We start from the raw sequence: 56,124 nt of genomic DNA, 5'->3' as shown, positions 1-56,124 counted from the left end.
GTCACTGTGTCTCTCCAGCCCCTGCTCCTCTCTTTCTCAGAAAGGTAGTAATCATAGGTTATTGTGAATATTAAATGAGAGCTTAAGCCAAGCAACAGTGACTCATGCCTGGAATCCTAGCTACTCAAGAGGCTGAGATCTGAGAATCAAGGTTTCCTGTGCAGGAAAATCTGTGAGACTCTTATCAGTAATTAACCAGCAAAAAGCCAGAAGTAGAGCTATGGCTCAAGTAGTAGAGTACTAGCCTTGAGTGAAAAAGCTAAGGGACAGGGACTACTAGGCCCTGAGTTCAAGCCCCAGTACAAGCACGAGAGAGAGAGAGAGAGAGAGAGAGAGAGAACTTGATCTATAGAGTATTTGAAAACATTACCCTATAACAAGTGCCTATTTAAAACAAACAACAAAAAGAACGTAAACAGCTGCAACAATGTAACTGTACACAATAGTATAATACTGTGCATTTTAGCTTGACTTTCCAAAAACTAGAGCTTGAGCCAAAAATCCACATGAAATATTTGTTAAAACGTGATGAGGAAGGCCTGGGAGGGTGGCTCAGTGGTAGAGTGCTTGCCTTGCATGCATGAGGCCCTGGGTTCCATTCCTCAGCACCACCTAAGCAGAAAAAGCTGGAAGTGGTGCTGTGGCTCAAGTGGTAGAGCACAACTTTGAGCTGAAGAGCTGAGGGACAGCACCCAAGCCCAGAGTTCAGGCCCCACAACCGACAAAAACAAAAAAAAAGTGATGAGGTGGCTCACACCTGTAATCCTAACTACTCAGGAGGCTGAGATTTGAGAATTATGGTTGGAAGCAAGCCAGGGCAAGACAGTCCATAAGATTTCTTTTTCTTCTTCTTCTTCTTTTCCTCTTCTTCTTCTTCTTCTTCTTCTTCCTCTTCTTCTTCCTCTTCTTGTTCCTCTTCTTGTTCCTCTTCTTCTTTTCTTCTTCTTCTTCTTCTTCTTCCTTCTTCTTCTTCTTTTTCTTCTTCTTCTTCTTCCTCCTCCTCCTCCTCCCCTCCTCCTCCTCCTCCTCCTCCTCCTCCTCCTCCTCCTCCTCCTCCTCCTCCTCCTCCTCCTCCTCCTCCTCCTCCTCCTCCTCCTCCTCCTCCTCCTCCTCCTCCTCCTCCTCCTCCTCCTCCTCCTCCTCCTCTTCTTCTTCTTCTTCTTCTTCTTCTTCTTCTTTTCTTTCATCAATCGTGGGGCCAGAACTCTGGGCCTGGGTGCTGTCTCTCAGCTCTTCAGCTCAAGGCTAGCGCTCTACCACTTGAGCCACATGCCACTTCCGGCTTTTTCTGCTTATGTGATCTGAGAAATCCAACCCAGGGCCTCATGCATGCAAGGCAGCCCAAAGTCCAAGAGATTCTGATCTCCAATTAATCCCTAGAAAACCAAAAGTGGCACTGTGGCTTAAAATGATAGAGGACTACACTTGAGCATAAACACTCAGGGACAGCGCCCAGCCTTGAGTTCAAGGCCTTCAACAACAACAACAAAAAGTGGTGATGGAGTAGAATGACAAAGAGGGACCTAGAAAAGAAGCGACCAAGCAATGGGTGGACCGGACAGACTCATGGAGGGCAGCTTCCAGGCCAGGGCTTCAAGAATGGATGCTTGCACATTTATCAGTCATTGGACAAGGCCTAGGGGTGGGATGGGGGTGTGGGAAAGGCGGGGAAGGTGTGAGGATGTGGAAGAGAAAAACTTCAGGGAATTCCAAACTCAGCAGCAGAGCAGGAGCACGAGAGGAGATGCAGGGAGTGTACGACAATTTGGGTGTCCGTAGGCACAGAAAGTATTAAAGGTTAGGAAGAAAAGAAATATTCAGAACGCAGTCCCCATGGTGGCCTGTGGGAGAAGACAGCCAGGAATTCATCATTGCTCTGGAGTGGTGCAGGGCTGGGGGTGGGGACGGACAGTGGTACATGAAGAAGCATCCCAGAGAAGCAACTGGCTGAGGGAGTCAGGCCATGCCAGGAAGAGCGCCTACAAAGACAGAGGCCCTGTGGGCGCCTGCGCACAAATGCTCTTGGGCCTGTCTGCTTTGGGAACCTACAGTGGGCTTCCATGACTTGGCACTAGGAGCTTCAGCGCCTGCGCTGTGCGTGAGTGGCACAGCCTGCCTTAGCCCATCCTTCCTCCCGGTCCTGCGGTACCCTCCTCCCGAACCTTCCTCAGTGATCCAACTCACAGTGACTCTCCCTTGAACTCCTGGCATTTACTGTCAAGGCCATTACTTTGGTGCTTATTCATATAACTATTTAGTCATTCAGCCTTACTGCCCATGATGGTATTTAATTGCATGTAAATCTTATCTCTCCTGGTTTCATTTATCAACTTTCTGCCAGTGGAAACGGCCAATTTTTATTTTTTATTTTATTTTTTGCCAGTCCTGGGGCTTGAGCTCAGGGCCTGGGCACTGTCCCTGAGCTGCTTTTTGCTCAAGGTTCACACTTCTGGCTTTTTCTGTTCATGTGGTACTAAGGAATCGAACCCGGGGCTTCATGCATGCTAGGCAAGCACTCTACCACTAACCCACATTCCCAGCCCATAAGCCATATTTCCAGCCCTAAATTTTTACTCTTTATATATTTTCCCATGGCTTCTGACATTGGTGGACATAAAGATATGAGTAAATGAATGAATGAACAAATACTTGGATCTCATCTGCTTTATGGCCTATTATCTATACTTCCTCTAACAATAACCAGAAGATCCCAAGTGTTAAATAATTATTCTATCCTGGATTCATATCACAATTTTGGAAGTAGTATTAGAGTTTGCACTCTGCCTAGAGCTTTCTAGGCAGGTACCTACCACTTAAGCCATATCTCCAGCCTCATATTATAATTACAAGATAAATGTTATCAAAGCTACACATATTAATAATGAATAGACATAAGAAAACTATTGTTGAAACACATTTTTATTTGCCACTCCTAGTGCTTGAACTCAGGAACTGGGCACTGTCCCTGAACCTCTTTGTGCTCCAGGCTAGCACTCTACCACTTGAGCCACAGTACCACTTCCAACTTTTTGAATAGTTTATTTGTGATAAGAGTCTCATAGATTTTCCTGCCTGGGCTGGCTTCCAACTGTTATCCTCAGAGCTCGCCTCCTGAGTAACCAGGATTATAGGCATGAGCGCAGGCATGAGGCATGGGCACCCAGCTTGAAACACTTTTTTTTTTTTTTCTGAGTAGATATTGAACTCAGAGCCTCTTCTATCACCTGGGCTATACCTGAAGCTCATAAAATGGCAGATTTGGGCTGGGAAGGTGGCTCAGTGGTAGAGCACTTGCCTTGCATGCCTGAGGCACTGGGTTCGATTCTCCAGCACCACATAAGCAAAAAGAAAAAAAAAAAAAGCCGGAAGTGGCGCTATGGCTCAAGTGGTAGAGCGCTAGCCTTGAGCTGAAGAGCTGAGGGACAGCACCCAGGCCCAGAGTTCAGGCCCCACGACCGGACCCAAAAAAAAAATAAAATGGCAGATTTGTATTCCTATCAGCTTTTGGTAGCTCCTGACCAGCTCCATGGTCAGGCTGAGTGAGCAAGAAATTCACAAGGGGGTACACATATGTCTGGAAATGGGTTCGCTTAACCTAGCCACACACACCCTTGGGAAAGATAGCAGAGACCAAAGGTATGAAATCAAAAGCCTTTAAAGAAAGACCTAACATATTTTCTTGTTCTTCAGTAGAGTAGAAGTGAAAAAACATGGGTCTTTCATATTCCTTTCCCCACCCTCCCACACCCCATGAGAATCCATGTGACCTCTGTTTCATTTCCATCCCTCCTCCAGCTGAGCCCCACAATCCATTGGCACTCTATCTAGGCAAGACAGGAACTCAAGTTACTTCTAATTTAGAGCTTAGAGGACGGCATCTGAATATATAAAAAGATAAGCACTGATAAAGAAGTAGCCTACAGTTAAAATTAAGAAACCATGGTTTTTATTTTTCCAATTCATGGAAGCACCGTCATTGGCAACAGATGAATTCCAGCCAACGGCCACTAGATGGCAGCATTGAATACAATGTTGCCGAGCCTCCCTGGCATTACCACGTTGGGAAAGACTGGGAAGGGGAAGGGGAAGGGGGTCTGGGGAAGAAGCACAGTTGAGGTAGGAGAGTGTGCTTTTGTGGTCAGAGAAAGGAAGAAGGTGAGAAGCTGAAAATGGGCCGCCAGAGGAACGGGCAGTATTAAGGACACCATCTGAGTTCAGAGTACAACTGAGGGAATGAGGAAGGGAATTCGACAAAACTGGAACAATTTTAAGGGGAAGCAGAAGGGTAGAGGTGAACTTGGGGGCACTCTGCCTGGAGGCCCAAGTCACCTGTCGGGGGGGGGGGGTCCTCATTATCTGTATTCTTCCTGGGGTGGGTCGAGGTCTGGCTCTTCCTGAGAACCATGGTCCACCTCTGGGGCAGGAGGCCATGGGTTTTCTGGAGGCTGAGGCCCTGCTGGCCAGGGGTCATCAGGCTTGGGAGGTTGAGGAGGTTCAGTGCTAGGGGGTTCAGGGGGCCAGACACCAGTTGTAGATACATCTCTCCAGGGACGGTTAGGGCCTGGAGGTGGAGGGTCTTCAAAGAGGGGGGGTGCCCCTGGCCAGGGGTCACCAGGGATTGGGGGACCCTGAGGCAGTATGGGGGAGCTCTCCTCCTCTGTAGACTCTGTGGGTGGGGTAGGGAGTTGGTCCCCACTGCCTGAGATGCCTGTGGAAGAGGAAGGAAAAATGGTAAGAGATGGTAAGGGCGACTTCCCTCCTCTCTGGGAGGGACACAGCCTGAGCAGACACCATGAACAACGCTCAAAGTGACATCCCACATTCCCTGTAAACATTTCCCAAATATACCCCAGAAATCTTAAGGTGACGTTGAAACCCTGGACTGACTGAACCATGCAGTTGACCTACTTTAAGAAGCCTGGAAACCCACCAAATAAACTCCATTTAAATGTGGCTGGGAAACCCCACCAACACCCCCTTCTACCAGACTCATTTGCACCCAAAATGGTCTACACCTTGATCCCATGCAGCATGTAGACCCCACTCCACAGCAACCCCACCACCATGAACAACAGCTCCAACAGCCCCTCACACTTGAACATTGAGATTGCCACCCGGCTTCCCCTGAGCCAAGCAAAGCTCTTCCCCTTAATGCCCAGAATCCCCTCCATTCCTGGGCACCTCCAGTTCAACCCTGTCCTTCTTTGTGGCCACCTTCACTACATAAAAGATGGGTCATCTGGGCCATGTCCATCCCGCCAAATACACTCCTGGCCTCTCCCCGGCTCACCTCCGGCACACAGGCAAAGGACCAAGAGTCCCAGCAGCTTCCAGTTAAGCATCATGGCTGTCCACCGGCCCCCAAAGGTGGGGTGCACTGAGTCTAGGTGCCTGGGAACCCCAAGAGGATTTATAGGGGAGGAGGGAGAGGAGGAAGTCAGTCTTGGGGGGAGGGGCCAGACCAGTGACCAAGGAATCCCATTAGAACCTAACTGGTTGAACCCGTTTGGAAGGCCCTAGCTAATGTAGCATGGCGTCTCTCATTTTAGTCCCCCAGCCCTGTACCCAACTGCCAGCTCTCCCCTATCAATGACCCAGACCCTGAGTCACCCCACCTTTGTTTTTACACCCTGTCTACCCACACCCCACAGCAACCAATTCATCTCCATAATCACAGGGACATCCACCTTTCATCTGGATCTCTTACTGAAGCCAAAAAAAAAAAAAAAATAGGGGCAAACCCTGCGTGGGGAAGCACTATTAATTACAGGGCAGCAGGCAGAATGCCAAAGCTGGGGGGGGGGGGCGCTTTTGAAACCTGGGATGTTAGTGAGGCAGTGTGAGCTAGCACTCCAGCCTCAGCCCCTCACCCTTATCTTGGGGGGCGGGTGGGGGGAGGGGTTGACTTCTTACTTAGCCTGGCACTTCCACTCCCTAGGGACCAGGCATGCTGCTGGCTGGCTCACAGGCCCTCTTCAGTCATAAGGGGACTCCCAAGCAGTGACACCCAAGTTCTTCCACCCAGGACCCACCCTGGCGTGGCTACGGAAGAAGGAGACAAAGATATCCTGGTTTCCTCTCCCCACACAGAGCTGGTTGCACCAGGTCTAGCCCAGAGGCTGGGAAACAAGGAGTTGCACCATGGGTAACCCCAGGACCCCCTCCCCTTCCCAACCCCATTTTGGTCCAGGGCCCAGTTCTATGTTCCCTCCTCTTAAGTCTCAGCACACTTGTGCCTCACAGCTCCTTCTAGAATGCAGTTCCTCCCCAAGCTGTTCCCACTCAGCCAGCATCTCTCAGTGACACTGATGTCATATTCCTGGCTCCTGTGGGGACCAACATCCCTTCCCTCACTACCCTACCTGCAATCCCCCATTCCAGCCACAGACCACACCTCACCCCAGCCTCCCCCACTCTTCTGCTCTTCCTCCCTCACACCACCTGTAAAATGCAAGTCAGAGCAGGGCACTGGTGGCTCATGCCTGTAATCCTAGCTACTCAGGAGGCTGAGATCTGAGGATGGCAGTTCAAAGCCGGCCTGAGCAGGAAGGCCCATGAGACTCTTATTTCCAATCACAGAAAAAGCCAGAAGTGGCAATGTGGTTTAAATGGTAGCCTTGAGCAAAAGGAGCTCAGAGACAGCACCCAGGTCCAGGATTCAAGCCCCAATACTGTCCTCCCCCAAAATGCAAGTCAGATCACCTTGCTCCCCTAAGTATATGTTCTATTAACTTGGAATAAAACCCAAACTCCTTATACTGGTCTTTTCTTCCCAACATCCTCTGACCCACTAAGCCCTCCTGGCTCAGCACAAGGTCCCCTCATCTAATGCTGTCAAATTCTTTCCCTTGCCTCACTCTACCTTGCTAGCACTGTCAGGGGCCTCTTATTTATCCTGTAGTGCTTATTTTTGTTTCCCATTAGAATGTAGGTGCCTGGGCTCAGAGGCATGGCCCATCAATCACTGTGGCTTCAGCTAGGACAGTCTGGCTAAGATTCTTCTTGAATAAGGGAATATTTAACTTCCTGCTCCTGGCATCTTTCAGAGGAGAGTTTAAAGCTGGGAAGCTAGGTGCTGGTGGCTCACATCTATAATCCTAACTAATCAGGAGGCTGAGATCTGAGGATTGTCCAAAGCCAACCAACACAGGGAAGTCTATGAGACTCTCATCTCCAATAAAACCACCAAAAAAAAAAACAGAAGTGGAACTGGGACTCAAGTGGTAGAGCACTAGTTTTGAGCAAAAGAAGCTCAGGGAGAGCACGTAGGCCGAGTTCAAACCCCAGGACCAGCAACAATCAATCAATCAATTGATCAAATAAAGAAACACAAAGTAGACTAGCTAGGAAAGGGGTGTGGAAGGAGGTACCACCAGAGTGGCTGTGGAGGGCCACTTGGCAGAGCCCCAGGAAGATGGCCGTATGCCTCTGAAGCCGACATTTCAAACCAGGGCTCTACCACAATCATCTTTATTTAGTGCGAGAGAATTCAGACATGGTGGAGGCTGATGTCCCCAAGGCTGGATGGTGATGAGGGCTGGACTGCCCTCACCCCATTTCTCCTGGATCCTCTTATCCTCCTGGGGATCCAGCCCCAGACTGGCTTCCCTCTGAGTTCTACTGCTTAGCTGCTTAGCTGCTCAGCCATGGACTGGAGCGGGAGAGTTCTGGTTGTCTCCTTCACAAATGGCTTCCTCCTTGGAGATGGACTCACTTAGACCCTGTAGGTTATCAAGCAGGAGAGAGAGGGACCCTGGGAAAGAAGACACCAAGGGACAGATGTCAAGGTGAGAGAAGGCTCTGGACTGCATAGGATGGGAGGGTCTAGGGTAAGTAGGGATAACAAAGGCTGAGGGGCCTTTTTTTCCTCCTTTTTTCCCCTTGTTAACAATATGGGGATTTGAACATTAAACTTCACATTTGTTTGGCTTCCTTGCTCAGCTAGCGCTCTACTACTTGAGCTAAGCCTCCAGTCTGCCTTTTTTTATTTTTTTGTTAGTAGTGTGCCTGAACTCTGGGCCTGGGTGCTGTCCCTCAGCCCTTCAGCTCAAGGCTAGCATTCTACCACTTGAGCCACAACGCCACTTCCGGCTTTTTCTGCTGGCCTAAAACCTCCATCTCCAGAATTCAGCCTGCAGAGTAGCTAGATTACAGGCATGAGATCAGGATGGAGACTCCTGATTGCCCCTACCCCTTCTGCTTAGTCCATTACCTTTTATGGATCCCCTGGTGGGCAGGGCGGTGGCTGAAGGTGCAGATGCTGTGGATCCTAAAGGCCAGGGGCTGGACTCCACAAACTTCTTATCCAATATGGAGGGAAAAACCGCCAACAGCCGCTGCTGCTTGTAATGGGAGAGGAGACCCTCTTGCTGCAAGGTGGCCTGGGAAGGAGAGGGTTAAACGCCACCTAGCCCCAGCAGAGCCTCCCCCCCCTGCTTCCACCTCTTTACCCAGCAACCAGTCTACCGTGGGCTCTGGTGTGTTATCTCCTACCATCATGAGGTTCTTGTCCCTCTCCAGCTCCTGAACCCTTCGAGTCAGCCTCTCCCCCTCTTCCTTCCGGGCCTCATCCTGCAGACGTCTGAGTTCCTGGTTCCGCTCCTTTTCCCGGGTGGCTTTGCGCTGGATCTGGCGCAGGGAGACCACTACAGAAAAGTCAGGTAAGTGCGGGAGCCAGCTACCGCAAATCTGAGACTGGAATGCAGGCCAGGAACACTGGCTCCCGCTGGGAAATGACTCTGCTCTGTGTCTTCTTGGTACAGTGGACAGGGTGAGCTGATATCAGCTCCAAGGACCCGGTCCATCTTCCCACCCTCTACCCTTATAAAATGAATGCACCGGTGGCTTATGCCTATAATCTTAGCTACTTAGGAAGCTGAGATCTGAGAATCCAAGTTCTAAGCCAGCCTGGCCAGTAAAGTCCTTCTCATTTTCAATTAACCATAAGAGCCAGAAGTGGTTCTTGTGATAGAGTACTAACCTTGAGTGAAAAAGCTAAGGGACAGAGCCTAGGCTCTTAGTTCAAGCCCTAATACCAGCAAAAAAAAAAAAAAAAAAGACCAGAGATAACTTAAAATTATATTAATGAGGGACTTAAGCCGTAGGTAGAGCACCTGCCCACCAAGCAAGAAGCCCTGAATTCAAAGCCTAGTACTGAAAAAAAAAAAAAAAAAAAGAATGTGTAGAAGTGGCACTGTGGCTCAAGTGGTAGAGTGCTTGTCTTGCTTGAGCTGAAGAGCTGAGGGACAGTGCCCAGGCCCAGAGTTCAAGCCCCACAACTGACAAAAAAAATAAATAAATAACATCAAAAATGAATGTGTGGCCAGGTGCCAGTGGCTCATACCTGTAATCCTAGCTATTCAGGAGGCTGAGATCTAAGGATCGAGGTTTGAAGCCAGCCTGGGCAAAAAAGTCCGTGAGACTCTTATCTCCAATAACTACTCAGAAAAAGCTGGAAGTGGTGATGTGGCTCAAATGATAGAGCACTAGCCTTGAGTAAAAGAGCTCAGGGACAGCAACAAGGCCCTAAGTTCAAGCTCCACAACCAAAAAAAATAAAAATAGAAAATAAATGTGTGGGCTGGGAAGGTGGCTCAGTGGTAGAGTGCTTGCCTTGCATGCATGAGGCCCTGGGTTCGATTCCTCAGCACCACATAAGCAAAAAGAAAAAAGCCGGAAGTGGCACTGTGGCTCAAGTGGTAGAGCGCTAGCCTTGAGCTGAAGAGCTGAGAGACAGCGCCCAGGCCCAGAGTTCAGGCCCCATGACTGGACCCAAAAAAAAAAAAAAAGAAAAGAAATGTGTGAGGGAATAAATGAGAGAGCAAATGCGGCAAATGGTAACTGTCCTATCTACTTGAATTATATAAATGAGTAGTCACTAATTATGTGACTCTAACTCATCCAGGTGTTTGAAGATTGTGTTTAAGGGGAAGCTGCTAATAATGATGGGGATCCTGATGGCATTTGTTGAAAGGTGGTGACTGGATCTGCAGTCCAGCGGCTCTGCAACTCATCACACAACTAGCCTTTTTTGGGGGTACTCTGGCTTGAACTCAGGGCCTGGCACTTACTAAGCTTGCTTGCTCAACAGGTATTTAGCCATACTTCCATTCTACTTTTTACTGGTTAACTAGAGATGGAGTCTCCCAGACTATTCTGCACAGGCTGGCTTAAACCAAGAGCCAATGGGTCTCAGCCTCCATAACAGCCAGGATTACAGGTGTGACCCATCAACACCTAGTTCACATACTGTTTCTTGATCTGCTTCTTACTACAAGAGAATTCATTTGTGTCATTCCTCCATTTATTAACTTGCATGCTTCAATAAAGATAATAGGGACCAGCTGGGAAGGTAGCTCAGTGGTAGAGTGCTTGCCTTGCATGCATGAAGCCCTGGGTTCGATTCCTTAGCACCACATAAGCAGAAAAAGCCAGAAGTGGCATTATGGCTCAAGTGGTAGAGGGCTAGCTTTGAGCTGACCTGCTGAGGGACAGCGCCCGGGCCCAGGGTTCAGGCCCCATGACCAACAAAAAAAAAAAATAGGGGCCATACTGGGAATGTGGCTTAGTGATAAGAGTGCTTGACTAGCATGCACGAAACCCTGGGTTCAAGTCCTCAGTATCACATACACAGAAAAAGCCAGAAGTGGCATTGTGGCTCAAGTGGTAGAGTGCTAGCCTTGAACACAAAGAGGCTCAGGAACAGTGCCCAGGCCCTGAGTTCAAGCCCCAGGACTGGCAAATAATAATAATAATAGTAATAGTAATAATAAGCGAGCATCAATGTCTCACACCTGTAATCCTAACTACTCAGGAGGCTAAGATCTGAGGATCATGGTTCCTGCCTGGACAGGAAAGGCCAGGAAACTCTTTATCTCCAATAAGCCACCCCCTAAAAAAACCTGGAAGTGGCACTGTGGCTCAAGTAGAAGAGTGCTAGCCTTGAGCTGAAGAGCTGACAGCCCTCAGGCCCAGAGCTCAAGCCCCATGACTGACAAAAAATAAAACAAAATAAATAAGTAAATAATAATAGGGCCACCTCCACCCTGACCCCATCTCACCAGCCTTGGCCTGCTCCCTTCGAGCCTCATTCAGTCTCCTCTCTGTGTCTGAGAGCTGTTCCCGCAGCCGACTCTCCACCTCAGCCACTTTCTCTTGCAGAGCTGGAATCAAAGGTACAATGGGGCCAGGTGCCAGTGGCTCACACGTGTAATCCTAGCTACTCAAGAGGCTGAGATCTGAAGATCGAGGTTCAAACTAGCCTAGGTGGGAAAGTCCATGAGACTCTTATCTCCAATTAACCACCAGAAAATAGGAAGCGGCACTATGGCTCAAGTGGTAAATAAAGCACTTGCCTTGAACTGAAGAGCCCAGAGTTCAAGACCCACAACCAACAGAAAAAAAAAACAAAAAACAACTCAAGCCCAGTGTCCAGGCCCTGAGTTCAAGCCTTAGGACTGGCACAAAGAAAAAAAGGTGCAATGGGGAGCATCAGGAGGAGCCTCCCACCTCCACAGCAGCACCATGCCCATCCCACACCTTGTCCGTAGATCTCTTGCTGCTGGGTCAGCTCCTGCCGGAGACTGGCAGCTTCCTTGGTACTCTCCTGCTGGCTCTGACGAGCTGCTTCCAGCTGCAACCCCACGCTGGCCAGGGACTCCTGGGTACGCTGTAGCTCCTGCTCCAGCTCCTGGGCCACCTTGTTCAGCTGCTGACACTCTGCCTCCCCTAGGAGGGAGACATTATTCTCCTCAGATCTTCCATGCCTCCCATATCCCTACCCATCCATCACCCATCCACCACCCACCCATCCATCCATCCATCCACTACCTACCCATTCATCCAACCACCACCACCCCCCCACACACACAACCATTCATCCATCTACCACCCACCCATTCATACATCCACCATCCATCCATCCATCATTCCATCCATCCACCACCCACCCACCAATCTATCCATCCATCTACCATCTACTCATCCACCACCCACCCATCCATCCATCCATCCACTACCTACCCATTCATCCAACCACCACACACACACACACACACACACACACACACACACACACACACAAACCATCCATCCATCCACCACCCACCCACTCATACATCCACCATCCATCCATCCATCATTCCATCTATCCACCACCCACCCATCCATCCATCCATCCATTCATCCACCACCCACCCATCCACCCATCTATCCATCCATCCATCTACCCATCTACCCCCCACCCATCCATCCATCCACCCAGTTGTACCTTGTTCCCGCACTCGGCCCACTTCCTGCTGGATGAGATGGGCACTCAGCTGGAGCTCTGCATCTAGGCGGTTCCGTTCTTCCCGAAGCTGCTGCAACTCCAGGTTCATGTCCGAGTCTACTGAGGTTGGGGGTAAGGGTGGAGGACAACTGGGACAGAAAAAAAAAAACAACAACAACAACAGCTGCATGACCACTTGAGCCTCCATCCCTTGGCTTCTAGCAGTTTAACACCTAAATGCTCCCCAAATGCACACAGCAACCCCCCACCCCCTGCCCTGACCTCAAAGTACCCAAACTTCACCTTTCCTTGCGCAGTTGAGCAAGGGCAAGTTTTCGAGCCATCAGACCTAGGAGGGAAAAGGCAGAGAACAGAGATGAGTTTGCAGGGCTGAAAGGGAAGGCGGGGGAAGGAAGGGAAATGTGATACAGGGAATAGACGCATGGATGTGGGGCTGTAGAGCAGGCTGGGAAGAAGGCTGGAGCCAGTGGTGCCACAGCTGCTCAACCTACCGCGAATGGTGTGGACCTTGCGGACGGCGTAGCTAAGTCTGTTGGCGAGACTGGGAAGCCGGGCGACTGCTTGCTCCACCTTTATCATGTTGCTCTGGAAGCACATCTGGGAGCTGGGGAAAGTATATGTCACTGAGCCTCCACCCTCACCTCATCCCTAAAGGACCTGTGGGGCCTTCTGCAAACATCTCTATGTAACTGTTAACTGAGTGATCGAGGAGGGGAAGGGGACAGAAGTTAGGAAAAGACAAGGTGAAGCCACAGAGAGGCAGAAACTAAGTGCAGGACTTGGTGCTAGAGCTCCCCTCTAAATCATAACCAAGCTCCTTAGGAGGAGCAAAAAGGAAAAAGAAGGAGGAAGGAGGAGGAAGGAAGAGGAGGAAGGAGGAGGAGGAAGAGGGAGGAAGAAAGAAGAAGGAGAGGGAGAAGGAGAAGAAAGAAGTAGAGGGAGGAGAGGAGAGGGAGAGGAAGGAGAAGGAGAAGATGAAGAGGATGAAGAAGAGGAGGAGAATCTGAAATCTGAGAGTTTGAGGCTTTAGTGACTGTTAGATAAAAATGATCCAAAGCCGGACACTGGTGGCTCACGCCTGTAATCCTAGCTGCTCAGGAGGCTAAGATCTGAGGATTGCGGTTCAAAGCCAGCCCAGGGAAGGAAAGTCCGTGACTCTTATCTCCAGTAAACCACTGGAAAACTGGAAGTGGTGCTGTGGCTTAAGCGGTAGAGGGCTCACCTTGAGCTGAAGAGTGCAGGGACAGCACCCAAGCCCAGAGTTCAAGCCCCACAAACACCAAAAAAAAAAAAAAAAGATCCAGTTTCCACATCTTAAAAAAATAAGTAAATAAAAGTGGAGCCGAATGCTGGTGGCTCTCACCAGTAATTCTAGTACTCAGGAGGCTGAGATCCTGAGGATCACAGATCCTCAGATTCTGAGGATCCACTTTACTCCCAGCATTTCTGGCAGTTAATTGGACATAAGAGTCTCATAGACTTTCCTGTCATGGCTGGCTTCAACCGTGATCCTCAGATCTCCGCCTCCTGAGTATCTATGATTATAGACATGAACCACTAGTGCCTGGCTCACTATTTTTTTGAGACAACTCTTAATATTTATCCTAGGCTGGCTTTGAACTCAAAATCCTCCTGCTGGGATTACAGGCATGAGCTACCATATTCGATTTCAACCTGTTTTTTTGGTCACTATTATGCACAAGAACTCAGGTACCCCTGGAGTGAGCCCAGAGTGTAGATTCCCTGTTAGCAATGAATGCTCCACGTGGTTTATCAACTGGCTGTGCTAGCGCTGGACTCACATGGTTCAGTAAAACTGAGAAGTGAAACAGGCCTGCAGGGAGGAGCCAGTGAGTATCAGGGGGCAGGGCTGAAATCTCAGAGAACTGTACAAGTCTCTTCCCACAGAAAAACAATGACAAAGCTGGCAGCATAATAAAGACCATTTTCATCAACATTTACTGTGGTTCTTTTTTTTTTTTTCTTTTTGGGTCCAGTCATGGGGCCTGAACTCTGGGCCTGGGCGCTGTCCCTCAGCTCTTCAGCTCAAGGCTAGCGCTCTACCACTTGAGCCACAGCGCCACTTCCGGCTTTTTTCTTTTTGCTTATGTGGTGCTGAGGAATCGAACCCAGGGCCTCATGCATGCAAGGCAAGCACTCTACCACTGAGCCACCTTCCCAGCCCCTTACTGTGATTCTTACTGAAGCCATTTCCTGATAAATTCTCTAGATCATATAAAGACTCCATAACAAACCTGGCAACAACCTAGAATTTTGATTACTTTAAGCCTGGAAGACTTTGGGGGTAATAAATCAGTAATAAGAATCATTTCTCCTGGTTCCAAAGTAGAACTTTGTCAAAGGCTTATCTTTCTGTTCTAGAGAGACAAGGTGCTTGCAATGGGTTGAAACTGGAGAGTGCTTCCTTATAACTAGTTGAATTCCATGAAAATTAAAATGTCCCCACTTTTTTTTTTTTTTTGGTACTGGGGATGGAATCCAGGGCCTCTTGCATGCTAAGGGAACACTCTACCACTAAGCTACAGCTCCAGACCTGACATTTATATTATTTTATTATTATTAGTTTTGGGTTTTTTTTTGTTGTTTTGGATTTTTTTTTTTTTTTTTGCCAGTCCTGGGACTTGAACTCAGGGCCTGGGCACTATCCCTGAACTTTTTTTTTTTTTTTTTTTTTGGGGGGGGGGGTCTGGTTGTGGGGCCTGAACTCTGCATCTGGGCGCTGTCCCTCAGCTCTTCAGCTCAAGGCTAGCGCTCTACCACTTGAGCCACAGCACCACTTCCAGCTTTTTTCTTTTTGCTTATGTAGTGCTGAGGAATCGAACCCAGGGCTTCATGCATGCAAGGCAAGCACTCTACCACTGAGCCACCTTCCCAGCCCATCCTTGAACTTCTTTTGCTCAAGGCTAGCACTCTATCACTTGAGCCACAGAGCCTCTTCTGGCTTTTTCTGTGTATGTGGTACTGAAGAATCAAGCCCATGGCTTCATGCATGCTAGGCAAGCACTCTACCACTAAGCTATATTCCCAGCCTATGATATTTATTTTATGTAGAGCTTATTTATTTTTGTGCTGATACTGGGGCTTGAACTAATAGCCTTGGACTCTCACTCAGCTTGTTTGCTCACAGTAGGTGCTCTACCACTTGAACCATGCCTCCAATCTGGAGGTTAGATGGAAATAGAGTGTCTCAGACTTTTCCACCTATGATGGCTTCAAATCTCGATCCTCAAATCTGTCTCATGAGTAGCTAGGATTACAGGCAAGAACTACCAGTATTTTAAATGAGTATCTAGTGAACAAATAGGAATAGCTTCAAATAAATAGATTAAATTTTTTTCCCAAGTACACAGGAAATGCCTATTAAAGAGAAAAAAAAAAGAAAAGAGCATGTATCCATTCACTACCCTTGAATACTTCTGAAGGTAGAGATCCTCCCCGCAGCTCTACTTAGTTCAAACTGCTACTACAAGAAGCAGGCAGGAGGGGCTGGGAAGGTGGCTCAGTGGTAGAGCGCTTGCCTTGCATGCATGAGGCCCTGGGTTCGATTCCTCAGCACCACATAAGCAAAAAAGAAAAAAGCCGGAAATGGCACTGTGGCTCAAGTGGTAGAGCGCTAGCCTTGAGCTGAAGAGCTGAGGGACAGCACCCAGGCCCAGAGTTCAGGTCCCAGGACCGGACCCCCCCCCCAAAAAAAAAAGAAAAAGAAAGCTTTAAAAAGAAGCAGGCAGGAGACCGGCCTCATTCCACAGAGCACAGTGGAATGTGCTCTGGTGTAATAGAGATGGAGTGCCCAGGAGAAATCAGACGCAGAAGCTTTCAAAAGGCCATCTCCTTCTAGCTGCCAGCTTTCTTGTCTGTCTTGCCTGAGATTCTCCAATTCCAAGGTGGCTCAGAAGCCAGGAAAGCAGCAGTGCTCAACCACGCACCCCTCCATGGCAGATACCTGCTTACAGCACTAGTCACAAGCTTCAGCTGCTCCTCAGCCAATGCTGTCTGCTGTTGCTGCCGCCGCCTGGCATCCTGAGCCCGGTTCAGCTCCATCTGCAAGGACTGGGAGGATGTGGTAAAGAATAAGATGCCTCTCCCATGCCTGGCACACAGACTCCTGCCAGGGGCTTCCTCATCCTCTCTAAGACTCTGCTTCACACTCAGACCTTGGCGCCCATCCGTTCCACCTCCACTTCAGCAGCTTTATCCCGAAGGGAGCCCTCCAGGATGGCCTGCTCTTGGCTCTGGACTGTCACTTGTTCCTGAAGCTCAGCCACCTGGGAGAAGAGGGGAATTATTTAACACAGTCTAGAGCCAAAGGCCATTGGGCCAGGATGGGGGGGAGGGGGGGAAACTAGGGGTTATAGACAGGGGCAAAAAATCTCTTAAGAAATGCCATAAGTTGCTGGGCACTGGTGGCTCATGCCTGTAATCCTAAACACTCAGGAGGCTGAGATCCGAAGATCGTGGTTCAAAGCCAGTCCAGGCAGGAAATTCCATGAGACTTGTATCTCCAATAAATCTCTAGAAAACTGGAAGTGGTGCGCTGTGGCTCAAGCAGTAGAGCACTTGCCTTGAGCTCAAGAACACAGAGACAGCGCCCAAGCCCAGAGTTCAAGCCCCACAGCCAAAAAAAAAAAAAGCCATAAGTCAGGCACTGGTGGCTCACACCTGTAATCATAGCTACTCAGGAGGCTGAGCTGAGGATTGCAGTTTGAAGCCAGCCTGGGCAAGGAAGTCTGTGAAACTCTACCTTCAGTTAGTCACCAAAAACACTGGAAGTGGTGTAGCTATAGTGGTAGAGTGTTAGCCTTAAGCAAAAATCTCAAGGACGGGGCTGGGAAGGTGGCTCAGTGGTAGAGTGCTTGCCTTGCCTCATGCATGAGGCCCTGGGTTCAATTCCTCAGCACCACATAAGCAGAAAAAGCCAGAAGTGGCGCTGTGGCTCAAGTGGTCGAGCTCTAGCCTTGAGCTGAAGAGCTGAGGGACAGCGCCCAGGCCCAGAGTTCAGGCCCATGACTGACAAAAAAAAAAAAAAAAATCTCAGGGTCAACACCCACCCAGGCCCTCAGTTCAAGCCCAGGATTGGCACATGCGTGCGCGTGCGTGTGTACACACACACACACACACACACACACACACACACACACACACACACACACACACACACACACACACACACACACACACACACACACACACACACACACACACACACACACACACACACACACCTCTTGAGGAGACAAGAACCTGGGCCTCCTGAGGACAGTTAGTCCAATTGTCCTTCCAAAAGCATGTTTCATATAGTCACACTTTGAGGAACCACCATTTGACCACCCCCCCCCCAAAGACACACACACCCTGACCTTACCATTCATCTTCAGATGGTGTCTGTCACCTCTCTAGAGAAGATAGCTCGACTATTCTACCAAAGGCTGACTCACTTCAGTCTCTGCCACATCATCTTTCACACTTTGTTTTATAACACATATAATTGCTTGACATTATTCAACTGTCTGCTGAGTCTTCATTATAAATCTGAATCTCACTGAATCTGCTTTGTTCAGTGCTGTGCACTCAGCAGTGACAAACACCAACTCTTTTTTCTTTTTTGGTGCTAGCACCAGAGCTTGAACTCAAGAGTCTTGTGCTTTCATTCAGCTTTTTCATTCATGCTTGAGCTCTACCATTTCTTTTTTTTTTTTTTTGGGGGGGGGGGGGGTCCAGTTGTGGGGCCTGAACTCAGGGCCTGGGTGCTATCTCTCAGCTCTTCATCTCTACCACTTGAGCCACAGCGCCACCTCCAGCTTTTTTTTCTGCTTATGTGGTGCTGAGGAGTCGAACCCAGGGCCTCATACATGCAAGGCAAGCGCTCTACCACTGAGCCACCTTCCCAGCCCCTTGAGCCCTACCATTTCTGCCACATCTCCAGTCCAACATTTTTTGATGGTTAATTGGAGATGGAGTCTCATGGACTTTTCTGCCCTGGCTGGCTTCAAACCACAATCCTCCACGTCTTAGCCCCCTGAGTAACTAGGATTATAGGCATAAACCACTGGCTCTAAATATTCTTTTGAATAACTGCCATCCTTGTACATACGGTAGAATGCAGGGAGAAACGCAGCCACTGACCTGGCCCTTCAGTTGCTTCATGTAATCTCTGTGCTCTATCTCCTGAGACTTAAGCTGTACCATGAGGGTGAACACCTTCTCTCGCCAGCGCTGCAGCAGGGACTTGCACTTCATAGCAAATTCATTCTCCAGGCAATCTGAAAGTTGAACCTGAAGGTAGAAAGAAAGTTGTGACTCCTGGGGCTGGGAAGGTGGCTCAGTGGTAGAGCGCTTGCCTTGCATGCCTGAGGCCCTGGGTTCAATTCTTCAGCACCACATAAGCAAAAAGAAAAAAGCTGGAAGTGGCACTGTGGCTCAAGTGGTAGAGCGCTAGCCTTGAGCTGAAAAGCTGAGGGACAGCGCCCAGCCCCAGAGTTCAGGCCCACAACCAGACCCAAAAAAAAAAAGAAAGGTGTGATTCCTGGAGAAGCAAAGAGGAGAAGGGCCATGATTGTTTTTGTCTTTGCCCTGCCTGAGAAGTGAAGCCAAAAAAAGTGGAGGAGCTTGAGCTAGGCATCAGTGGCTTACACTTATAATTCTAGTTTTTCAGGAGGCTGAGACCTAACGATCACAGTTCAAGAGCAGCCCAGGGAGGAAAGTCTGTAAGACTCTTATCTCCAATTACACACCAAAAAGCCAGAAATGGAACTGTAGCTCAAGTTCACTAGCCTTAAGCAACAAGGCTCAGGGACAATGCCTAGACCCTGAGTTCAAGCTCCAGAACTGACACACACACATAAAAAGAGGAGTTTTGGAAAAGACAGGTCCCAACAGGTTAGCCAGGGGGGAGGGGGAGGGCCAGTGGCTCATTTATGAAATCCTAGCTACTCAGGAGGCTGACTGATAACTGAGGATCGCAGTCCAAAGCCAGCCCAGGGAGGAAAGGCTGTAAGACTCTTATCTCCAATTAACCACCAGAAAACCAGAAGTGGCGCAGTGGCTCAAGTGGTAGAGCGTTCACTTTGAGCTGAAGAGCTCAGGAACAACACCAGACCTAGAGTTCAAGCTCCAAGACCAAAAAAGAAAGACAGACAGAAAGAAAGAAAGAAAGAAAGAAAGAAAGAAAGAAAGAAAGAAAGAAAGAAAGAAAGAAAGAAAGAAAGAAAGAAAGAAAGAAAGAAAGAAGGAAAGAAAGAAAGAAAGAAAGAAAGAAAGAAAGAAAGAAAGAAAGAAAGAAAGAAAGAAAGAAAGAAAGAAGGAAAGAAAGAAAGAAAGAAAGAAAGAGAGAGAGAGAGAGGGCTGGGAAGGTGGCTCAGTGGTAGAGTGCTTGCCTTGCATGCATGAGGTCAATTCCTCAGCACCACATAAGCAGAAAAAGCTGCAAGTGGTGCTGTGGCTCAAGTGGTAGAGCACTAGCCTTGAGCTGAAGAGCTGATAGACAGTGCCCAGGCCCAGAGTTCAGGCCCCACGACCAGCAAAGAAAGAAAGAAAGAGAGACAGACAGAGAGCAAGCAAGCAAGAAGCAAGCAAGCAAGTGTTGCAGCAGGGACTCACAGGGAGGCCAGGCAGTAACCTTAGGGTCAAGTGATGACTGCCTAAAGAGAACCATACCTTCCTGGTCAGTTCCTCCTCCTGCAGGGTGAGCATGTGCATGAGGCTCTGTACGCGCACCTGCAGCATCTCCGTGGTGGCACGGAGGCTGGTCCGCTCCTCCTCCAAGTGCTGCAAATGATGGGAGAACAGTGCCAATTAGGGCCTCCACAGCCCCCCTCCAGCAGCAGCCAGTCTGGGTCCATGGACAGCACTTCCTTCCTCTTTCAGACCATATACTTCCCCAAGAGCTGCCCTCATTCTGACCTGATTTCCCACAATGCCCCCTCCAGGGCTGCACCTCGACAGTCCCTCCACCTGCACAGTGTCCAGAAGCTCCTTTCGTTCAGGTTCCCATGCCTGGTCACAGACCTCCAGAGGAACTTGTTCCCCCACGTATTTCCTCAGATTCTCTACCAAGGTCACCTGGGCCGCCAAGTCTTCTTGAGTCTTGCTAAGGTAGGATGGAAATGCGCCAGCCATCAGTGAGGCTGGAAACCTCCACGGTATCCACCACCAGTCCCCTCAACCACTCTGCCCACTTACGTCAGCTGCTTCCTCAAAAGCTCAGCCTCCTTCTGGGCCATGGCCAGTTCCTTGGCCTCTGCTGCCCTCCTGCTTTCTAGACTATTCAGAGACTTCTCCAAACCCTCGGCCTTGCTGGTCAAACTGGAAAGAGCTTCCTGATGAGCCTGAGTCAAGGAGGACAGCTGTGGAGAGAAGAGCAGGCTCATCAGGGGCCAGCTGGGCCCATATTGGAAGGCCTTCCAAACTTTTCCTCTTCTTTAATTGTGTCACTCCATGACCACAGAGAACCACCCAACAGATCACCCAACTCTGTGACACATGGAGACCATCTTGACATCTTGTTGTCCCCACTCAATTTCAAATCCATCCACAGTTCCTCCCAAAACATCTTCAACTACCAACAATCTAAGGTAAGCCTGGACAATGGCCACTTGCTCCTAGAGTGGTCTTCAGAATTCTTCAGTGTCTTTTTGTGGCCCTGGCCAGGCCCACTTTCTTGAGCTCCCTCCCTCATTACTTCATGCCAGCCACAGCAAGTCTACTGGACATGGACTTCTCATTCTGCAGACAGCATTCTCCCCTTCTTAGAAGTCTCACTAGCCCTTAATCCCTCCCCATGACCTCACTCTGGCCTATCACTGTCTCAGCTTTCTGAGCACTGGTACCCAATCTGACATTCTCTTACTTTAGTATGTACTCACCATTTGCCACACCCCATGGAAAAGGATCCTCTAAGAAGGGAAGAATCTTATCTTTTCTCCCTACTTTAAGCAGCACTTGGGGCATGAGAGCCAACTAATACTGTAGGATAGGTGAATGAGGAGGGAAAGTAGCCCCCTTGCTTCTGCCCCTGTCCTTTCCTGACTCCATACTACAATAAAGAAGTGATATAAATCACAAAAGTTTGTTTTTCGTTTGTCAGTCATGGGGCTTGAACTCTGGGCCTGGGTGCTGTCCCTGAACTTTTCTGCTCAAGGGGAGTGCCCTACCACTTGAGTCACAATGCCACTTCTGATTTTCTAATGGATAATTGGAGATAAGAGTCTCATGGATTTTCCTGCCTGGGCTGCCTTTGAACCACGATCCTCAGATCTCAGCCTCGTGAGTAGCTAGGATTACAGGTATGAGCCACCGGCTACAACACCAATTTTTTTGGACCTAAAAAAGCAAATCTACTCAGGTGGCGGTGGCTCATGAGGCTGAGATCTGAGGATCGTGGTTCAAAGCCAGCCCAGGCAGGAAAATCCATGAGACTCTTATCTCCAATAAACCACCAGAAAACCAGAAGTGGCGCTGTGGCTCAAGTAGTAGAGCGCTAGCTTTGAGCTGAAGAGCTGAGGGACAGCGCCCAGGCCCAGAGTTCAAGCTCCAAGACCAACAAAAAAAAAAAAAATCTGCTCATGTCATTAAAACCTTTCAATGGTTAAACATCTTTTTTTTTGTTGTTGTTGGCAATTTTATAACTTCTGACAATGAGCAGTTCTCATCCATACTGATGGTAAATTTTTTGAACATGGTAGCAGAGTTTATATTTGGTTTAGGTGCTGTATGTATTTGGAGAAATTTCTCTAGTATATAATTACAGAAATAGGGCTGGGAAGGTGGCTCAGTGGTAGAGCACTTGCCTTGCATGCCTGAGGCCCTGGGTTCGATTCCTCAGCACCACATAAGCAAAAAGAAAAAAGCCGGAAGTGGTGCTGTGGCTCAAGTGGTAGAGCGCTAGCCTTGAGCTGAAGAGCTGAGGGACAGTGCCCAGGCCGAGTTCAGGCCCCACGACTGGACCAAAAAAAAAAACAAAAACAAAAACAAAAAAAATTACAGAAATAGTCCTACAAGAATGGTTTGGGGTTTTGGCTTCAAGGTTCTCCTGTACTGCTCACAATGGTCTGGAAACTCCCAAGTTCAAACAATCCTCCCACCTCAGCTTCTGAAGTAGCTGGGATTACAAGTATTCACCACCACACTCAGGTCTCATAATTTTTATTTACCTATTTATTTATTTTACCAATACTGAGGCTTTAAGAGTTTGAACACAGGGGTTGGGAAGGTGGCTCAGTGGTAGAGCGCTAGCCTCGAGCTGAAGAGCTGAGGGACAGCGCCCAGGCCCAGAGTTCAGGCCCCACGACCAGACCCAAAAAGAATTAGAAAAAAAAAAAAAAAGTTTGAACACATGCTCTCTGAGCTTGCTTGTTCATCAAGCATTTTACCACTGGAGCCTAATGGCCTTTTCTACCCTGGCTGGCTTGGAACTGTGCATCTCAGGCTCCTGAGAGGATTACAGGTGTGAACCACCAACACCCAGCTCTCATCATTCTGAAGTTATACAGTTCTCAGCTGGTCCCAATGCCTTGCTCTGCAGCCTGCCCCCACTCCCAACCCCCCTCACTGCGTTCGCTCAGGCCTCCATGTGGTACCCCACCTAAGTAAGTGTTCAACAACACCAGCTTCCCTACTAACTTATATGCCACTTGACCAGCCAACTCCTGCACAGCACAAATGTCCCCTTTCTCTTAAGTTTCTTTCATGAATTGTGTGTGTGTATATATATTCTTTTTTTTTTTTTTTGTCAGTTGTGGGGCTTGAACTCTGGGCCTAGGCACTGTCCCTGAGCTCTTCAGCTCAAGGCAAGCACTCTACCACTTGAGCCACAGCGTCACTTCCAGTTTTCTGGTGGTTTACTGGAGATAAGAGTCTCACGGACTTTCCTGCTGGGGCTAGCTTTGAACCGTGATCCTCAGATCTCAGCCTCCTGAGTAGCTAGGATTACAGGCATGAGCAACCGACACTTGGCTGAATTGTGTATTTTTTAACTATCTCACCTTTGTATATTTTCTGACAAGGATTGCTGGTTTTCCCCTTAACCAATTCTTAGGTACACATTACATACTAGAAATATTAACCTATTCCTATGCCATGAACTGTAAGTATTCTTCTCTAGTTTATCACTTATTCTTTACTCTTCTGTCATTTGAATGTTAATATTATAAAGCCCAACTTTTTTTATGGCCTCTGAACTTTGGCTTAAGGTTGAAAGGCCTTCCCCACCCCAATGTTTAGAATTCACTCCTATTTTCTCCTAATACCTTTTGGTTTCATTTCTTGACATCATTGGTTAGGGTGGCTTTTCCTAACCCCAGATTTAGTGTTCCCTTGCCCTTTACCTTCAAGGAACTTCTCCAAACTGCAGTTTATTAATTGTGATCACATTCAATGTCAAATATGTGAGTACTGAATTAGGCTGTAAGGACAGGAACTCAGATAATCTGATTATTAAGTGCCCAGTTCCCGTCTCAGTGATCTCAAAGAAAAGCACTGAATTTCCTCACTGAATAATCTCTCTTTCCCATGTCCACCTTCCCCACTTTACTCTCTGACCCCACTCACAGATGAATCAGGGACCTGGAATAAAGTAGGGAAGACTAATTCCTACTAGAGGAAGAAGGTAGGATTCAACTAGTATAAAGTCACTTGGCAGACAAGTGCAGTCTGAATAAGATCCAAACACCCAAGTTCTGTTTTTTCCTGGCTATCTACTATACTCCTTCATCAAAGATTTCTTTGTGCTATCACTCATGGAAATCCCTCTGTGAGGTCTGCTCTTTGCTGGGAAGCTCCTGACCAGCTACCTCTCCCACCTTCACATTCACCTGCTCTTGGTGCAGCCTCTGAACCTCCTCCAAGTCTCGCTGGCTTCCCTCTTCCAAGTTCTTCCGAATAATCTCAGCTCCAGCCAAGGCAGCACGCAGGCCTTCAGCTTCAGCTTGGCCAGCCTTCTCCGCCTGCGCCAGAGCCTCCAGCTCCATGGCCTGGGTCTCCAGTCTCATCTTCTGCTGCAGAGAGGTTTCTCGAAGGGTCCGGACCTCATCCTCTAGCCGCCGCAGCTCCCTCAGCTGCCGAGAGATTAGCTGAGCCTGCTGGCTCAGGGCCTGAGACCCCTCCAACTCCACGGACCTTCAAAGACAGGTTAGTACAGGGGCAAGATGTGTCTCTGGTGTTGGGAGGGCAACCAAGGACATAAATGGAGACAGAAAGGAGGATGAAGCTGAGGGATGGGGACCTCTGTCACACATCAGTAGCAGCATTCATCATGTCCCTAATGAGGCAGTACCTGGTGCAATCCCAACACTCAGGGGTCTGATGAAGGAGGATGAAGAGTTTGAAGCCAGCCTTGGGCTACAGAGCAAGACCATGTCAAGGAGAAAAGAAAGGAGGGAGGAAGGGAAGAGGGGGGGGGGAAGAAAAAGGAAGAAAGATCGAAAAGGTCCTTATTAAAAACATTAAGCCCACTGTCTAGGTTCAGAGGACCTTGGAGTTAGTGAGCCTAAGGAACATGATCTTTCCAGATAGATATATTAAACATTAAATTGCACATCATGAGCCCATATATTGTAAGTGAACAGATTAGAAGATGCAGAGACTTCTCAATTCTGACTTAAAGGCAAGTAAACATAAGGCAACATGGAGATAAGGAGGTCCTGAGCTTCCAGTATCAATATGGCAAGGCCAAGTGCTAGGTACAAGCCTATATCAAGTGTGTGGTGTACTGTATAAGGATATGAGAGGGGCTAGGAATGAGGCTTAGTGGTACAGTGCTTGCTGAGCATGCATGAAGCACCAAATTCAACACCTCAGTACCACATACACAGAAAAAAAGCCAGAAGTGAGGCTGTGGTTCAAATGGTAGAGTGCTAGCTTTGAGCACAAACAGGCTCAGGGTCAGTGCCCAGGCCCGGAATTCAAGCCCCAGGACTAGCAAAAAAAAAGGATATGGGAGGATAGTACATTGGTGTACCTCTCTGAACCTTTGGAAAACAATCTACTAGAGTCATGTGTGTTTTCTTTTTTTTTTTTGGTTGGTTGTTTTGATGTTGCTTTTGGGGTATATTTCGTTTGTTTTGTTTTTACTGGGGTTTGAATTCGGGACCTTGAACTTTGACTTCAAACTATAGTCCTCGGATCTCAGCTTCCTGAGTAGCTGGTGGCATGAGCCACCAGCACCTGGATCAGAATCTCATTTACTCATTTTTGTTATATCCATCACTAGTGTCTAATATACTTATTATTTATGCATTGTAGGTACCAATAACTGCCTATGTAGAAACATACTAAGTTGGGGCTGGAGATGTAGTACTTGCCTACCATAGGCAAGCCCCTGGATTCCATCCTCAGCAACAAATATACATATCACACACACACACACACACACACACACACTAAGGAACCCAAGCCAAAATAGAGTAAGACTGAACTCACAGCCTTGCTATTTCTTTTGTTCTGTTTTTTTGGTCTGTTATGGGGCCTGAATTCAGGACCTGGGCACTGTCCCTCAGCTCTTCAGCTCAAGGCTAGTGCTCTACCATTGAGCCACCATGCCACTTCAGGCTTTTTCTGCTTAAGTGGTGTTGAAGAATCGAACCCAGGGCCTCATGCATGCAAGGCAAGCAGTGCACCAGCGAGCCAGCTTCCCAGCCTTAATTTCTGTCTAGCTTTAAATGTGATCCTCCTGCCTCATTCACCCAGTAGCTACAATTGTTTACAAATGTGCGCCACCATGTGTAGTCTAAGGAATCTGCTCACTGAAGGACAGGAGTACACCAAGCACTGGTTCCCTACCTGCCTGTCCGCCCTGGCCCCTGCATATTGACAGATAAATCTTGTTCCCACATAGTCACTGGAGGCCGCTGAGTGTCTATCCGCCTCTCTGAGCCATGGATTGGAGATCGGACCTCGGGGAAGTCTGAGACCCAGGTGGGAGCCATTCTTGGCGGATTTGAGAAGGGCCGAGCTTGGAAGTGGGAAGGGGGCATCAGCCCCGTGAAACCTGAGGAATCACAAGAGCAACCATGATCAGATTCTGAGGGAGAAGCAATCTCGTACCCTTCCTGGCCTTACTGACCTGAAGGTGGCAACATCTCCACTTTATTTGAAGACTCTAGATTCTGCCTCCAGCCATCTATCTTCCCCTGGACAATAGGAGAAATAAGGACACTCCAATTCAATTTTCAGGTCACCTTCCAAAGAGAAATCCCCTACAATAACAAAGTCATAATTCTTAAATTACAGTGAGGTCCACCCAATTCTCAGCCCCTCTCTTCCTACTTCCCAATAGAGGCAGGAAATACCCCAAGATCATTTGCTTCTCTCAACCTGACTCCTGATAGGACAGGGCTATAACCATGGCATGGAAACAATGTACAAGGCCTTACTCGTTACTTATAGGATTCTGGGCAGTGCCTTTACCCTCCTCGGTAAATTTCTGTGATCCCTGCTGTTCCGGGCTGGAGGTGAGAAAGGAGGAGATACACAGCGGAAGGGTCTTGAGCCCAATCTCCAGAGTTCTCTCCATGGCTCGCCAGGGCTTTGAGGAAGCCCATCCAGGCACCACCAAGCCGTGACTCCAGGGTCCTTCCCTATCATAGCGCCCGGCCAAGGCAGAGCACCAGGACAATGAGTCCACATGCAGGGGCTACGAGTCTCCTTAAGACCCCTGGAAATCCAGACAGCCTAAAGCCCATGGCAGAGAAGCCAGTTTCCTGACATCTCATCCAAACCTCTCTGCAACTTCCCCTTAGTGTTTCTCCGGTATCCCTTCGGCTTCCATCCCTGTTGCCCTATCTCTAGCGTCCTATAGCAGCATAGTCTGGGGTTTTTAAGAGCATCGTTCACCCTGGCCCCCCCAACCCAAGCTCATTTCTTTCTTTTTTTTTTTTTGCAGGAGCTTGCGATTTCCCTTCCTACATCCTAGTCTGCTTTTATACTGAAGAAAGAAAACAAACAAACAAACAATCTGGTCCTTCACTCAGCTAATGCCTGCTGTTCTCCCCCTTCCCTCCCCTAAACACCCCAGGATCTTCACCCTGCTGGACCCTGAGCGCTAAGGCTGTTTTGAACACCTCAGCTGTTCCTTTACCCGGCTCCTGCACCCCTCTTCCCTATGTGTCCCCTAACCCACCCCAGGACCCCCTTGCTCAGCCCCTTCCCGCCCCCAACTGACTCTAGCGAACGCCCCTTACCCAGCGCGAGAAACCCCTTCGGTCCTCTGGCCACACCCCCTAGGCGTCGCTCGGGACGCGTCTGCCCCTGATTGCGCATGCGCCAGGCGGGTATGCTGGCGGGCTCTTCCAAAGTTTTTTTTTTTGCGCCGGAAGTAGGAGGCCATGATGCACGCAAGCGCAGTGGAGTCTAAGGCTGGGCCTAATTAACGCGTCGAGACTTCTACGCGCCCTGACGGCTCCACCCCACTCCAGGAACCCGGGAAAACCTGAGAACTAATCAGAAAACGCAGAAGGCGGGAGATAGAGGACCTACCCAGCTGGCCGTCCAATGGAGCACAGGAGAGCAAATGAGCTGACCAATCAGAAACAGGACGGGGGCGGGCTAGCTCGGCGCGAAGTCGGACCCGGGAATTCCGAAGGAGGGGCCTGAGCTGCCCGCGCGCTCCGGCCGCGCCCCTCCCAGCCCAGGCTTCCTGGCTGTCAAACTGCAGCGGAAGAGCAAGCGGGTCCCAACCCTGGAACTCCAGGGCACTGACTGGAGCCGAGGCCATTCCGAGACTGCCCCGCGCAGGTAGATCTGAAACTGGGATAGGTGAGGAACGGAGAAGACGGAGTTTGCCTTGCAGGATAGTTAGGAGGTCCTTTCTCGGTTTTTGATCCCACCCCGAGTAGCCGAGATGACAAGGGATGTGGTCCGCTTTGTTGGAGCATTTAGCGAACTGTTTGCACTGAACTGCCCTTTGGGGGTGACGGTGGATTACTTCCCCCAGGGATTCAAACGTTGTGAATAAGAAATTGGCCAGAAGAGTGGGGCGCGGGCCAACGGGAGGGGTGCTCTTTGGATAAACAAGCTTGACAGCCGGCTTCTCTTCTTGTTACGCTGAGATGAGAAGTGCGCGTTCGCACGTACGTTTGTGCACCGACCTCTCCATCCCGAAGTCGCCTAATAATCGTTGTTTTACTCAGACTGGAGGCTTCCCTGATGTTTGACGGCCCAACGGAGGTGCCCTAGGAAGTGTACTTGGTTTTGCATTACAACAGGACTTGCTCGGAAATTTTTTTAGTTGTCAATCTGCATAATAGCCTTTTTGTTTGTTTTGCATTGCATTCCTAGGCTTGCTGGCACTCTGAATTCTCGCTATTCAGGTTGTGTACTCCAAGGTGAGGTTACACTTCTTCACAGCTCATTTGCATCAGACTGAGAAGTGAACTTAAGCCTAGTGCTTGGCGAAGGTGATGGATTCCTGAAGTGGAAGAGGTGGTGCGGATGAAGCCCCACTCATGCTGTCCTGCTTCCAGCTAAGCACCACCCATGCTGCCCTGCTTCCAGCTGCTGCGAATAGGGGGAGGCAGGGGCGGTGATCTCTACACCTTCCACCCCCCTACCGGAACTGGCTGCACCTATCGTTTGGGTTGCAGGGCTGACTTGTGTGATGTAGCCCTGCGACCCCAGAAGGAGCCAGGCCTCATCTCTGGGGTCCACGCAGAGCTGCATGCTGAGCGACGAGGTGATGACTGGAGGGTCAGCCTGGAGGACCACAGCAGCCAAGGTGAGCCATGAGCTGGGCAGCAGCAGGTTGAAATGAGTAAAAGTATCCACAGAGTCCCTACCTAGTCAGATAGTACTGATCCAGTCCTCTGTCTTCTTCTCTACAAGGCTAAGAGGTAGATCCAGGATTGGGGACATCAACAGTGAAATGCCACATGCCTAAGTTCAGAATTGGCTCACTTTCCAGTTTTGCTAAGGCACCTTGTTTCTGTATTAGATCAATTGTGATGCATGTAGAGACCTGGATATGTATCTTTCTTCCTGATTCAGGGCAGCCTCAAGAGGCCTAGATTTGCCATTGGCTCACAGCTGTAATCCTAGCTACTCAGGAGGCTGAGACCTGAGGATCACAGTTCAAAGCCAGCCCGGGCAAGAAAGTCTGTGAGACTCCAATAAACTACTCAGAAAAGTCTGGAAATGGCTCTATGGCTCAAATGGTAGAGTGCTAGCTAGTCTTGAGCCAAAGATGCTCAGGGAAAGTGCCCAGACCTGAAGTTCAAGCCCCAGGACCAGCAAGAATAAGAGACCTGGGTTTACAATTGAGTTCTATCACTGGCCGCTGGCAAAACCTCAGGCCTGTCAGTTCGCCTTTCTAAGGCTTTATTTCCTCATAGGTAAAAAACATAAGGCTTGGTGAATTCTCTATTCTGGGATGTTGAGGGCTATGATAGCCAACATCTCATTGAAGAATTTGCTGTTTTATTATGGCACCATTTTAAGTGCATCAAATGTACATGGCACTAAACCTTATTTACAAACAAGGAAAATAAGGCACAGAGGTTAAGAAACATAGATGGTTTTGGTGGCACACACCTGTAATCCTAGCCTCTGGGAGGCTGAGGCAGAAGGATCTTGAGTTTGAGACCTCTAGGCTACACACATAGTATGACCCTGCTTCCAAAAGAGGTGCCAGTGGCTCACACCTGTAATCCTAACTACTCAGGAGGCTGAGATCTGAGGATCATAGTTCAAAGCCAAGGTAGGCAGAAAGTCCCCTGAGACTTATTATCTCCATTAAACACTCAAAAACTGGAAGTGGCTCTGTGGCTCAAAGTGGTAGAGTGCTAGCCTTGAGCAAGAGCTCAGGGACAGTATCCAGGCCCTGTTCAAGCCCCACAACTGACCAAAAAAAAAAGCTGGTAAGTGGTAGAGCCAAGATTTGAACTAGATTGAGCTATATACTACCTGTTCTTTGAGTGGGAGCAGGCCTAAGCACAATGAACTAGAAGCCCATCCATGGGAGAGCACAAGAAAAGTAAACTTTTTACCCACTGGTGGTGGCTGTAATCCTAGGTCCTCAGGAGGCTGAGATCTGAGGGTTTCAATTCGATGCCAGCCTGCACAGCCCACCTGTGAGACTCTTATCTCCAACTAGCCACCAAAAAGCCAGAAGTGGAACTGTGGCTCAAGTAGTACCAGGCTAACCTTGAGCAAAGAAGCTCATGGACAATGCTCAGGCCCTGAGTTTGAGCTCCAAGACTGGTACCAATAAATTAAAAACTAAACAAATAAACTTGTTTCCCACTATAGATGGTGTCACCTGCCAGGGGGAAAACCAAACAGGGCAAGATTCTCTACTCCTGATTGGTCATTTCTGTTCTTGTTTCCTTCTGCACCATCAACAGGGACTTTGGTCAATAATGTCCGACTCCCAAAGGGTCACAGGCTGGAGTTGAGTGATGGTGACCTCCTGACCTTTGGCCCTGAAGGGCCCCCAGGAACCAGCTCCTCAGAATTCTACTTCATGTTCCAACAAGTCCGGGTCAAACCTCAGGACTTCGCTGCCATTACCATCCCACGCTCTAAGGGAGAAGCCGGGGCTGGGACAGGTTTCCAGCCCATGCTGCCTTCCCAGGGGGCCCCACAGAGACCCCTCAGCACCTTTTCCCCTGCCCCCAAGGCCACACTGATTCTCAACTCCATTGGCAGCCTCAGCAAGCTCAGGACCCAGCCCCTCACCTTCTCCCGGGGTGGGGGTGGGCCACACAGCCTGCCTGTTCCCACTCCACCTGGGGAAGTGAAAACCCCACCTGCCCCACCCCCACGAAATCGGAGGAAATCAGCTCACCGAGTGCTGGCAGAACTGGATGATGAGAGCCCCCCACCAGTACTTATTGGGCCTAGGAAGAAACTCCGTGTGGAGAAAGCCCCACTGACATCCAGTGGGTAAGTGGCATCCTCTGTCTTGTCATGTCAGCCTCAGTGAGGATGGGTAGAGGACAAAAGCAGAAGAGATACTGGAATGGCGAGACCCCCAGAGTAGTTTTGACATATGCACAGAGGAAGAAGTCAGTTGGGGTAGGGGCAAGAGTTAAAACAACTGAAGTGTGAGAAACAAATTCCTGGGAGACTGGGAGTAGTGGCTAGCAAGCACCAAAGCACCAGGTTGGATTCCCAGCACTGGGAGTAAAAATAGACACCACCCCCCCCACCACCAAAAAAAAGCACCCTTGTAGGCTGGGAAGGTGGCTTAGTGGTAGAGTGCTTGCCTAGCATGCATGAAAGCCCTGGGTTCAGTTCCTCAGTACCACATAAACAGAAAAAGCCAGAAGTGGCACTGTGGCTCAAAGTAGAGTGCTAGCCTTGAGCAAAAGAAGCTCAGGGACAGTGCCCTAAATTCAATCTCCAGGACTTGGGGGGAGAGCACATTTGTAATCCTAACATTTGGTGTTTATGGCAGGACTCAGTTAAGAGACTAGTCTAGTTTACATCGGCAGACCTGTCAAGGTCCAACTAAATGCTGAGGACGTTTTGTGTGTGTTTAAGATAGTGTCTCACTATGTAGCTCAGGATGGCATCAGACTTGAGTATCCTGCCTCAGCCTCCCCAGCTCTAGGATTATGAGTACCTACTTCATGCCCAGCTGAATGAACCAGATTATCTTTTTCTATCAGGCAAACTACACCAACCCTAAGATTGCTTCCTACATTCAAGACTATAATCCCATTCCAGTTCTTTTTTTTTTTTTTTTCAGGTAAGGGGTAGGTTTATTCATCGTTCTGGCTGGCACCAGGCTATCTTGGCCCTCCACATGCTTGGGAAAAAAAGGCCTGGGAAAGAGCGAGAGCTGGAAGAGAGCTGGGAAAGAGAGAGAAAAGAGCTAGAAAAGAAAGCATCTAGGAAAGGTGGGAAAGAGATAGCTAGAAAAGAGAAGAGAGCTGGGAGAGAGAAGTAAAGAGCTGAGAAAGAGCTAGAAAAGAACAGAGAGAGCCCATTCCAGTTCTTTTAAGAGCTAGGCTCACTGTTCCCTGGGCACACCCTTTACCCAGGGGTAAAGTCTTGGCTTCTCAGTGATGGGGGTATGTATCACTTCCTTCAATAAACATGGCCTGCACTCTGTGAGCACTTCCTTGGATTCCCCCTCAGTTTGGGGTGGGGAGCCCTGCCCAGCACCTGTTGCAGCCCACCCCAAGAAACAGTGGCCTGCGTTCAGTGTGATGGATGTGCTATCTGGCACTATATGGCTTGTGTTGGCATCAGCATCAGGCTGCCAGGGAGGCTGACTTCCAGTGTCCAAGGTGTCCTGTGGGCTCCAGACCTAAGGCCCATCACCAGGTCAAAGGAAACAGAACTAGCACCTCCAGTCCACGATTGGGCATGGAAGGAGTACATACTGGATATTAAGGGATGCTTTCCTTCTTCCCTTCCCTCCACAGGAGAGAATAACTACAGGCAAAGGTCTGTGGCTATGAATACATTGACTCAGACACGGAGTACTCATGGCCAAGATGACAGAGTTTTGGATCACACCCAGGACCTTGGGCTCCTAGGCAAGCTCTACCACTGAGCGACATGACATGCTCAGCTTTGTTAATGTTCTTGGATGGTTGGTATCACCTAAAGCATTCTGAGAAAATTCTGCAGCACAGCCCCCAAACTTTTTTACATTGTGGCCAGCCTGTCACTAACCATGATTTCACTGAGCTGGCTTTTCAAAACTTCACTTTTTATTTCCAAATGAAATAAAGCATAAGCAGCTTCATTCATCCCTGAGTTCTTATTCTTGTGGACCTGGCTTTTTTGTGGGTTTGCTACTCTTTGCTTCCTAGTTCTTAGAAAGCTCTGGGAATGTAGTCAGGTTCTTAGGGGAAGGGCAGGTAAAATGAGCAGAGATGGGAGGGATGGGGAGAATGATGAAAGGGATGATACCAGTGAAGAAGCCCCAGCCTTGAACCAAAAACTCAAGCAGGAATATGAAGGACCTGAGTTTAAGTCCCAGTGTGCATGTACATGCATACACACAAAGCAATTTAGGTGGGCTGGGAAGGTGGCTCAGTGGTAGAGCACTTGCCTTGCATGCTCGAGGCCCTGGGTTCGATTCCTCAGCACCACATAAGAAAAAAGCCGGAAGTGGCGCTGTGGCTCAAGTGGTAGAGCACTAGCCTTGAGCTGAAGAGCTGAGGGACAGCGCCCAAGCCCAGAGTTCAGGCCCCACGACCGGACCCAAAAAAAAAAAAAAAACAAAGCAATTTAGGTGATGTCTCCATTTCAAAATGGTATGAAAGCAGTTAGTATGGATCATTAGTTTTCTCCACCTCTGCTCCCTCTTCAGGAACTAAAGGATAAACTAAAGACAGAATTATCTATCTACTGTGTCCCAGGCTTCTTTATTCAAGAACAAAGTTGAATAACATGGGGATTAAAATCAAGAGCATCATTGAACTTCACCTTCCCTCTAACCACTTTCCCCCCAGGACCACCACCCCCCCCTTTGTGCTTCCAATTCCTTCCTTAGTGAATGTAGAACTTAATCCCAAAAGCCCTGGCACAGACTCCAGGCTCTCCTTCCCTAGCTTCTCCCATTTTCTATGTTCCCCCATCTCTAGGAAGGGCAGGCATCTCAGTTTGAATGCATGGGAGAGCCCAGAGTGGTGACAGGGACAGGGGGAAAGGCTTCTGCCTCGGAGAAAGGGACGGAGTACAGTGTGGCAAAGTGAGGGGTCCCGTAGCCTGGGGTTCCAAAATGGGGCCCTGGGGCCAGAGGAAAGGCTACAGGTCCCCCTGGGAAAGGAGGCCCTGCTGCCTCAAAATCCTCTCGTTGGGAATAGTCACTGCTTGATCGTTTGCCCTTCTGGCGCCGGTTACAGAACCACACTCGGACCACCTGGGAGTTGACAACACAGGAGAAAATGACATTAGACCATAAACTCAGGACTTGAGTCATTCCCCTAAGGCCAACAGCCCTGGAGTGGTACAACAGGAGCCTTACCACCCCTTCCCTAAGCTGGGAAAGAGGTTAGAGAACACAGGGCCAGGGCATGAGGTACTCACATCCTTCTCCAGCCCGAGCTGCTGAGCGATAATGTTGATCTGCTGCAGTGTGGGTTTGGGGCACTGCAGGAACATGCTCTCCAGGTTTCCTCTCACACGGTTCTCGATACTTGTTCGCTTTCTCTTCCGGGCCTGCACAAGGGTCTCTGCTTTGCATATCTGGGCAGGTGCAGGAGAGGAAACAAAAGCAGGGCTTTAGATTTGCTGAACATCACCAAAATCAAAGGGACAGTGACTTGCCAACAATTGCTAAAGGGGCATGGTCACCAGAGCTGGGAGAGGGGAGATCCTGAGAAAGGATGATACCAGAAGTGGGGGAGTTTAGACCCAGGGGTTCAAATCCTTTCCTAGAAGAGATACTTACTGAAGGATCGTATCATTCTCCATCCCACTGCAAACTGCTGTCCTGGGCTGAGGGGGTGGGGAGGGTCAGGGTGCCTCAGTGGGAAATCACATGCTTAGCAAGCAAAAGCCCTGGGTTCCAATCCCAGCCCCAGAGCCCACAAGACAGCGCTGTCCCCATGTGGGAAAGGGAGAACCACAAGCCAAGGCTGGAAGCAATGGATGCGGGGCTGAGATGATGCAGGTGCCAAGCAGCCTCCCACCACCACCACCACAGCCCCCTCACCTCCTGAAGGTTCTCATTGTTATCAGCTTCCTCCACCCACTTCTGCAGCAGGGGCCTCAGCTTACACATGTTCTTGAAACTAAGCTGCAGAGCCTCAAAGCGGCAGATGGTGGTTTGACTGAACACCTTTCCTGGGGGAAGCCAGGTGAGAGAGAACGGACATGTGTTAGACTCAGGCCCCTCTTCCCATCCTCACAGCTCCCACTCAAGGACACCGCCTGGTCCTTCTAAAGCAGCTCAAGCCTCCAACTGGGTAGACTAGCCTCCTGAAGCACCCTCCCCTCATTCCCTCGCTGGGGAGGAAAAGCCTAAATTCAGGAAATGCTCCTTCCAAGGAAAAGATGGTCACTATGGTATGAGAACATCCAAAGGGGAGGGGGAAACCCACCGAAGAGAACCCCCAGGGTGAGCCCCACATCAGCCTGGGTATATCCCAGAGTGATCCTCTTCTGCTTCAGCAGCTTGGCAAATTGCTCAAGTTCTTGCTGCAGATCCTTGCTGTCCTGAGATTGCATTTTAAAAACAAAACAAAAAAGCAGAGAATTTGTAAAAACAGACATACCAGTTATCAACTCTTTTTGTGTATGGGGGGATAGAGGTGGTCCTGGAGTTGGAGGGGCCTGGGATCTGTCCCTCCTTATTTACTCAAGGCTAACACTGGACCCACTTGAGCCACAGCTCCATTTTCACTTTGTGATGGGTTCAATGGAGGTAAGGGTCTTGCGGACTTTCCTGCCCAAGGCTAGCTTTGAACTATGATCCTTCTGAGTATCAACCTCCTGAGTAACTAGGATAACAGGGGTTAAGCCATTGGCACCCAGCTTCAACTCTACCTTTTGTGTTCAGGGTTTGAGAAGCTGACTATGATCCCAAAGGAATAGTCTGAGGGAATGTCTCAGCTTCCCAGACCATCTGCTCAAAACAGCCTCATTATCAATTGCTCATCCCCTTGTGACAAGAAGCTATGTCCCCAGAAACTGGCATATCCAGTAGACAGAGTACCATGCGAAGATAGAAAACCAAGCTCTTAGCCTCCACCTTAGAACACCTGCCAGATTACACAGTAAACTCCCTGCGCCTAACTCAATATTCAAGACAAGTGTTTGACCGAGTGTCATCCCTAGCTTGAGGAAGTTTGAGTCTATTAAAACAAAGTGGTAGGGCTGGGAAGTTGGCTCAGTGGTAGAGCGCTTGCCTTGTATGCCTGAGGCCCTGGGTTCAATTCCTCAGCACCACATAAGCAAAAAGCAAAAAAAGCTGGAAGTGGCGCAAGTGGTAGAGTGCTAGCCTTGAGCTGAAGAGCTGAGGGACAGCGCTCAGAACCAGAGTTCAGGCCCCACGACCAGACACCCCCCCCCAAAAAAAAAAAAAAAAACAAAGTGGTAGAGCACTGGCCTTGAGCAAAAAAGCTAAGACAGTGCCCAGGCCCTGAGTTCAAATCCCAGTACTGGAGAAAGAAAAAGAAAGAGAGAGAAGGAAGGAGGGAGGAGAAGGGAGAATGGGGGAGAGAAAGGAAGGATAGCACCCAGCTCCCTCCCCTCCCCCAGTCCAAGCCCAAAGACCAACACAATAAATAAACAAAATTGAAAGGTGGTATTTAATGAGGTCAAATAAGCTAGGCAGATCCAAAAGAAGCTACGGTGACTTCAGCTAGCTGAGTGAAATGATCTAACTCGTATTTTAAAACATTGGCTCTTGTTATGTGACACTACTGTAGGGAGGCTACTGCCTTAATCCCAGCATGGATGTTAGTGGCTAGGACAGGATAGGATGTGACTAACTGGTCCTAAGGCTTGAATTCTGGGCCCAAGCACTGTCCTTGAGCTCCTATTTGCTCAAGGCTAGCGCTCTACCACTTCAGCCACAGCGCCACCGGCTTTTTCTGCAATTTAATTGGGGATAAGAGTCTCAAGGACTTTCCTGCCCCGGCTGGCTTCCAACTGTGATCCTCAGATCTCAGCCTCCAGAGTAGCTAGGATTACAGGTGTGAGCTGCCAACAACGGCTCAGGTTGACAATGCTTCCTCACAAGTGAATTCGGGATGTGAATGGAAAAAAAAAAAAATGGGTAGCCCCAAGAAGGTAGGGTGACTCTGGGCATCCTCACAAAAGGTGGAAAAACTCAGAAGTTATCTGAAGTCTAATGGCACGTGATCCTTGAGGGTAGATGAGAGTGAGGAAGAGTAGATAGGAGTTCGAGCAATAGGAATGAGGAGCCTCAGGGCAACTCTAGAAAGAGCTGGTCAGCACAGAGTAGCAGCAGGCAGAGAGAAACAGTCTTTATATGATCCTAGAATTCTTAATGGAAGTGTTGGGGTGCGGGGAAGGGAAGAGTCAAGTGGCAGAACACCAATCTGGCAAGCCAAGTGAGTTCAAACCCCAGTACCACCAAAAAAATAATAACAAGTTAAAAAAGTAAAAAGTATTTCAAAAGTACTGGATGCTGTCAGTTTCAAATAGGCAAATGTTCATTCACAAAAGTCTGCTCTCGCAGGGCTCAGCCTTTCCAAATCCGATTTTGAGGATTTGGAATAAAGTGAACTATAGTTCTGCTCTCATTCAGCAGTTAAGACCCGTGAAATAAGCTAATAATGCCTCCCTCGGAGATTTGGTGTCGCTAATGAGATAATGATGTCTAAAAGGAGCACACAGCCAGGCACTTAGGAAGAGGACCCAAATTGGCAGCCATTAGTTCTCAGCAGCCGGAGCAACTCCCTCACCCAGATTTCCACTCACACCTTCAATGGCGGTTAAGGGTTTTGGTACTTCATCTCTAATTGCTAGCACTTGTTGCTTCTGAGGTGCGGAACATACACCTTTAATAGTCCTAGCAGGGCTGGAGGCCGGCAGTTGCTCAAGTGAACCTGCATTTATAGACAGACTGGCTGGGGGACCTTCTCCTGAAGTTCCTTTTTCCTTATTTTTTTTTTAAACAGCTTAAGAAACAAGAATCGAGCAAATCAGTACCTCCGGCTTTTTACAAAGGTGGAAGGCAAGCTAGCCCAATAAACTTGACTTGAGACAAACCCAACTCCACTCAACACCGACAGCCCAAACTCAACCTATCAGAAAACAGTCACACCCTAGCCTTCAGGAACAATGACCCCAGATAAGAAGCCTTTTAACCCGGGGGCCATACCTAACCCTAAGGCCAAGATCGTAGGTTGGTTGCGGAACAATGTTTTCCCAAAAAAGGAGGACGGACAGGAGAAGAGGCTCAAACCCTGGAGAAGGTGCAGGGCTGGTACTTAGCGACTAACTAACCAAGGCCAGACCAAAGCAACGGACCAGAGGAATCAAGGGACAATCTCTGTTAGCTTCTGATTCTTCCTGAAGTCACCACCACCCCCTTATCTCTGCCTAGGGTGACTGGACTACTTTGATCCCTACAGGTTCCAGGCCTGGGCAACTGGAGGCCATCATTACCACCACCACCCCTGCCCCCAATTGCTGCCACTGCCAGCCTAGCTGCTTCTGGCAGCCTGTCCCCATGCTGTCTTGCTCACCTCAGGGTTTTGCTCCTGCTTCTCCTTCTCCAGCTTCACAGCACCAGGGTGGGCAGTGCAGGGCCCAGGGGAAGCCCCCTCCGAGTGGCTCTCCACCCCGGCTCCCACCTCACCCTCAGGATGAAAGGGCTCCACCCCGACTTGGGGCACTAGGCCCACTCCAACTTGAGGTCCACAGTACGCCACTCCTCCACGGAACTCAAATGGCGGAGGGCAAGGAGCAATCCCCCATACCTCGGAACCTGGTCCAACCCCCGGCCCGATTCCAGGCCCACCAGGAGGGCCTTGGAAGCTCAGCCAAGTACGAGGGTCCACCCAGCCCGGCTCTAGCCCTCCAGGCCCGTCGCCCCCACCTCCTGGTGGGGGCGAGAAGGGGAAGTCAGAAGGCAGGTGTCCGGCCATGGGGGAAGAAGGGCACCCCAAGCCGGGGCCCTTGAAGAAATGAAAACTACTCAAGCACCACTCTCCCTCCCCAATCCCACCCACTAGCCTTGACCTCTGGCCCCGCCCTCTGGAGGGGTGGAGGAGCAGGCGGTGGGGGGTGGGAGAAACTGAGGCGAAGTCTGTTTGCCCGTTTTGGCTGTGATGTCTGGGGAAGGGCAAAATTAGGAACACTCGACTGGACACCCCATCTCTTGGGCCTTATGCATCCCAGAATTAATTCTTTCTATGACACCTCCACATTCTTTAGGAACCGGGTGTTTAACCACCACCCCAAAGACCCCTGGCATTGTCCCCTCACTGGAGGACCCCCAACCACCCCTCTCAAATGTCTATTGAACATGTATGGGTTGCTACAATTCATTAATAGGATTTATGAATGCAATTCATTAATCCAGTTCATGAACAGGATCACACAAGCCAGCATCCAGTTCATGAACAGGATCACACAAGCCAGCAGCTCATTACACACACACACACACACACACACACACACACACACACACACACACACACACACACACACACACACACACACACACACACACACACACACACACACACACACACACACACACACACACACACACACACACACACACACACCTCAAAAACTTAGGCATTCCCATCCAGATACTGCCCAAATCCAGTTGCCTCAAAGCTTTGTGGCTAGGGACCCATCTGCCCATCAAGGTCTATTTCCAAGAGCATATTCATGGACAGGACTGGATGAGCTCAGTTCTGGGCTCCAAAGACTCCTCAGTTAACAGACTAAGGGACGGACCCACATACACATACTTCCCTTATAGGTCCTGGCTGTGGATTGACTGAACCTATATCCCGACCAAGGAAAAAGTGGCAACTTCATCACAAGTCCCCAAATGCAAAACCTGAACTATCAGCTCCCCATCCCCACACTGTAGGTGCTCAGCAGCTGCTTCTAGCCATAGCAAGCCTGGCTCTGGTCTCTCCCTCCCCCACCTACACATCCTAAGCCTCCAGCTTCGGTTCCTGGGTAGAGACCAAGGGGTGTGGAGAGAAAAAAAATATCTGACTTCAGGTTCAAAGAGGCCTGGGAGGGACTGGGGGGAAGGGGGCAGGACAATGGCCTTGGCTGGACAATCCCAGTCCCCAGAGGGGGCAGCTCTAACCCTAAACAAGTGCTCAACCCTTGAATGGGCCTGGATGGCTCCCCTGGGGACAACTTCCTGCTCCCCAACCCCCCCCCCCAGCCCCAATACCTTCACACAGATCCCCCTCAGAGCTTCCAGCAAACCCTCCTCCCCAAGCCCCTCAAAGACTGAGCCTCAGACGGGCACCTACAGAGCCTGCTCCCCCACTTCCTTGGAGACTCCAGCAACCACCCTCATCATCCACCCCACCCCCAACTCTCAGGTCCTGGGATGCGCTTTGTTTAGGGGAGCTGGCAGTCGGAAAGATACTGAGGAGATGGTGATTTGGAGGAGGGGGTACAGGAAGCTTACCCTAAGCCTTCCCTGAGAGTCTATTCTTCCAGTCCTGATCTGGGGTGTCTTGAGGGCTCACCTAGCAGGCCTACTTTATTTGGTTCTGTTTGCAAGAGAATAGCCCTCAGTGTGCTTGTCTGTACTGGGTGATGTTTCATCTGTCTGCCCCCAAAACTTGGCTTAAATGAAGGCATCTGGGGATAAATCAAGAAGCTCAGCCTGGAGTGTGGAGGGCCCCCTGAATCTCTCTGAGGACTGAGGGCCCAGCCATGCCTGAGGCTGTTTGCTGGTGTTGGTGGCTTTGCCTTCTAGAGGCCAGGGTGGTTTGGGAGCCTTCCAGCTATGGCTAGCAATCTTCATTGATGGTACTTTTCAGTTCATTTTTCTGTCTGGATCTATGGTCAGTGCCTCACCTATGTATTGGGCAACTAGCCATACACATAAATGTCCATTCATCTCATAGGTCAATTTGAAGATCTACTGGCAGTGAGGTTGAAGTTACATTTACCACTCAGCCATCAACTGCCCCAAAGGTAGGTAGGAAGATTAAGGAACCTGGTGGGGGTGGAGAGATGGGCTTTCAAACTAGGAAGCCCCTCCTCAGCCATCCTCGCAACCCTGGTGACTGAGCCATTTCTGAGCCTTTGTCATGCATTTATCTGCTGTCTGCCAAGAAGACAGCCTCCCGGAGGGGGAGGTGTGAGCTCTGGCTCTGGCAGAAATCTCCAACACGGAGGCTCCTGGGAACCCCCACCCTAAGCCTCTCCAGATCACCCCTGTAGCCCCCATCCCCCTTTTCCCAGCAGCTCACTTCCCCACTCAACGCCACCATTTGTTTTTTGGATTACAATTTGTACTTGATCTTGGTGATAAAAGACTGGCAATTCAAGAGGCCGGTTCCAAAGAGAGACTTGAGCCCCTCTGCCTCTGGCTGCCTTAAGCCAGGTTGGCCCAATGCATGCCTGAAGTCTGAACATTAAAGTCAAGTTAAATTTGTCTGGAGTTGGTGCTGGGAAGTTGGCTCTGTGGTAGAGCGCTTGCCTTGCATGCCTGAGGCCCTAGGTTCGATTCCTGAGACTGGCATCCCTCCCCTCCTCCACCCTCTGTTAGGCCTGAAGGACAGGTTGTCTCTATTCTGCCTAAATCATCTGTCCTACCCCCACCCCCACCCCAGCTCTGCCCAGCACTGTCTGCCCCTATTGCACCTGGAGGACTCTTCTCTGGAGGAGTCATTTGACTTGCTTTCTTGCCTCTCCTGGAACTTAGAAGGTTACTAAAGGAGCTGGGCCATGGTAGCTCACGTCTGTAATCCTAGCTACTCAGGAGGCTGATATCTGAGGATCATCGTTCAAAGCCAGCCTGGGCAGAAAAAGTCCTTGAGATCCTTTTTTTTTTTTTCCTTGAGATTCTTATCTTCAAAAACCACCAAAAAACCAAAAGTGGCACTGTGGCTCAAGTGGTAGAGCACTTGCCTTGAGCTGAAGAGCTGAGGGACAGCACCCAGGCCCAGAGTTTAGGCTCCACTACCGGACCCAAAAAAAAAAAAAGAGAAAGAGAAAGAAGAAGAAGACGACGAAGGGGCTGGGAAGGTAGTTAAGCAGTAGAGTGCATGCCTTGCAAGCATGAGTTCCTGGGTTCGATTCCTCAGCACCACATAAGCAAAAAGAAAAAGGCCGGAAGTGGCGCTGTAGCTCCAGTGGTAGAATGCTAGCCTTGAGCTGAAGAGCTGAGGGATAGCGCCCAGGCCCAGAGTTCAGGCCCCATGACGGGCAAAAAAAAAGAAGAAGAAGAAGAAGCCCTGAGTTCAAGCCCCAGGACCAGGGGGGAAAAAAAAAAGATGATATGGGTGCTAGGGATAGGCAGAATGCTTGTCAAATATGTTCAAAGGCCTGGTTCCATCCCCAACCCCACACACACACAAAAAAAATGGCATGCAAATTTTCTTCTGCCCTACTCTTCACACCCATGCCCTCCTATCTATTCTCTCTCTCTCTTTTTTTTTTTTTTCGGTTGGTGATTGGGCTTGAACTCTAGGCCTGGGCGCTGTCCCTCAGCTCCTCAGCTCAAGGCCAGCTCTACCACTTAAGCCACAGCACCACTTCCAGTTTTCTGGTGGTTAATTAGAGATAAGTTTCACAGACTACCTTCCTGCCTCGGCTGGCTTTGAATCACAATCTTCAAATCTCAGCCTCCTGAGTAGCCAGGATTACAGGCCTGAGCCATGGACGCCCAGCTCTACTCTTCTCTCTTACTTCACATAGGAGTAAAGGTTTATTCTCTGTGTCCCTGTGAAGAGAAATTAGGAGGGGTGAAAGTGGGGAGGATCCAATGAGATGTTGGCACAGGCTTTCCCTATGCCCTACCTCCCTCCACCAGGCATCTTTCCTGAGAAATCGGGCAGGGTTTCTCTAGTTTGATTTGGAAGCCCCATTTAGAATTGGCTTTCAGTGCTTGGGTGCCTATAAGGAACATTCTAGCTGGTTATATACTAGCTGGATATATTTTAGCTGGATGGCTCACACTTGTAATCCTAGCTACTCAGGACATTGAGATATAAGTATCAAGGTTTTAACCAGGCACTTGTGGCTCATGCTTATAATCCTGGCTACTCAGGAAGCTGAGATCTGAGATTCGAAGTTCAGAGCCAGCCTGGGCAGGAAAGTCCATGAGACTATTTCTTTTTTCTTTTTCTTTTTTTGGCTGGGGCCTGAACTGTGGGCCTGGGCACTGTCCCTCAGCTCTTCAGCTCAAGGCTAGCGCTCTATCACTTGAGCCACAGCGCCACTTCCAGCTTTTTTTCTTTTTGCTTATGTGGTGCTGAGGAATTGAACCCAGGGCCTCATGCATGCAAGGCAAGCGCTCTACCACTGAGCCAACTTCCCAACCCCAGCCTTGAGATTCTCATCTCCAATTAACCACTCAGAAAACTGGAAGCAGCGCTGTGGCTCAAGCACAGAGCGCTAGCCTTGAGCTGAAGAGCTGAGAGACAGCACTCAGACCCAGAGTTCAAGCCCCATGACCAACAAAAAAAAAAAGAAAAAAAAACAAAGTCCAAAGTGCAGTGCTGGTTACTCATGCCTAAAACCTTATTTACCTAGGAGGCTCAGGATCAGGATTCAACAACAGTCCAGGCAGGAAAATCTGTGTGTTCTTATCTCCAGTTAAACAACAACAACAACAAAAAAGCCAAAAGTATTTCTGTGGCTCAAGTGGTAGTGTAGCCTAGGGTACAAAAGCTCAGGAATAGCATAATTGAAGTGTGCACACATGCACACACACAAAAAACCAACAACAAAAACTCAAGGGGACTGGGAATGGGGCTTAGTGTTAGAGTGCTTGCCTAGCATTCATGAAGCCCTGGTTTGATTCCTCAGTACCCCATAAACAGAAAAGGCCAGAAGTGGCGTTGTGGCTCAAGTGGTAGAGTATTAGCCTTGAGCAAAAGGAGCCCAGGGACAGTGCCCAGGCCCAGAGTTCAAGCCCCAGGACTGGTCCAAAAAAAAAAAAGAGAAGAAGAAGAAGTTGAAATGGAAGCTGGGTGCTTGTATCTCACACTGTAATCCTAGCTCCTCAGGAGGGGAGGCTGAGATGTGAGGATCAAGGGTCAAAGTAACTAAGGGCAGGAAAGTCTGTGGGATTTTTATCTCCAATACCTTACCAAAAACAAAAAACAAAAACAAACCAGGGCTGGGAATGTGGCTTAGTGGCAAGTGCTTGCTTAGCATGGTGAAGCCCCTGGTTTCATTCCTCAGTACTACATAAACAGAACTGGAAGTGGCACTGTGGCTCATGTAGAACGCTAGCCCTGAGCAAAAGAAGTTCAGGGACATTGCCCAAGCCCTGAGTTCAAGGCCCAGGACTGGCAAAAATAAATAAAAATTAAATTAAATTAAAAAATAAAAACAGGGCTGGGAAGGTGGCTCAGTGGTAGAGCGCTTGCCTTGCATGCATGAGGTCCTGGGTTCGATTCCTCAGCACCACATAAGCAAAAAGAAAAAAGGCGGAAGTGATACTGTGGCTCAAGTGGTAGAGCGCTAGCCTTGAGCTGAAGAGCTGAGGGACAGCGCCCAGGCCCAGAGTTCAGGCCCCACAACCGGACCAAAATAAATAAATAAATAATAAAAATAAAAACAGAAGTGGAGCTGTGGCTCAAGTGGCCGAGCATCAACCTTGATCTAAAAAGCTAAAGGATAGTGCCCTGAGTTCAAATGCTAGTATAAGCACAAGAAGAAGGCTGGGAAGGTGGCTCAGTGGTAAAGCGCTTGCCTTGCATGCAAGAGGCCCTGGGTTCGATGCCTCAGCACCACATAAGCAAAAAAGAAGAAAGCTGGAAGTGGCGCTGTGGCTCAAGTGGTAGAGCGCTAGCCTTGAGCTGAAGAGCTGAGGGACAGCACCCAGGCCCAGAGTTCAGGCCCCAAGACGGGACCAAAAAAAAAAAAAAATGTACAAGAAGAGGAAGAGGAAGACAGGAGGAGGAGCAGGAGGTGGAGGAGGAGGAAGAAGAGGAAGAGGAGGAGTTTCTCAAGCTAGCTGCTATCCGAGCCCTCGCTAAGAGTCCCTCAGCATCCCCATCTTCCACTGATCAATCCTTATCCATCACATATACTGCAGACCTGATCCTAACCCAGCTTCCAGGTATTTCCAGAGAGAGAGAGTAGATGCAACTGTGGGGTAGGGAGGCGTTCTCGTCCTTCTCTCCCGCACCCTCACCCCTCCACCCACAGTCCTGCTTGTTGTACTAGATCTGACTCTGTGCTGAGGTCATCCGGCCCATCACAGTTTATCACAGGTATAGCTCAGCTCCGTACATGGGCTTCCCATAGACCAATGTTGTCTGACTGGTGTGTGACTCTAAAATACCAAACCACAGAACTCCAAAGTTACACCAAGCAAAACAAAGGCTCTCTCCACCTCTCCCACCACCTCCTCAAATGCCTGGAATTCCCTCCTCATTGATAAAACCTCACTCATTCTCCAAGACTCAGATTCTCTGTCATGTGCATCTCCAACTCCATCATGTTGTACTTCACCTCTAAGCCCCTGTTGCGGATGGCTCTTGTCTGTGTTCCCAGCATTGTGCATGCCATGCTATGGCTAGGCTCTTATCCACACTGGCTGTGCATTAATTGCAGGTCCCACTACACTGAACCCTCAAAAGTAGAAACCTGTGCCCTGTGCCAGCACAGCACCATGTGTAATTGCCAGATTATATCACACCTACTAGATGATGCCTCAGTTTCCTCATCTGGGATTAAAGAAGATGGGCTGGATGAGGTCCTGAGTTCTAGTCCCAGAACCATAAAGACAAACAAAAACCCTACAATTAGAATTTAAGATGAGCTGGGCACCGGTGACTCACTCCTGTAATCCTAGCTACTCAGCAGACTGAGATCTGACTATCACAGTTCAAAGCCAGCCTGGGCAGGAAAGACGCTGAGACTCTTTTTTTTTTTTGGTCATGGGGCTTGAACTCTAGGCTTGGGCACTGTCCCTCAACTCTTCAGCTCAAGGCGAGCACTCTACTGCTTGAGCCACAGCACCACTTCCAGTTTTCAAGTGATTTATTGGAGATAAGAATCTCATGGACTTTCCTTGCCCCAGCGGGCTTTGAACCTCAGATCTCAGTCTCCTCAATAGCTAGGATTACAGGCGTGAGCCTCCAGTTCCTAGTATTTTGCCACATTGGAAAAAACAAAACAAAACAGGAAAAAGATGTGTTCTGCCAGGAGCTGGTAGTTCACACCTGTAATCCTAGCTACTCAGGAGGCTGAAATCTGAGGATCCAGGTTTGAAGCGAGACAGGCAGGAAAGTCCATGAGGCTCTTAGTTTCCATAGCCCCTGGCTGAGTTCTTGTGATATTCATGATAGCCAGGCTTCAGCCACCCTTTCAAGTCAGGCTGTGGACAAGTGACAGGGAGACTTGATGAATTACCCCCTTGAGATGGAGATAAACTTGACACATTAGCCTCATTCAAAGGTTTACCTATAAACCCAAGTGTCCTGCAAACCTATGAAAGGTTATTCAACAAATACTGAACACAAAGGGCCGAGGGCTGATAAGGATAGAAGTACGGGGAACTGTAGGGGTGAGACTACGAGACAAGCAATTGTGGAATCCAGACACAGCTTCTCTTGTGGGTAAACTTATTCTGACAACATATATGAAAATTCCTATAATTAGGAATGCTTATCATAGTCTTTTTGTGTTGTTTTGTTTTTCTTGCCCTGATGAGGATCCAATCCAGTGCCTTGTGCATGTAAGACAAGAACTCTACCACTGAACTACGATCCCCATACCTATTTGCAGTCTTAAACTGGGAAAATAAAACTAGGGGGCTAGGGGCTGCGAAGGTGACTCAGTGGGAGAGTGCTTGCCTAGCGCTCATGAAGCCCCAGGTTCCATACCTCAGCACCACATAAACAGAAAAAGCCAAAAGTGGTGCTATGGCTCAAATGGTAGAGTGCTAGCCTTCTGCAGAAAGAAGCTTAGGGACAGTGCCCAGGCCCCAAGTTCAAGCCCAAGTACTGGCACACACATAAAAAATGTAGGTAGCAGCCAGGCACTGGTGTCTCACACCTGTAATCCTAGCTACTCAAGAGGCTGAGATCTAAGGATCGGGGTTCAAAACCAGCCTAGGCAAGAAAGTCCGTGTGACCCTTATCTCCAATTAGCCACCAGAAAATGGGAAACAGTGCTGTGGCTCAAGTGGTAGAGCACTTGTCTTGAGCTGAAGAGCTCAGGGACAGTGTCCAGGCCCAGAGTTCAAGCTCCAGGACCAAAAAAAAAAAAAAAAAGTAGGTAGCTGGCCATGGAGCTCAGTGATAGAGCATTTATATCAAATGCTGGCGCCATTAGGTTCTTCCCTAGTATCAGAAACAAACAACAAGGTGAAGGGTAAACAAAGGAGGAGGCTGCAATGCTTGGTAAGAAATGTATGCATTATCCTGCCCATGTAATTGTAACCCCTCTGTACAGTATGTTCTCAAATAAAATAAAATTAAATTAAAAAAAAAAAAGAAACAAACAACAAAAAGAACCATAAAAGTTAATTGATGAGGAGCGATGGGAGAACAACCATCAATTTCAAAGTACACAGACCAAAACACTTACCAGTTAGTCTAGAAGAAGAATCTTGTCAAAGATTCAATTAAGCAAATGCAATTAAAAAAAAAGGCAAACTAGGTCTGGGAATGTGGCTTAGTGGTAAAGTGCTTGCCTAGCATGCATGAAGCCCTGGGTTTGATTCCTCAGTAAGAAAAAAAAATCCAGAAGTGGTGCTGTGGCTCAAGTGGTAGAGTGCTAGCTTTGAGCACAGAGAGGCTCAGGCCCTGAGTTCATGCCCCAGCATGGGCAAAAAAAAAAAAAGAAAAAGAAAAAAGAAATAAAAGGCAAAACACTCCTGCCTCTCTAGTAGCTTCAGTCACAGGGAGTAAGCAGCCACTAGCAGTGGCTAGCCAGGACTGGCAGGGGACTGGACATAGACTGTGGCAGGTCAACCAGAGCCCAGGTGCCAGCTTCTCTGGCAAACCAGGACAGAGTGTAGGATCAAGTGTGCAGGACCCACTCCTTACAAAGCACTGCTCCTCTCCCCCCACCCCCAGCCTGACCTGCTTCTGCTGGATCCCCAGCTTGACAGAAAAGACCAGCCCTCTAGGAAAACTATGACCTCACCCTTGACTAGGATTCTAACTGTGCCCCAAGCAGTCTCTCAAGTTTTTGGGGGTATTCGGTTGACCCCTTGCCCTACCAGGAATCTGTACCCTCTCTGAAACTAAAACCTGTAGGAGGCCCTTTTTTTAGCCCAGGGAGAAGACTCAGGAGCTAAGACTTGTGAGTCTGAGAGACAGAAGATAGGGTTTCCTTTATACTGCTCCCCCTGCGCCCCCACCACCACCTGTTTTTATTTTGGTGCTGGTCCCGGGGCTTGAACTCAGGGTACTATCCTTTGAGCTTCCTCCTCACCCACTCAGGTATGGGGTTGTAACACTTGAGCCACAGCTCTACTTCCAGCTTTCTAGTGTTTAATTGGAGATAAGGGACTCATAGACTTTACTGCCTGAACTGGCTTCAGATTGGAATCCTCACATCTCAGCTTCCTGAGTAACTAGGATTACAGCCATGAGCCACAGGTACCCGGCAGAAAAATCAAGCTTCTCAGAAATTTTTATATCTTCCCACTTCATGCATTAGGGAGTGGGGTTGGGCCAATGAGAGAGAAAAGAGTGTGACAATCAAAGGTACCGCTGTTTCTAGCTTGATATGCTGTCCTACAAGCCCAAACTATATACCTGGGCGGTTACAACAGCCCTGGCTCCACGGCATCCAGTCTCAGCCTCTAGCCCACTCTCTTGCCTTTCTTGGCTCCAGTCTTAGGAGTGCACAGGTTCTCAGGCAGATGGTCTTGGAGGGCTGCACATTCTGCGTTGGTGCCTTGTGTCCCTATCACACACCTGTCAAGCTGAGCCTGCCGAGTCTGGGCATAGCTTTAGTGCCCTGGTGGAAACTCAGGTCTCATCTTTTGAAGCTACCAAGTCAATTCCTCTCCACCTCTTTCTTTCTGGCCACCATGGGGTGAGGAGGAGAAAGCCTTGGGCTGCATCTCATTCACTCCCTCCTGTGAGGGGCCCCTAAAACCTGACTTTTTTTTTTCACACATTATCCAAAATACCCAGATTGTGAGGACTAGTCCCTAGGAATTTCACACAATTACACAATTGCCTTTGAATCAGAAACCAGGTCAGAGTACTTATTTTCCTGGAAGGACCCAGAATTGTTGGATTTTCTCTCTGTTTTTCTCTCTCTCTCTCTCTCTCTCTCTCACTGTGCCAGTCATGGGGCTTGAACTCAGAGCCTTGGTGTTGTTCCTGAGCTTTGTGCTCAAGGCTAGCACTCCACCACTTGACCCACAGCTCTACTTCCAGCTTTTTGGTGTTTAATTGGAGATTTGAGTCTCAGGAACTTTCCTGCCTGGGTTGGCTTTGAACTGTGATTCTTAGATTTCAGCCTCCTGAATAGCTAGATTTACAGGCCAGAGCCACTGGTGCCAGAATGTAATTCTTTTTTTGCCTTCTTTTTTTTTTTGTTGTTGTTGGTCACAGGGCTTGAACTCAGGGCCTGGGTGTTATCTCTGAGCTCTTTTGCCCAAGGCTAGCTAGCACCCTACCACTTTGAGCCACAAAGCAACTTCCAGTTTTTTAGTGGTTAATTGGAGACAAGGGTCTCATGGACTTTCCTGCCAGGGCTGGCATTGAACCACAATCCTCAGATCTCAGCCTCCTGAATAACCAGGATTACAGGCGTGAGCCACCAGGCTCATTTTTTTTTTTTCATTTTTAAAACTTCAGAGTTTGCTCTAGAATACTGTGATAGGAGCTAAATAAATAGGAATTTTCTCCCTCTAAGTAGTGGAGCTAAACAAGAATGCTCAGCACGCAGCCCCACCTCAACATAGCCCCGCCCGCCCGCAGGGTTTGTCACCTAAAGCCTGTTTGCTCCCTGAAACCAACCCTTCATCCTTCTTCCCCTTCACCCTCCCTGTCCTCCCCATTTCCCTTCCAGCTCCAGCTCCTAGTTCTTCTGGAAGTGTCACTTGTCCATGCCACCCACATACTCAGCATTTTCAATTTTTCATCTTTCTTTACCTTGCAGTACTTTTCTTCCACTCTTTTAAAAATTTAATTTGGTCAATTCCTATGGATTTGCTAAACACATTTTATTAGGAATAGTTCTAGGTGCAAGAATGAAAATAGACAATTGTAACCTTGCTGGCAGCTCAGAGGTGTAATCTTAGCTACTCAGGAGGCTAAGTAAAATGTGAAAGACTGTACTTCAAAGAGAAGCAGCCAGATAAATCTGAGACTCTTATCTCCAATTTACCAGCGACCATCTGGGAGAAGTGAAAGTGGCTTAGATGATTGAGAGCTAGCCTTGAGTGAAAATGCTAAGGGACAGCCTGGTGCTGGCCACTCATGTCTGTTCAGGAGGCTGAGATCTGAGGATGGCAGTTAGAAGCTAGCCCAGGCAGAAAAGTCCCTGTGAGACTCTAATCTCCAATTAACCACTCAAAATAGCAGAAGTAGAGCTATCTTTCAAAGTGGTAGAGTCAGCCTTGAGCAAAAGAGCTCTGGGATAGCACTCAGACTCTTGAGTTCAATTTCCACGTTAAAAAAAAAAAAAAAAAAGCTAATGGACCCGGAGTTCAGGCCCAGGCCCAGAGTTCAGGCCCCATGACCGGACCCCCCCCCCCCAAAAAAAAAAAAAAATCTCTGAGTGACAACATTTCTTTCTTTCTTTTTTTGGTTGTCATGGGGCCTGAACTCTGGGCCTGGGCGCCGTCCTTCATCTCTTCAGCTCAAGGCTATCACTCTATCACTTTAGCCACAGCCTCCTGCTTTTTCTGTATATGTGGTATTGAGGAATCGAACCCAGGGCCTCATGCATGCAAGGCAAACACTACCACTGAGCCACCTTCCCAGCCCCTATAGCATTTCTTTTTTTGGGGGGGTCCAGTCATGGGGCCTGAACTCTGGGCCTGGGCGCTGTCCCTCAGCTCTTCAGCTCAAGGTTAGCATTCTACCACTTGAGCCACAGCGCCACTTCCCGCTTTTTTCTTTCTGCTTATGTGGTGCTGAGGAATCGAACCCAGGGCCTCATGCATGCAAGGCAAGCGCTCTACCACTGAGCCAACTTCCCAGCCCCCTATAGCATTTCTTAAATGAGTATGTTTCCTATCTTACTATCATTTTTTTTTGGGGGGTCTGGTTGTGGGCCTGAACTTGGCCTGGGTGCTGTCCCTCAGCTCTTCAGCTCAAGGCTAGTGCTCTACCACTTGAGCCACACCACTTCTGTTTTTGTGGGGTAGTTTATTGGAGATAAGGTTTCATGGATGTTCCTGCTTTGGCTGGCTTCAAACTGCAACTCTCAGATCTCAGTCTCCTGAGTGGCTAGGATTGAGATGTGCATCACCAATGCCTAGCTGACATGTTTTTTATGCTGATACTGAGACTTGAAATCAGTGCTTAGCTCTCACTCAGCTAAAGTTCTATATACTTAGCTAAAGTTCTATCACTAGGATGACATCTCTAGATTCTGGTCTCTAGATTGTTTTTTTTTTGCTGGTCGTGGGGCCTGAACTCTGGGCCTGGGCGCTGTCCCTGAGCTCTTCAGCTCAAGGCTAGTATTCTACCACTTGAGACACAGCATTTTCTGCTTATGTGGTGCTGAGGATCGAACCCAGGGCCTCATGCATGCAAGGCAAGCACTCTACCACTGAGCCACCTTCCCAGCCCCTCTGTTGAGTTTTTAATTATATCATCTCTCTTTACATATCTGTTTTTCATTATAACTTTTTCAATTTTCTGGAGTTCATTTCGATACATTTTTTTAAAAGGTAAAATAAAGTTACAGTTTCATTAACAAAGGCAATTTGTCTAGTGAAGGGCATTTTGACTAAGTCCTGTTTTACAAGGACTGTTGACAGCCTTATATCATTTGTGGTTTCAACATGTTCATGGAGCCCTCTAGTGTCTTTGAAGCGCAAGCACATGGTATGTAAAAAATAATGGTGCTGGGACTGGGAATGTGGCTTAGAGGTAAGAGTGCTTGCCTAGCTAATGCATGAAATCCTGGGTTCAATTCTTCAGTATCACATAAACAGAAAAAGTCAGAAATGGTGCTGTGGATCAAGTGGCAGAGTGTTAGTTGATAAGGGTCCTTGATTAAAAGAATGAGACCAGGGGCTGGGAAGGTGGCTCAGTGGTAGAGCGCTCACCTTGTATACCTGAGGCCCTGGGTTCGATTCCTCAGCACCACATAAGCAAAAAAAAAAGGCCGGAAGTGGCACTGTGGCTCAGGTGGTAGAGCGCTAGCCTTGAGCTGAAGAGCTGAGGGACAGTGCCCAGGCCCAGAGTTCAGGCCCCATGACCGGACCCCCCCCCCCCCCCCAAAAAAAAAAAAAAAAAAAAAAAAAGAAATGAGCCAATACAAAGCAAAAGTCAAGCAAAGCTTTATTTCACACCAAGGATTGAGAATCAAACTGACTGGTCTGGACCATCTCTATGGAGAGAGCGACCCCACCTAGTCTTACAGGCTAGCTTTTATAGGGCAAAACGCAAATCACAAACTAACTGTAAGCATGTAGCTAATTTTACTCTCATTGGTTATAACAGAAGTGTTACATATGTGCTTTTACTGATTGGACGCCTCCACCTGGCCTGTCTCAACTTTGTTCTTGGGGCTTCGTTTCTGGGAACTGGCTGTTTTGAAAATTGTTTTTCTTTCTTTTTTTCTGGTTCCCCTACAGACAGGGTCGCCTTGCCCTTATTGCACACACAACAGGTGTGTGCAAGATCAGCTCTTACTTATATTTTACAAACCAAATGGCTGCCAGGACAAAATGGAGTTACTTTGGCTAAATGGGTCTTAACACTAGCCTTGAGCAAAAGCAGCTCAGGACAGTAGCTAGGCCTTGAGTTCAAGCCCCAGGATGGGCAAAAAAAGATTCTAATTCTGTTAATATTATATTTACTTATTTTTGCTAGTCCTAGAGCTTAAACTCAGGGTCTGGGCACTGTCCCTGAGCCTCTCTGTGTTCAAGGCTAGTGCTCTACCACTTGAGCCACAGCACTACTTCCAGCTTTTTCTGTTTATGTGGTACTGAGGAACCCAGGGCTTCATGCATGTAGGCAAGCACTCTACCACTAAGCCACATTCCGAACCTATTATTTTATTTTTGTCAGCCTTAGGGTTTGAATTCAGGGCCTGGGTGCTGTCCCTGAGTTTTTTTTTGGCTCCAGGCTAGTGCTCTACCACTTTGAGTCACAGTGCCACGCAGTTTTCTGGTAGTTAGTTGGAAATGAGAGACCCACAGATTGGATTTTTTTTTTTGCCAGTCATGGGGCCTGAACTCTTCAGCTCAAGGCTAGCGCTCTACCACTTGAGCTACAGTGCTACTTCCGGCTTTTTCTGCTTATGTGGTGCTAAGGAACTGAACCCAGGGCTTCATACAAGCAAGGCAAGCACTCTACCACTGAGCCGCCTTCCCAGCCTACCCACTTCTTTACACTATGCCTTTAAGAATGCAAAACACACCCAGACATCTTTACAGAAAGAGAAACCAGGATTTTTTTTTTTTATCCTGTCCTGGAGCTTGAACTCTGGGCCTGGGCACTGTCCCTGAGCTTCTTTTGCTCAAGATGAGTGATCTACCACTTGAGCCACAGAGCTACCTCTAGCTTTTTTGAGTAGTTTATTGGAGATAAGAGTCTCAGGGAGTTTCCTTCCAGGGCTGGCTTTGAACCACAATCCTCAGATCTCAGCCTCCTGAGTAGCTAGGATTACAGGCGTGAGCCACTGGGGCCTGGCAATCCAGGAATTTTCACGTTACCACAGAGAGACATGCACTTATCACGTGTCACTCAGTCCCACACAGGCAGCTCTTTAGTACTAGGAACAAAAGAGGGATGAGAAAATTCAGTGCAGTTGCTAAAATGGCAGCATTCTGACCAACCCTTCACTCACTAAAAGGTTTAAATTTAAATTTTATTTTTTTGTCAGTCATGGGGCTTGAACTCTGGGCTTGAGTGCTGTCCCTCAGCTCTTCAGCTCAAGGCCAGCGCTCTAACCACTTGAGCCACAGCGCCACTTCTGGTTTTGAGTGGTTTATTGGAGATAAGAGTCTCACGGACTTTTCCTGCCCAGGCTGGCTTTGAACCACAATCCTCAGATCTCAGCCTCCTGAGAAGCTAGGATTACAGGTGTTAGCCACAGGTGCCCGGCAAGGTTTAAATTTTCTGACTCCTTGTCACAAAAGAAGAGGGGACCCAGTTGTGTCCTCTTCTTCTTTGCCCCCAAATCAGGCTCTACAGGGTCTTACCTTTTTGCTGTAAGAGATTCATTTGAGCCCTGGGCACTGTCAGTACCTGAGATGGAAAAAAATAAATAGCATGAGGTACTCAGAGCCCAGAGAAAATGTGACTGAAGGTGGGAATAGGGACTAGGTGGCCCAGTGGCTTCTGGCTCACTTCCCCACAAGTCTCAGTGATTCCTTGTCCAGACTGATGATTTACTTGTTATTTATTTGCCAGTCATTGGGGCTTAAACTCAGAGCCTGGGCTCTGTCCCTGAGCTGCTTCTTCTTTTTTTTTTTGGCAGGGCGGTGGGAGTGGGGGGTGGGGATAGGGGTGGGGGTGGGGGTGGGGGTAGGGGTGGGGGTGGGGGGTGGGGAGGAGAGGAGGGGGCGGATTGAATTCTGGGCCTGGGCGCTATCCCTCAATTCCTCAGCTCAAGGCTAGTGCTCTATCACTTGAGCCACAGTGCCACTTCCAGCTTTTTCCGTTTATGTGGTACTGAGGAATTGAACCCAGGGCTTCATGCATGCAAGGCAACCACTCTACCACTAAGTCACCTTCCCAGCCCCATCCCTGAGTTTCTTTGGTCAAGTCTAGCACTCTACTACTTGAACCACAGTGCCACTTCCAGCTTTTTCTGCTTATGTGGTACTAAGGAATTGAACCCAGAGCTTCATGCATGCCAGGCAAGTACTTTACCACTAAGCCATATTGCCAGCCCAATTAATTTTTTTTAAGCTATGAAAAACAAAAACAAAACAAAACAAAAAACCGTGAGAGATCAGAGATTTACTGAGCTCCAGGGAAGTTTCCATAACTGACTGCAGACCCAGGAAAGGATCAGAAGGCAGGAGGGACTAGACCAACTGCCCTTCTAGAGCAGAGACGCTCTCCTCTCACTGATAGGAATCAGGTTCCCCAAACCACCACCATCACTAATGCAATAAATTTGTCCTTCATTTTCCATGATCTTTCCCACAGAGTAAGAATCAGCACACAGGACCCCAGGCTGAGTGAGTGTGTGTATGTGTAGATGGTGTTTCCTATTAATGAGAAGGGCTCACTTCTAAAAGGAGTGGGAAGGAAAAAACTAAGACCCTGTGTCTTCCTACCTGCTTTCTTCCTCTTATACATTATAGCAGCCGCCACAACTCCAAAGGGAATCAGGAAAATGGCAGTTCCCATGCTGAGGATGAAGAGCTTAGAGGTGGGCTCTGGGAAAGGAAGAGGAAAGAGAAGAAAAAATGACCCCCAGCTCCCAGGCATGACCCTAATAAAGTCCCCAGAAGGGCTCCTGCTTCTCTGACCACAAGCTCTGTGCCCACATCCTCTTCTTACCCCATGTCACAATAAGGGGCTCAGGCAGCCCCTCATGCTGCACATGGCACGTGTATCTCTGTTCCTCCCCAGAAGGCACCACTATAGCTGCCCACTTCTGGAAGGTTCCATCTCCTGCAGGTCTGGTCTCCACAAGCTCCATTTCCTGGGTCTGGTCTTCCCCATCCCGTTGCCAGATCAGAGTGATCTCCGCAGGGTAGAAGCCCAGTGCCCAGCACTTTAGGGTGACCTCATGGTTAGAGATAGGGTTGTGGGTCACGTATGTCTTTGGGGGATCTGAGAGGAAGAAATGGAAAATTCAGGAATTGTGCATCCTTCTTGGGCCACTCCATCCTGACAATAGAAAAGGAGAATGGGAGGGAGATGTGTGTATAACCGAGACAGTAATATACCCACAAACACCTGGGTTAACCTATTTTTTGGGAAGTTCAAGAATCAGGATGAGCCAATCCAAAATAGGAGACTCAATGTCTTTAACCAAGAGAATAGGTACACCTGGTTCTGACCTATTGGTCACTGAGAAACTCAGCGACAAATTGAGTGAGGGTCAGAAAACAAGACCCAAGAGGAACAAGGTTCACAATCAGCTATAGAGCCAAAGGGTTATTTCATG

General features: G+C 48.8%; 5 protein-coding genes across 16 annotated transcripts in view; 1 reads left to right on the top strand and 4 right to left on the bottom strand.

Moving 5' to 3' along the window:
• Window positions 1-3,976: 3,976 nt before the first annotated feature.
• Psors1c2 (psoriasis susceptibility 1 candidate 2) lies at window positions 3,977-5,388 on the bottom strand. The gene is made up of 2 exons (XM_042684134.1): window positions 5,291-5,388; window positions 3,977-4,708 (listed from the first exon to the last, which is right to left on the bottom strand). The coding sequence occupies exons 1-2, from the start codon at window positions 5,343-5,345 to the stop codon at window positions 4,353-4,355; spliced, it is 411 nt and encodes a 136-aa protein (XP_042540068.1). The 5' UTR covers window positions 5,346-5,388; the 3' UTR covers window positions 3,977-4,352.
• A 2,066-nt stretch (window positions 5,389-7,454) lies between these two features.
• Cchcr1 (coiled-coil alpha-helical rod protein 1) lies at window positions 7,455-27,558 on the bottom strand. Of its 6 annotated transcripts, none has more exons than XM_042684044.1 (18): window positions 27,483-27,558; window positions 26,366-26,498; window positions 26,083-26,290; window positions 24,117-24,420; window positions 20,488-20,651; window positions 20,209-20,395; window positions 19,963-20,073; window positions 18,433-18,582; window positions 16,464-16,574; window positions 16,253-16,359; window positions 12,780-12,892; window positions 12,571-12,616; window positions 12,268-12,416; window positions 11,538-11,726; window positions 11,060-11,161; window positions 8,494-8,645; window positions 8,213-8,381; window positions 7,455-7,753 (listed from the first exon to the last, which is right to left on the bottom strand). In XM_042684044.1, exons 2-18 carry the CDS (start codon window positions 26,379-26,381, stop codon window positions 7,641-7,643), a joined length of 2,391 nt encoding a protein of 796 aa, XP_042539978.1. In that variant the 5' UTR covers window positions 26,382-26,498; window positions 27,483-27,558; the 3' UTR covers window positions 7,455-7,640. The 6 variants fall into 6 exon arrangements, with proteins under 6 accessions (XP_042539978.1, XP_042539980.1, XP_042539981.1 ...); XM_042684046.1 differs by having other exon boundaries at window positions 8,213-8,339; XM_042684047.1 differs by having other exon boundaries at window positions 20,260-20,395.
• A 343-nt stretch (window positions 27,559-27,901) lies between these two features.
• Tcf19 (transcription factor 19) lies at window positions 27,902-32,999 on the top strand. Of its 3 annotated transcripts, none has more exons than XM_042684121.1 (4): window positions 27,903-28,035; window positions 28,579-29,014; window positions 30,639-31,179; window positions 32,670-32,999. In XM_042684121.1, exons 2-4 carry the CDS (start codon window positions 28,777-28,779, stop codon window positions 32,677-32,679), a joined length of 789 nt encoding a protein of 262 aa, XP_042540055.1. In that variant the 5' UTR covers window positions 27,903-28,035; window positions 28,579-28,776; the 3' UTR covers window positions 32,680-32,999. The 3 variants fall into 3 exon arrangements, with proteins under 3 accessions (XP_042540057.1, XP_042540055.1, XP_042540056.1); XM_042684122.1 differs by having other exon boundaries at window positions 27,903-28,056; XM_042684123.1 differs by lacking the exon at window positions 32,670-32,999 and having other exon boundaries at window positions 27,902-28,035; window positions 30,639-31,183.
• Window positions 33,000-33,592: 593 nt separating this feature from the next.
• On the bottom strand, window positions 33,593-38,819 carry Pou5f1 (POU class 5 homeobox 1). 3 transcript variants are annotated; one of them, XM_042684118.1, is made up of 6 exons: window positions 38,418-38,819; window positions 37,699-37,707; window positions 35,301-35,415; window positions 34,913-35,043; window positions 34,285-34,443; window positions 33,593-34,117 (listed from the first exon to the last, which is right to left on the bottom strand). In XM_042684118.1, the coding sequence occupies exons 1-6, from the start codon at window positions 38,817-38,819 to the stop codon at window positions 33,854-33,856; spliced, it is 1,080 nt and encodes a 359-aa protein (XP_042540052.1). In that variant the 3' UTR covers window positions 33,593-33,853. The 3 variants fall into 3 exon arrangements, with proteins under 3 accessions (XP_042540052.1, XP_042540050.1, XP_042540051.1); XM_042684116.1 differs by lacking the exon at window positions 37,699-37,707 and having other exon boundaries at window positions 35,301-35,423; window positions 38,417-38,819; XM_042684117.1 differs by lacking the exon at window positions 37,699-37,707.
• Window positions 38,820-53,617: 14,798 nt separating this feature from the next.
• Window positions 53,618-56,124, bottom strand: part of LOC122111326 (saoe class I histocompatibility antigen, A alpha chain-like) — a 13,927-nt gene continuing 11,420 nt past the window's right edge. The window contains exons 4-7 of one of the 3 annotated variants that reach the window (XM_042684113.1): window positions 55,512-55,787; window positions 55,286-55,387; window positions 54,200-54,245; window positions 53,618-53,769 (exon numbers count right to left, since the gene is read on the bottom strand). In XM_042684113.1, coding sequence (XP_042540047.1) covers window positions 53,742-53,769; window positions 54,200-54,245; window positions 55,286-55,387; window positions 55,512-55,787 — 452 coding nt within the window. In that variant the 3' untranslated portion in view covers window positions 53,618-53,741. Of the gene's footprint in view, window positions 53,770-54,199; window positions 54,246-55,285; window positions 55,388-55,511; window positions 55,788-56,124 lie in introns of those variants that run through there. The other 2 variants (XM_042684115.1, XR_006147997.1) reach the window with 2 other exon arrangements.

Source organism: Dipodomys spectabilis, unplaced genomic scaffold, assembly GCF_019054845.1.
Source record: "Dipodomys spectabilis isolate Male_0828 unplaced genomic scaffold, ASM1905484v1 ptg000085l, whole genome shotgun sequence".
NCBI classification, from domain to species: domain Eukaryota; kingdom Metazoa; phylum Chordata; class Mammalia; order Rodentia; family Heteromyidae; genus Dipodomys; species Dipodomys spectabilis.
Note: the sequence above shows the minus strand (reverse complement) of the source record. Positions and strands in the feature narration are given on the sequence as shown.

Bases quoted from the DNA above. Each gene is read 5' to 3' on its own strand.
- Pou5f1 (XM_042684116.1), bottom strand. From the start codon at position 38,819: ATGGCCGGACACCTGCCTTCTGACTTCCCCTTCTCGCCCCCACCAGGA. The intron at 35,044-35,300 runs GTGGGTTTCCCC...GGCTTCCCCCAG, and splicing joins CACCCTGGGGGTTCTCTTCG to GAAAGGTGTTCAGTCAAACC. The intron at 34,118-34,284 runs GTGAGTACCTCA...GTCAACTCCCAG, and splicing joins AGCTCGGGCTGGAGAAGGAT to GTGGTCCGAGTGTGGTTCTG.
- Tcf19 (XM_042684121.1), top strand. From the start codon at position 28,777: ATGCTGCCCTGCTTCCAGCTGCTGCGAATAGGGGGAGGCAGGGGCGGT. The intron at 29,015-30,638 runs GTGAGCCATGAG...CACCATCAACAG, and splicing joins GGAGGACCACAGCAGCCAAG to GGACTTTGGTCAATAATGTC.
- Psors1c2 (XM_042684134.1), bottom strand. From the start codon at position 5,345: ATGATGCTTAACTGGAAGCTGCTGGGACTCTTGGTCCTTTGCCTGTGT. The intron at 4,709-5,290 runs GTGAGCCGGGGA...CCTCTTCCACAG, and splicing joins CCTTTGCCTGTGTGCCGGAG to GCATCTCAGGCAGTGGGGAC.
- Cchcr1 (XM_042684044.1), bottom strand. The intron at 24,421-26,082 runs GTAGGGAACCAG...CTGTCTTTGAAG, and splicing joins GGGCCAGGGCGGACAGGCAG to GTCCGTGGAGTTGGAGGGGT. The intron at 8,646-11,059 runs GTGAGATGGGGT...ACTTTTCTGTAG, and splicing joins AAGGGAGCAGGCCAAGGCTG to TGGTCTCCCTGCGCCAGATC.